This window comes from Camellia sinensis, chromosome 12 (assembly GCF_055761805.1).
Source record: "Camellia sinensis isolate YWXY chromosome 12, ASM5576180v1, whole genome shotgun sequence".
Classification (NCBI taxonomy): domain Eukaryota; kingdom Viridiplantae; phylum Streptophyta; class Magnoliopsida; order Ericales; family Theaceae; genus Camellia; species Camellia sinensis.
The window spans coordinates 34,131,142-34,203,230 of record NC_138972.1 but is presented as its reverse complement, the minus strand read 5'-3'; the positions used below and the strand labels follow the sequence as shown (position 1 = coordinate 34,203,230).

The 72,089-nt window shown below is 33.4% G+C and overlaps 1 long non-coding RNA gene and 1 pseudogene across 1 annotated transcript; both read right to left on the bottom strand.

The window, feature by feature from the left end:
- Positions 1 to 33,352: 33,352 nt before the first annotated feature.
- LOC145804112 (uncharacterized) lies at positions 33,353 to 36,129 on the bottom strand. Its single transcript, XR_014345723.1, has 3 exons — positions 36,001 to 36,129; positions 33,830 to 33,922; positions 33,353 to 33,580 (listed from the first exon to the last, which is right to left on the bottom strand). It is a non-coding gene; the product is annotated as an uncharacterized LOC145804112 (long non-coding RNA).
- A 2,873-nt stretch (positions 36,130 to 39,002) lies between these two features.
- Positions 39,003 to 56,948, bottom strand: LOC114266398 (cytochrome P450 78A5 pseudogene; annotated as a pseudogene).
- Between the last annotated feature and the right edge of the window lie 15,141 nt (positions 56,949 to 72,089).

Genomic DNA, 72,089 nt, shown 5'->3' with positions numbered 1-72,089 from the left:
TATATTTGATTTTTTTTTTTTCATTTTGATCCTTAAAGTTGATTTTATTTTATTTTTTAATTGGACCATTCATATTTTAATTATGCACTGTTTATTTGGGCAGAAAACATTTTCTTGAAAAATATTTTTTTATATTTTTTGATATTTGGTACAATGGAAAATGAAAGACGACGGAAAACATTTTTCATAGTTAATAGAAAATGTCTATATTAGCAAAAAATATTTTTCACATTTAAAAGATGAAAAATATTTTTCTGACTAATATTTTACCAATGTTACCACATTACCACTGTCATTCACACCTCCACCACCACACTACCATCACTACGGCCACTGCCACCATCACCGTTGCTATCACCGCCATCGTCGTCCTGCTACCATGCGACCACCTCTACCTCCACCTTTGTTTCACTACCACTACCATTAAACATAGAAAAATATTTCTGAAAAATGTTTTTAATAGAAAATGTTTACTATCAAAACAAACGAAATGTTACTTCAAAAGCTAACTTATATCCAAAATTAGATAGAAAATAACGCATTGACAGCCACATGACATGAAAATATTTTATTATATATAATCACACAACTAACACAAATCCAAATCATAATGTAATAATATATTTTTTATGTAATGTGACAGCTAACATGACATTTTTTGTCTAATTTTGAATGAAAATTAATTTTAAAAGTAAATTGGGAAAAACTTTAAATATAGGGGCTAACGTGGAGGAAAAAAATTTAAGAACCAAAGCGAAAAAGTAACCAAACAAAAAGGAGCAAAGTGTAATTTATCCTAAAGATCAATATCAATTTGCACCCTATGATTTGGTTAAAGTTGCACTTTACTCATTATAACACTAAAAGTGACATTTTGCATTCTATATATAATTTTGTAATTTTATTTTAACCCGCAAGTTTTGATATTGTACTTTGCCAATTTTAAAATAAAATTTTGCAATTTGCACCCTATAATTTTATATATATTGCAGTTTGTACTCTTATTTTCTTTTTTAAATTATTAAAAATATATTGAAGACTAAAGGTGCCAAATGTAACTTTTACAAAAATTGTAGGGTACAAACTACAACTTTTTATTTTACACGGAGTGAAGTACAACTTTTATAAAATTAGAAAGTGCAAATTAAAACTTTTTATATTTTTTTATTTTTACAGAGGGCAAAGTGTAACTTTCACACAATTATAGGGCCAAATTGCCACTAACACTTAAATAAATGGCAACTTCTTAGGGGTTTTAGATTTTGTTATTTCGGTAATCTTATTTGTTTCATGAACTATACTATCTAGGGTGAATTTCACTTTCTATTTTTAAATTATTGTTAAATTATGTATTTAGTTTCTAAACTATTTATTAAGTTTATTAATTTCTTAAAGTATATATAAATCAATCGCAATGTATTTGAATGAGATGGAACCAATTGCAGAAATGAAGTAGTCAAATCACTCAACTACAGAAATGAATCTAAAGGCTATTTCGTTCCTAAACTATCGATTGAATTTATTAAATTCATAAAATATTTTATTCAAACAAATTTAGTCTCTAAAAAGGATTACAAAAAATAAAATATAAGCACATAAGTATTGTAAATTAGTAAAAGACTCTATTTAGTTAAGATTTTATTTATTAAAAAAAAAAAAAAGAGAGAGAGAGCGAGAAGAAGAAGACCTTAAATTTCTATTATGTCTGTAAGTAGTGGGCATTAGTTTTTCTAGTGATTTTTTTTTTTTTTTACTTATTTTTACAATAACTAGTTGTTTATCCTTATCTAATATTACATACTGGACTTCATTTATAATTTTTAATTGGCTATAATTAAGATTTTCGTTAGATTCTTTAATAACCTAATGAATATATTATTTTCTTCTATGATTATTTATAGAAAAGTGTCTGTAGAGACCCCAATTTTAATAATTTCTTTTGAAACCCTAACCTTGAGATTATTTTAATTGAGATCCTGAATTTTCACCTTACCACAAATTTAACCTTAGAACTGAAAACACATCACGGACAAAATCGTGCAAACCCTAATCAACCTTGGTAGCTTAGTAATCATTTCTAACACCCTAAAATTAATTATTTAACTCTTTAATTATAGATAAATCACTCTAAACTTTAGTTTTCGATTTTGTCTTTTTTGTTCGATAATTTGCCTTTTAATTTAAAACGAAGTAAGAAAAACCGAATTATTTTTCTCATCACTACACTAATCAATTCTGTACTTGAAATATGTATTGTAATTTGTAAATTTAGTTCATGCCCTTACACTTAAATAAAATTGCACATTAGCCTCAAATCCATTATAATATATCTATCTATCTATATATATATATATATATAAAGATACACCCCATTATAATAATCTTTACATCAAAATATTTATAATATATATACATATATAAAAGTTTGTACTCAAAAAGATGATGAAAAATCCTAAAACCCTAAGGCACATGGCCAACTACCTTGATGTATATATATTGTACTTTTGAAACCAATTTCATGGATTTAAGGAAGAATTTTGACTAAAGACTCCTAAATTATTGAAGTTTATTATGTACTAATATACCAATTTAGTTCTAAACCAACCAAGCTAGGATTAGGCATAATTAAACCAGGGAAATTATTCACTATTCTTAGAGTACCATGTGTTTGTACTTTCTAACCATTTATCATTCAATATGCCCCCCCATATTCTCTAATCACCCAACACAATACCCCACCTACCCACTTTCTCCATCAATCATAATATTATAGAATACCACGTATCCATACTCCAGGATTACTAAATAATTACCCATTAAACCATACTAATCACCCTCCATTCCATTACATTCCAATCAAATACAACTCTATTCCATTCCATTCCAATCAAAGGGCACAATGGCACAATGGACCTTTCATCACAATTTTTCTATAAATACGCCACCTCCCTTAACATTTTTACACACTCAAACACATACACACATACGAAATTGGGCTAAGATAGAAAGATGGGAGCAAAGAGTAAGCTTGGAGGAAGAAAAAGAAAATGGGAGGAGATTTTGTCCAAACTTTAGCAATCTAGCAAACAAGTAAGCCATAACATAACCTATATTCTTTTCTTTTCTCTACCAAATGCATCACCATATATGCTTAGAATATTATTTTCACATGTTTATGTATAGGGTCCCGATGTTTGAATAAGATTGTTAATTACCTTGCTTGTATTTTTTCTTTTTTGAAGCAAAGTCACCAATTTCCATCCGTTTCATGTGTCCTTTAGAAAGGAACACCTTCAAACTAAAAATCTGAGTTATTAGTATATTATTTATCATGTTAATAGAAGTTGAAAATTGCCCATGGTTGCCCCCTACTCTTACAACGCTTTTTATTTCAAGTTTTGCGCACCAATTATCAGTATTTACAGCCAACTTCTAAAAATTCAAAAAAAATGTAGAAAAATACTCTTGAGCTCAATTTTGCATCAAAACCGTCCTCAAAGTGTCATCTTTCAAGAAAAATTTATTTTATTGAAAATGAATGAGTGGTTTGAGAAAAAACCAATTTTTGTAACAACCGACGAATTTGAACAGAGCTGAAGTATTTCATTAATAACTAAAAATTTAGAAAAGCTATCCCACTTTCATAAATTGATTTTGAAACTAGATAAAATTCTCTACAAACCTATAGAGGCTAAGTTCGAGAAAATTCTAAAACTTTCACTTTGATAGTTATCTTTAAAGTTTCAAATCTAGGGTTTAAAGAAAATCTAGGGGTTTCCTCTCTTTCATGAATTAGAGAGTAAAATTTCTTCACCAAGAACAATAATCATCAAAAATAAATGTAATTTCGTCCATAATCATGAACCATTACTCATATCCTTCCAGATCATTTGGTAGCAAACACAATCCATACATATACTTGTACACCTATATATATATATATATATATCTACAAAATGAATAGCTAATGAAATTACTACATATGAGTTACAAATTCAAGGTATAACAAGTTAAAGACACCCCTACCTCAAAAATAAAAGCTAAAGTGGAGAATTCAAGAAAAACCTCAACCAAATCGCGAAACAATTGGTGAATAGCTTGAACTTTACTTGCTCTTCAATTATCTTGAAGGATCTTTGGTGAACCTAGAGCAAAATGTTGAAAAATCAAGTGGCTTGGGGGCTACGATTTTGGAATGGGTGAGAGAGAGAGAGAGAGAGAGAGAGAGAGAGAGAGCAATTGGAAAAAGTGAGGAAAGAATGAGTTAGATCCACTTTTAAGTGAGTTGTCCCAAACATACTGCTTGAGCAAACACTCCATTGCTTAAGCAAACAACATAATTTCAAGGGGATTGCTCGAGTGACCTTTTTACTGCTCGAGTGAAAAAACAGGAGGTTCCAAAATTTTTGCAGAGCTACAGTGAAAATACTGAGAGCATGGATTCTACACTTGAGCGACCACTTCATCGCTCGAGCGATCTCGCCTGCAAAATGGCAAACTACTGAGAGCTAAGAATCTTCACTCAAGCAACCAAATAACTGCTCGAGCAGTCCTCAAAACTCAACTGTCACATGTTTAGACATTCCATCTGTGCCCTCAATACTTGATTAGTTGTTGCAAAGTATACAAAATTGCTAGCACAAGTTTCGATCAACATGGAGTAGCTTCAATGAAAATGGCAGAACCATTCAGATGCTCCAGTAGCTTTATCTAAAGAACTAAACTTTGATTCCATCGTTGATCTTGTGATACACATCTGCTTGGAAGATCTATAAGACGCGGTTACAACTCCAATTAGAGAAAACATATCCACTAATAGATTTATAGTCTTTATATCATATATCCAGTAGGCATCTTTGTACCCTTCTAGTACAACTAGATATCAAGTGTTATGCAACCCATAATCTAGGCTTCATCGTTAGTAGGTTAGTACCCGCACAAATGCCTTCTAAAGATAGGCATTGCGATTACTCGTGTAACTACTTAGCCTGCCAACTGAGTAGCCAATATCTGACCTTGTATAACTCATTAGATACTTTAAACTTCCAACGATCCAAGAATATTCTTGTTGAAATACACTTTCACCCTTATTCTTGGCCAAATGTAGACTCAAGTCTACTGGTGTCCTCGGCACACTTGTATCTGATTTACTAAATTTCTTAAGTATCTTATCAACATAATGAGATTGAGAAAGTAAAATACTACCAGAGGTTCTGGTAATCTTAATATCTAGAGTCACACTTAGAGTCAGTCAACCTATAATCTTAATATCTATAATCTTAATATCTGGTAATCTTCAAGGCCCATATCTTTCATGTCAAACTTAGAGTTTAACAATTTCTTCGTAGTTCTGAACATCTTATCACAATTACCAGTTGTACAAACACAAATTGACATATCTATTTGTCAGTGTCTTTGACATCCACACGTTTGTCAATGCTTGTTTATTTAAAACCCACTTGACAACATTGTGTTGTCGAATTTCACATCTCATTGTTACGGTGCTTGTTTAAAATCATATAAAGATTTTCCAAGCTTGCAAACTTTCCTCATCTTGGAACTGACAAACTCTTTGGTTGTTCCATGAAGACTTATTCAACTAAATCTTTATACAGGAAAATTATCTGAATATCTGTATTGATGTATCTCCAGACTTTGCACAATAGTGATCACACTCACCATAACTGGTGATCATGTATCAAAGTAATACAGGCCTTCTTTTTACCGGTATCCTTTGATAACAAGCTTCTCTCATCAACTTTCATTCACTTGCACCCCAAGGCTTACTACCTATGCAAGATAAAGTTAAATTAATAAATTCTTTCTACATAAATCACAGCTTCAAAGAAGCTTTTAGCCTCACTAGCCACCATATAGGTTTAAGAAGATTAGATATAAGAACTTTAAAGTCCTAGACTTTTAACATCTTCTAGGCTCATCTCTTTTCTCATGAAAATTGTTTCCTGAATTCCATGATGGTATTCTTGTGTAAATTTGAATATTAGATTTGTCCACAAGAAAACCGATATGCATTACTACATTGTTTATAACCGTTGAACACAAAGTCAACGGATTTTTAGGCCTATCCTACCTGCTTGGATTTAGGTATTGTCACTTTTTGCATGACACCTCCATGTTTGTAGAATTTATACGAAGGCTCCCAGCCTCTCCAAAAATTCATACAGGGTCTTTAAATAATATCTTTTGTCATAATGATTTTGAAACTCTCAAAATCATGTCATAGAAAACACATTCCCAGATCGTCATCAATCGAATTAGGTCTTTACCAAATTCAAGGCACCAAAACATATTTGGTCCAACCTGTCACTTTAAAGTCAATAGCCTTACTATTATGAATCACAAGCCTTGTGATGAATAGTCTGCTATTTGTAACTTCATAATATGGCCAGTAGTCTTATCACTAGGAATCACTAATTTCTTAGCATGTGATCAGTAGACCTTTCACTACTAGGAATCTCAATGTCCTCACATGTGATCAGTAGTTACTTCACTTCTAGGAATCACAATATCCTAACATAGGATCAGTAGACTCTTTTATTACTAGGAATCATCATATCTTGACATATGATCAAAAGCATCTCTACTACTAGGAACCGTCCCATCTTAACATGTAATTAGTAATCTGTTCACTACTAGGAACCACAATCTCTTAATGGTGTAGCCAGTGGTCTAACAACTCATAGGAGCTGTAACGCCCTAAAAGGCCCATTCCAAAAACTTGTTCTTCCAAGAATTAAGCATTTTCAACATATAAGATCCGAACAAAATAAAATAATACAGCCACTCACACATGGCTTTCTTTTCCTTCGAACTATTCCCAAAATGAAAGTTACATAGTTGTTCCATTACATTTCCCAAAACATTAAAACAGTTCAAAAGAAAAGAAGTAAGTAGTCAACAATTTAATCCACCAGGGCATCTTCCTTAACACAATGTTCTCCATAACACTAAGACACAAAAATCAGCTTCTAAAATATAATTATCATCGTCACGCCCCAAGAAACTTCACCAAAACATGCTAGCTCAATTGGCATCATCCCTTGAGAGGTATCTCATCCTTAATTCCTGAAAATTTGTTAGTTTGTGGGGTGAGCATAAGCTCAGTATGTGACGCATTTACAATAAAACATTTTATTCGATTAAACAATAATTACAAAAATGCAATCCGCGTTCGAGCATTACAATATCTATTTGCATACGGCGTCACCTTCGTCCTTGCCCTTCTCAACTTCGAAGGCAAAAAAGGAGAAGTGGTTGTGTTGGTACAGCGGCAGCGCCGAATCAACGTCCGCTGCTCGGAGAGCATCCGCAGCTTGAAATGCTTCGTTCTGACCGCACTTAAATTGACGATGTTCACACCGGCGAGACAATCACCCTCGAGGTGAAAAGGTTTGACACCATAGACAACGTCAAGGCCAAGATCCAGGACAAGAAAGGAATTCCCCACAAAAACAGTAAAACTCAACGGTCGCGGCACTACGTCGGCCTCATTTCTCAGCCGCGGTTGCGGAGAACTTCCCCGTTGTTGTTTCTCCCTTCAGGGTGATCTGCTTCGACGACTTGGAGGCTGACGTTTTTCCCGTTCTTTGAACGCCCTATCTCTCGCACGGGTGGGTTCTCTGCTGCGATTCATTGCAGTATCAAGGTCAGTCAAAGTTCGAGCTTCATTGCAGTATCAAGCTCACTCCATTTGACATTCACACTTATCTAACCCCACGCAACAAAATCGTTTTAAATCAAGTCTGAACACAGTAAGTGAAGTTACTGGCGCGAAGATTCCGAGGCGATTTATTTCTGATCCTTGCAGTGACCCTGAGGCGATTTCATTAACACTGAACTCCAAAAGACGGATGCCAATCGATATTGGCCACAGCCACTCCATGTGCTAATTTTTGGCTTTTTGGAGTCAAAAAGGCCTAATTATCTAAACAGAAATTATAGATGGGCTAAGAGTCTCCGAATTCAGAGCCCCTGGTGCATGACACCTTTGGGCCAATTAAGCCTCTAAATTTGAAGCCTCATAGGCGTATGACGCCTTTGGGCTGATAAAAGCCTCCGAATTCTGAGCCTCATTGACGCATGACACGTATGCCGAATATATATTTAATGAAGAATTCTCATGACAAGCCGGCATATAATCGTTCGGAATTAAATGCCTAGTGGACTCAGGCCAGTCAAACCCGTGTGTGCCGAATGCAAATTACAATGAAACATTTAAAATAGGACGTTTTATTCAATCAGGCAATAATTACATAATTACACAGTATTTTTATACGGCGTCGCCCTCATCCTCACTCTTCTTGACTTCAAAGGCAGAAAACAGAAAATGATTACGTTGGTAGCGTGGCAATGCCGAATCAATGCCCGACACTCGAAGAGCTTCCGTAGCTTGAGATGCCTTGATCCAACCGTGCTTAAAGCCACGATTTTCACATCGGTAAACTTCTTCGGCGAGTTTCTCTTTGGTCTTCTGAATTCCGACCAGTCGGCCGTCATGGTAGCCTTTTTCATAGACCGCGGCTCTCGCAGTCTCAATTGCGAACATGCTAGCCGTATTACGATCGGCAATCGCATCACTAATCAGCTGGTTGATTAGGGCCCGGTAGACTTGATTTTCCTGAGCTCACGCTAAGCCTTCTCGACCCGAGCTTCTAACTTCCGAATACGTTTATCTCTCTGTTCTATGTCACGGCGAGCGGCGCGGAGACGCATGCCGATCTCATAAGCCGTGTACAGTCCCCTCACCGCCCCGTGAACGCCTTCACAAAACACTTCGAAGTCCGGCCGACCTACCATCAACTGCTGAACTTCGGGTGGAAAAATCTGTCGAGCAAACTCGATTGCCACATTTGGATCTCAAATGATCGAATCCGCCTCTGTCATTGGTCTATTACCCACGAAGATCGCGAAACTCAATGGGCGAGGAGTCGCGTCGGATTCCCTTCCAGGACGGGGTTGAGAAGACTTACGTTGTTGCTGTTTGTCCCTCATGGGCGACCTACCTCGACGACAAGGAGATTGATGTCTCTCCTGATCCCTCGAAGTCCTACTGCTCGTGCGTGAAGGTTCACCGCTTCGACTCATGGCACCTCCCAGCTCAGCTAGCGTTTTCACTTCACCTCTGCTGTTGAAGAAAATCTTATTTGACACTCGCACTTCTTTAATCTTCCTTAAAGAGCTGGACTGAGTTGCTGACTGAGCACATAAATAGGAACCTCGTTCACGAATTACACGACCATTTATTCATATGTATGCAGCGCCCCCGAGGCGACGTCATTAATGCCAAACGCCAGAAGCTCGTGCACTGGCTGGGGCAGGGGTAGATTGATTAATCTGATCGGCCAAGTGTTTATGCTTAATGCCGATCGATACTTGGTATTAAAAACAAAGTGTAGCCATCTTGCAATCAACAGCAATATCATTTATCAATAACAAAAGCTAGCACAGATAACAGCAAGGGAAAAAAGGAAATTTTCGTTAGGAAATTGGGCACAAATTGTAGCCATTTTACACATGAAAATTACCAAACAAAAAGCTATAAAAATACATTTGAAAACTCCTAAAACAGCAAGCAAAAAAGGTGTCGCCCAAATTAATCCTCGAAGTCAGACTCCAGCAGCTCAATATCCACTTGCTCATATGGAATTGGCAAAGCCAATGTCACATCAGCAGCAACAAGGGCTTTGAGCGAGCCGTGTTTGAATCTCCGATTTTCAAATTTGGAGACTTCGTTTACATATTCAGCAAGGGCAGCACTTTTCCCGGCCTCTAATGCCTTAAAAGTCTCTGAGTCAGTCGCTTCCTTCGCCTTCTTTTCCTCCTCCAACTCATCCTCCAGTTTGGAGATCGCATCCTGGGCCAATTTCAGCGCCCCCTCGCTCACGTCCGCCCTCCTCTCGGCGGCTAATCTCAGTTACTCCGCATTTTGTGCCCTCTCGGTCTCGGCTTCGGCCCGCGCGCCTTCCATCTTCACCCTTAAAGCCTCAAACTCGGCCCTGCTCCTTTGGCCCTCAACTTCCGTTTGAAGACGGCCGAGCTATTCGATGGCGTCATGATGGCGACGGCCCATCTCCGTTATCCTTCCGACAGTATGCAAAACAGGAAGTTAAGACCAAAATAGTATTTGCATAAAGTGAAAAACAAAGTCAAGATTTATACCAAAGTGCTGATGCGCAGCCAATGCTATTGAAACCAGTTCCGGCTCCGCCCGGAAAGTCGCCTTGTCAACCGGCAGTGAAACAGATGTAGCCATGCTAAATGCGACCGTTGGATCTTTAATTACCGAAGCATTAGAAGGGATCAGCGTGTTTTTTATCTTCGATTGAATAACGAAAGGCACGATCACATCTAATTTCTCTAAACGAGATCGTTTGTCGGCGCGGTTATCTTCTGCGCCGGCCTCAACCTTGGCAGAGCATTTCCCGACCCTTAGTTCAGCCTCTCGATCGGCCTACACAACCAACTCGGCCTCGACACTTCGGTTTTCTGCCGTCCCCTCCTCAATAACAGGCAAAGAAGGCTGAGATTTGCTAATAAGTAGGGAGGGCTGAGTTTCGGTAGCAAGAGGGACTTAGTTCGAATAGCCTCTGCCCTTCGTCGTGCTGCCATCCTTTCCGCGTTCGCCTTTTTGGCAAGTTGTGTGAGGCTTAACCCAGCCATATCTTCGGGGTAAGCGCTGGGAAGGTCCTCCAGACCGTGAAAAATGTTGTCGGGTGGAAGGTCCTCTCGGCCCGAAGTGGACGGAGGGTCGGCTGAGTTGAGGCCGGTTTCCTCAAAAGCTAACTGCAAAGCCTCGTATTCGGTTTCAGACTGATCGGACTCGGCAACCTCAACTACTTCTGGTTGTTCCGAATCGGACCCCTCAAGACCGACTTGCCTCAAATTCTTGAAATCGGTCAGGATAAGGGCGGTAAGAAACTCCTCACCCTTTGGAACTGGGATGTTCTCTGCCGCCGAGAAGGTCGTATAGGTCGGCTCGTAGCAAAAAAGAACGTAGGCCGCCCTCTCCTATTTTTGAAGACTCGGCCAGCTGAAATATCTGAGCGTAACCTTGATTTCCGAAAGAACAGCGTCGTTGGTTGAAGTCAGGACTTTCTTCAAATCGTTCCCTGCACAAGCAAAGCCATGAGGTCTCAAAAATGAAGCTTTATGAATATAACAAGAAATAAATAAAAGAAGCTACACAGCCACCTGGTTCACCCCTCCGTCTTGGAATAGGACTGAGGCGATCCTCACCTTCGTCGAATTCCCAATTACCTTGGACAACGACCATAACATCATCAACTCGTTTCCTAGAGCTGGAAAGCATAGTCACTAGTTGATGGTCGGTGTCCTTGGCCCTAAGGAAGTAACGCCCATGCTGACCAAAAGACTTGGCCAAGGCATAATAATGTCGAATAGCAAGAATGCCGAGGTTAATCCTAAGGTGACGGTTTAGTGCGATAATCCCATTACGATTCTAAAAAAATTAGCATTGGGTTGGGAAGGGGTTAAACCCCAATGGCAGAGCACAGCCCTAACGAGTGGATGAAGTGGGAATCAAACTCCACCCTCTGCGATTGATAGGAGAGGGAAGACAATCGTGGATTCATCGACCCTCTTCATATCGAGGGTGCCGTCTGCCACGAATGACAGACGGACGTCATCAAGAATGGAAAAATGGCATCGTAAGCCAGAAATTTGATCCGAAGAGAGGAGATCTTTCAGGTGTTTTGCCATTTCCTACAGTTTACACGAATGCTCGAAACCAAAACAAACCAGGAAAAGAGAACTTATGAGAGACAAAGAGGATAGTGAAGGAAAGGAAGTTGCAGAGACAACGTAGAAGACGGTCCAATGGCAAATATCTGAAAGCGTATGTATTTGAAAAGACGTCAAAATTTTAAATCATAATAAGTAGGAGAGTATGAAGGGGCGGGAAGTTGAAATGATGACCGAGAAGCGTGTGTTCAGACATCTGCCTTGGAAATGGGGTCAGCCGCCGAATTTCGGCTCTGACTTTTCGAGTTAGAAACCAAACACTCCAACCAACTGTCATTAGTGGAATGTTTGGAGGGCAATTATGGGGACTGAATAATAGGGGTCATAAATAGGCCGAGTATATGAACTTGGGGAACTGGGATGTATGTATAGTATTCGGCTTCATCGCACATCCAAATCATACCCTAGTCAAATAGCCGAATAGGTCAAGGGCCGAGTAAAAAGCAATTTGCTACAAAGGAAGCCGAATGACGAAAAGAAAGTGGGCCTAATCCCGAGGCCCAAGAGAGAAAGGATATAAATAGAAGAATATCAGCCAGTAAGAGGTATGTAAGAACTATTGTGCTTAATTTAGAATACAAGTAAACTTGAGTGTAAAGACTGACTTGCCCGTCAGAGTGCTAATTCTGGCACCCTAGACCGGAGTATTTATTCCTTTTCAGGTGACTAGAAGAGGATCGCTAGCGTCTCCCGGGATTAGAAGAGTATTTCTGAAATCACTTCTCCACATTCATCATTTCCCTCTATTTCTTGTCCACCCATGGACATTGGCCAAATTGTTTGGGTTCTACTATTCGATTTTTACATCTTCTAGATTTTGCTCTTCGAAGAAATTGAGGTTATCCAAGTCCTCTTCCAAATCAACCAAGTCGTCCAGCCCTTTCTTAAGTACATCCCTCCTGATGACATTAATAGAGAATGCACCCGGTAAATCAACCTCTGATTTTGGATGACCTACCGGTACTATATATCTGTTGGGATCATATCTTGACAACTCTCCAGTTTCTATCACTAGCACCTTCATTGCTACTACAAGAATTTTGAGTTCTAACTGAGATTAAGGTGCATCCATGTCACGACCCAAACCCGCCCCTATAGGTTTAGCGCTGTAACCGGCCAGTAATCCTTAGATTACCAAAAGCCTTTGAACAGAATGACATATGACTAGAGGCTGCGGAAGCAGATATACATAAAACATACATAGTCCATCGAGCTGTGTAGACATACATGGAACAGATAAACTTAAACTTTATAAGCATACATATGACGTCATCAAGATAAAGTAGTTACACGTCATCCCATGTACAGATAAACAGAATTTTTTTCGTAAACCAAAAGAATAAAGTCTTAAACGATCACAAAACATGGCCATAAGACTTGACTTAATTCGAAACCTCCTCGGGAGGCACTAAAGGGTGGTTGTCAAACACAAAACTCTATAGGCATCATCTTAAGCCTAGTTGCGCGCCTGATCACCTACATACATAATAATAAATAGTGAGTGAAAGCCTAGTGAATAATAACAGAGTAAAGGGGTAAATGAATGATGTCCCAAAACCAATTCAGAAACCAGAGTTCATATTAAAGACAATCATATTCTTGTTCAGAGCATATACAGAAATCAAAGTTCATGTTTAATTATCCGTGATACATCCATTAGTGCAAACAGATCATAAACAGAGTATCAAAAATCATACTTGTCAGTTCCATAGAGGAACCTCTGGTCGGGTACAAATAACTTGTTAGTTCTATAAAGGAACCTCCGGATCGGGAATAGATAACTTGTCAGTTCCATAAAGGAACCTCCAATCAAGTGCAGATAACTTGTCAATTCCATAAAGGAACCTCCAGACCGAGAACAGATAACATACTTGTGTCACAAATACTTATAGAAAATTGGACAATCATTCAAAGTACAGAACATAACATTTCATAAAACAGAACGTGTTTCATATACAGAAAATAATTTAACTTGAACATAGCTTTACTAAGTTATTACTCACAGATGGCTCCACTTGCAGAACAGACAAATCAGATAACTTGTGACGCGTGACCTACATACACACATAATAGAAACACATAATAAAACACATACTCGATCGGTACTTAACTTCTTTCATCTCATTGTAGTGTGTTTCTAGGTCTTAGCCTCTTATTGTGTCTTAATCATGGCCTAGGAATGCCTAGGATGCAATGAAGATGCTAAAATGTACTTGGAAACACTTAACAAAAATTGCTAAAAACAGGAGTCCCGCTCGAGCACAACTTTCTTCACTCGAGCAAACATACAAAAATGTGAGTGGTCGCTCGAGCGCAACTTCTGTCGCTCTAGTGGTCTGTAAACTCTGCAAAAGTACTAGTTATGTGATTTTTCCGCTTGACGGCCACTCGATGGTCACTCAAGCGTGAGACTCAGTTCCTCGCTCGAGTGCAACTCTTGTCGCTTGAGCGGTCTGCAAAAACATGAAACTTCTGGGAGCTTGCATTTCACACTCGAGCCAAATTTTGGTCGCTCGAGCAGAAGCACAAGATCACAGAGTGGTCGTTCGAGCGCAGGTTCTGTCACTTGTGCAGAGTGCGAAGAATTTCCAGATTTGCCTTCAAGCTTTAAAACTCAAATTCAAAGCCACAAATCATGTTCTTTTGGGCCAAAAACTCCAGAAAACATGTCTAAACTTGAAAAACATTGAGAATTAAAGATCATTTCGTGAAATCAAGGCCCATAAGCTTGTCAATTAAGCAAACTCAAACTTGAATTGTGGAAACATAACATGAATATGACATGAATGGAGTGATTTGAGCTCCAAGTTTCCAAATCATGAGCAAATGAGATGTTTAGGTCAAAAACATGTTGGGTTCCTTGAACAAAACTCAAGTATGGACATGCATGTGAAAATTCTTGAAAATCAACTTACCAATCTATGAGAATTATGCATGCATGCATGATACACTCCCAAACTCAACTATTTAAGCTCAATTCTTGTCTTCCTATAGGATTTCTTTTGAATTCATGAGTTGGCTAACTTAATTACATTATCAAAAGCTTGGGTTCTCACCTAAACTTCTGAATTGAGCTTCAAGTAAACCAATTCTTGAGTGATCAAGCTAATCCTCCTTAGTTCTCTTCAATTCTCTAGCAAACCCTTTTTTTGGTTGAACTCAAGTCTCTCTCTCTCTCTCTTTCTCTCTCTCTCTCTCTCTCTCACATGTAGTCTTCAAAGATGAGGGATTAAGGGTGTAAAGTGTATTAAAGGTGTTGGAAGTGGCCTTATATAGGCTCAATTAGGAAGGTTAATTAATTTAAGTTAAGGATAACTAATTGAGATCATTTATTCTAATTATTCAATTCTGAATTGAATTTCGATTCAACCTACCATAAATTCCTAAAAATTCCAATTAACAGGTAAGTCAAGTCAGTTTCTTGATCAGATGCCGATAAGGCCGTCAACTTGCAGAACAAAACAATAACATGAACAAATCTTTCTACAATGAACAGATATGAATACAAATAATGCAACACACATGCAATTAATGAAAATTCCATTTTAATTACTTATTAAGCCTTCTTAATCATGGATTATACATTATTCATGGGTCGGGGTTGTTACAATCCATCATGCATAGATTAGTGCCCTCAAGAATGAGAACCTTGAGTTCTGGTAAGTGAAAACGGGTGATGTATATACTAGGGTCAAAGGCGAGAGATAGTGTATGGACAAGGTTAAGACAAGGAGGTGGCAGAACTCAATCATAGGTAGACAATAGGTTAGTAATGACATTTGGCCTTTGCGGTGAGGCTTATGATAGAGCTATGATTTTACGATTTATGAGGTCCTGGATCTCATGGCAGAGACGAATGCAACAGTTGATTTCATGGCCTTGTTGCTAGTAGAAGGGACAATATTTGAATGCTTCATGCTTAGGTAGAAACGGGTCACAAAGAGGTCGAGGATCAGGAAGTTCGAGATGGCCTTTTTCCACTAGTGTATTCAAGGCTTGGGTTGGAGTCATATAGAGTGGATGAAAATGACGGTTCTAGAACCGGTTTCGATTATGAGGCTGTGAGGTGGCATCAACAAAGGGATTGGTTGTTTTTACTGTAGTAGTGACAATACTAACTTCCGAAGGTTTCACAGCTGTGTTACTACTGCTGGTAACATTAGAACCACGAATAAAAAAAAATTTTACGGGTTCGTTTGCATCTACAATGATCCTATTTCGTAGCATCCTCAATTTGAACTCTTATCTCGTGCAAGTCTTTGAAGGTCAAAAGCTGGGAGAACTACCATCTTTTGTAACATCTTGCCATGATGGTTCCTTACCACTATCTAGAGTTGATGCTTTTTTAAGAGCCTGTTAGTCATCATGGTTGCCTTAGCCTTTCATCTTGTTATGAATTCAACAAAGCTTTCCTTTGGCTATTAGCATATGGCTCCTAAATCCAGAGTGGTTACCTCAATCTATGTATTATAGGAGTACTGAGCAATGAATGTCTCAGCCAATTTTTCCCAATTTTGTTTCATTTTGTCTCACTTTGTCCTCTAGTTTAGAATACGAAGTAATAGTAATTTCTGATAACGAGCCTACTATCTCTCCAATCTCTTTTGCAGATTTTACGTTAGTCAACCTTTATCGCGATATCTGGCAAATTCTGAGCGATTGAAAAGACCGGAGAATGGTTTGTTTAGGTACTGAACTGATGAGATTTAAAGGTTGACTAACGTAAAATCTGCAAAAGAGATTGGAGAGATAGTAGGCTCTGAATCAATTATGCTTGTCTGACCCTTCTTTTGGGTACTGATGGAAGTGACACTAACACTAGCTAACCTTGAACAAGATCTGTAGTTTTACAAAGTCTACCAGTACAAGTCCACAGGGTTTTAGGGGTGTCAGAATTTTCCGAAGCTATGATGAACCAACTACCTAGCAAAAGAAAAACAAAAAAAAACAAAACAAAACAAAACAAAACGTACATCAAATGGAAACCCAACAGTAATTCAGCTCACAACGCATATATCAAACATGGATCTAGCAGCATTTCGGCTCAATCTATACCACTGACCACTGTATATTCCACCAAACTGTTCTCAACCCAACCAATGACGTATCTGAACCACTAATATGAATAACGAGCCCTTGTATTAAGTCCCATGCACACCATTTAGCAAATAAGGTGAACCAAAACACCCTTATGGGGCCTTGGGATACCCTGTCCTAGTTTAGGAAATGAACTAGGGATTCACTATTCAAACAAGTGATATCACTACATCTTAGACATGAAAGAGCATCATGACCTATTTGTGGAAGTTGCTAGAGCTGAGTATATGAACTAGGTCAGTTTGGTCAAAAAGGTATCTTAGCAAGACACCTAATATACTTACCCTACCCAAACCCTTAGTGAAAGGAGGATCAAGCAGTATGTTGGTGATCCAGACCAGAGGCTTGTATTTCTATTGTAATAGGGCCCACGTCCAGCAAGCCGTCTGGGATATTAGATGGAAAATACAATGACTTAAGCACACCATGAGTGAAATGCAATGAACATACATACGAAAATAAAATCCACATTCTGAAGATTGAGTTAGGTTCTCTTAATCTCCATAGCAGAGTCACCAAAAATTGTGGGATGCCTTTTGAGGGTTACCAAGTGCGCCTGACAATTCAGACTCCCGATTTCTGATCTGATATCACTAGTGCAATGTGAAACATAAAATGATAGTCCAAATCCAGCAACTTTCATAGAAAAATCCATTTTATTACAAAATATTTCCAGATATGGACTACATCACAAGATTTCAGAGTTGTCACCTAATCTTTTAGGGAAATTTAGAAAACTGTGACTCATACCAAAGGCTACCGTCCGTCATAACCAAAGTGTCTTGGTTTGAGAACTTAGGTTTGAGATGGGAAGGTCATTAATTGAGCACCCCACTCATAATGTGGTTTTTTTAATCCATGTATATCACTATTCTGATTATTAATAATTCTGTCATTACTATCTAAGGCATACAAATATGGATTGTGTCATTAATTTTGGTTATGCTCTGACTTCATGCGCTTTGAAGAGGATTTTTCTTGGATAAAATCTATAGCATATGAATCATCTATACTCCAAAATAAACAACACAAGCCCCATCCACCGGCATTGAAACAGATATCTCATTTAAACACTTAGCCTCATGATGTAGCAACAAATAGGATAAGGAACACGTGCATGCACGATGCTAAAGATTAAAACTACTTACCTAGTACTCCAAGGCGAGTCCCAAGATATATGCAGATATGCAGATATACATGATCTTATATGCAAACTACTAATGCAGTACATACAAAACATGCATCTAGGAGTTCGGATACTAGGACAATACATGAGCATCATCTCAAAACATGGTTTTATGCATGTATTCATATTTAAAGATAGTAAATCCCACAAATGCAGATGAACCGTACTCAAATGCAAGAAAAATTGATGCAATATACAGGTATGATAAAGAAAACATTATGTAGTACCGAAAGTAGGTAAATAAAAGGGTTAGAAAGGTGTGGGGTTGGAAGATTATTATAACAATTTGAATAAGAAAATAGGGGAGTGGGAGATTATTACAATAATGAATCGATTAGCCAAATTACTACTAAATCTGTCAGGACCCGAACCTGCCCCTATGGATTAAGGTCATACCCGGCCAGTAATCAAGGGATTACCTACGGCCTCAAGCCTGATCAAACTTATTTTCAATAGAATAAGGGGCCAAAATGGAAGCAGACTGAAAAATTTTCTCCAACGAGTTGTGCTTATATAGTAAAACAAACATTCCATAATAATTCACACGTATAAACAAAGTTCACATTTCATGTGTCCAAGACCTTTCAAACATATAGTCAGCCTAACAAAAAGCTTATGTGCATGGTGATCCAACATATTGATCAAACTAACAAAAGGGGAATCAAAGGTAAAAGAAACAACGCAAAGTCTCATGCGTGAGACGGTCAGGTTGACTCTACAAAAACTTTACTCCTCTCATGTCTTTCACTGGGGCTGGGTTTAGACATTTCTTTGCTCACCTATACACACATGAATGAGAGTGAGTGATAGTCCAGTGAATAATATCAAAATAAAGGAGTACATGAATGAAATTTGTAAAAGCCATACCAAACGGCCTTAGGCCCATTCATGATTCTATCCAATACATCAAATGGCCTCAGGCCTAAACATATCAAATGGCCTCAAGCCCAATTTGTTCATGTCAAACGGCCTTTGGCCCATTCATTCATGTCAAACGACCTTTGGCCCAATCATGCATATCAAAAGGCCTTTGGCCCAATCATGCATATCAAAAGGCCTTTGGCCCACCCATTCATGTCAAACGGCCTTTGGCCCAACCATTCATGTCTAACGGCCTTTGGCCCAATCATTCATGTCAAACGGCCTTAGGCCAAATTCTTTTATATCAAACGGCCTTTGGCCCGATCCTTCATGTCAAACGACCTTTGCCCCAATTCATTTATGACAAACAGCCTTTGGCCTAATCCTTCATGTCAAATGGCCTTCGATCCAATTCAATTTCATATTCGTGTTTATGTGTGTCACATACCCGTGATCATGAACATATTCATATTCAATTAGTCTTATGCAAAAGACTGATTTATCCACAATTCAAAATACAAATCTATAAGGCTCGTATAGAAGTAACGTTTGGAAAATAACGTACTTGAACATATCTTTAATAAGATATTACTCACAGTGATCTGCCGGATGATTTGCCTTTGTGCTTGACCCTACACATTTCATAAACATAATGTGTCACAAGCGATTCAATCTGTTCTCATTCCTCTTAGGCTTCTTTCTTATCCTTTTAACTCATTTATAATGTTCAATGCATGCCTGAGAGTGCTTAGAAATGAAAGAGAACGGAAAACAAGTCACAAAATCACTTTTCAAAATTTCAAAAACAGGGCTCTTCGCTCGAGCGCAGACTTGGCCACTTGAGCGGACCCCCTTCAGTCTGTAAAAGTACTGGTTACCTCATTTTTACACTCGAGCGTAACTTCGGACACTCGAGCTGAGAGTCAAAACATGTGACTGAGCGCTCGAGCGTAACTCCTCCCGCTCGAGCGGACATCAATGTCTACAAAACTTCTCGGAGTTAACATTTCACGCTCAAGCGGCGCTTTCTCTGCACAAGCGGACATGCCAAATTCTGGGTTTTTCAGAACTCAGTTTGAAGCTCAAAACACACCTTCAAATGTTCAAAACTCGCATTCTTGGTACAAAAACATGGAAAGCATTATACAACATGGGAACATAGGCAAATTTAGTCTAATTTATCTAAAACCAAGATTATCTTCCCAGATCATTTCTCATTCTTCTTGGTATGTTCAAGGTTCATGCAACCAAACTTCATAATTACATGAATCACACATGCATGTGTAACATAGACTCCATTTTCAACTTAAATAGTACAAATGATGATCAATTTCACGAAGCTCAACATATTCATGCTTGCATGTGCCAAATAGCCTTCAATTCTTCATAAAATGCATGATTAACCTCAACTATGAAAACTCATGACAATTCTTCACACGCATGTACACACACATTTCAAATTCATCAAATTCACTCAATTCATGCTTTTGATTACCATTTAACTGTAAATTCACAAAATTACAAACTCAAACTCCTAAATTTATGCTCACTTACTCACCTAGGAGCTCCAATCCCCCAAATTCTAGCTACTTCCTTGAGTGTGGCTTCCAAATTCACAAACTTTGAGCCAAAGTGCACAATTGGTGCCTCTTCTCTCTCTAGAACCGTGCACTCTCTCTCTCTCTCTCTCTAGAGTGTATAACCAGATTTTGAGCTCAAAAATAGGGAGCTAAGTGTGTTTGGCCCCCTTTATATACACATCCTTAATCAAATTCCATTAACATTAGTTAATTGTGCTTAATTAAATCAATTTAATCTAATTAATTTGATCCGAATCAATTTTCAATTAAATTTCACCATAGGCTCTAAAAATCATTCTTGCCAATCACAATAATATAGTCAATTTCAATTTCTGAAACCTCTACGGTCTTCAATTTTCAAAATGTCACAGTAAGTTGGACAGATTTTCCTACAATGAACAGATATAGTTTCAAACACATGAATAATCACATAATTACGACTAAAAATCATATTGAACATATAATCACAATCATAATTAAGATTAATTAGCATAACACGGGATAGGGTTATCACAAAATCTAACAAATCAGACCAAATAAAATATAATAATAATAAATATAAAAAAAAAAAGAAACTATCCAGGAGTTCCAAAACTACCCATGGGAGCATTTCCCAAAAACTGTTTACTCAGTTCTTGGGGAAGGATGACCGACCAAACACAAATTAAGCTAGCTACACTAGGAAGTGGCTGGCCAAATTTCTCCTCTGGCTAAGAAATAGGCCAATGCAAAATTCCAGGACAAAAGCTAAAAGGGCACTTTCTAGGGGATGCTCACCCATTCTATCTCCTCTGTTGTCAATGATCATTTAGAGAAGACGCGGATAGGCCAAAGCCCTCAACAATGACAAAACTAGTATATACAACAGATATTTTGCAATAATTCAATGATTAAGTGAATCAAAATCAAGAACAAATTCAAGCCCAAGAAAGGAATAGGAACTTACATCTTCTCTTTGTGAATAAGGGCAAATTAATACCCAAATCCATGCTATTAAGTGGAGAGCGTAGATTAATGCAAATCATTTTTGGGCAGAAGCTTTGCTTATTAAAACAAGGGATTCGTCAAATTCATTGAAAACTCTTCATCTTGTCATAAAACAAGGATGATAAAACCAATTTCTATATTCACAGATGATTGAGAAGTGAGGTTTCAACTTTCTTTGACCCAAAATCTATTGTTTTACTTCTAAAATACTCAATGATAACGGGAAGACACCACTTATCAACATCAAATCCCATGGATCACCCAAGCAATCCCACGGAACAACCTCCAACACTCAAGGTCATTGAGTAAGGAGTTGAAACACATAGATTGAAATACTTAAGAGATAAGATTGGTGAAGATAGGGGGTGCAATAACAAGAAAAACTTCCATATTTATTGAACTTGTCAATAGATTGCTAAAACTACTCCCAATCACATCTACAAGGATCCAAAATACATAACCACTATGAATTTAAAGCTAAGGAAACCAATAAAGTAAAGAAATGGCTATCAACTCAATGGATAGATGGCTAAGTCTACTCCATCCACATCCATGAGAACTTACAACAATCACATAATTAAAAATGAATTTAGAACAAAAGAAAAATTAAGAAGAAGATGATCATAGAGGAAATAATTCACCACTTAAAGAGGATAAGTTCTTTTATTCACAAACTCCCTTTAAGGTCCCTCAAGAGCTTTTAGGTGTGTTTTTTCATGTCCAAAGTCCTTTGTCCAGAGCTTAGGATCAAGCTTTAATGGAGGATTTAGTGTGAAAATATGAAAGTGGTAGGCAAGAAGCAAGAGAAAAAGAAGGGAAAGCTCCCAAGCTTTCCTATGCCTTGGGCAAGTCTTTCTGAAATGAGTTGTCAGGCTCTATATATAGAGCTCAAGTCATAAATATCTTAGATATTTGTGTTAGGTAAGCAAAACAAGCTGAAATTTCCAAAAATGCTCTGTACTCGGAACATTTAGCCGGCCGAACTTCCTGATGATCGGGCGAGTGCTTTTGTAGCCGACCATCATATGGTGTCCAACTAGCTGGTGGGCACATTGTCAAATCACCAAGAGCATGTTAGCCTGAATTTAAGAGAGAAACAAGTATTTCAAAGGATTTCATCCCTCCAATTCACTTCCACTACATTCTTTGCTCAGTTTGTTTGAAAGAATACCATGTTTTGATTTTGAAAATATGAACCTTAGAACATTGCAGTAACGTCTGGAGTTGCACCACTAAAACTCATTTTGAAAGAGGTTTCCCTTTTGGTCGAAAATATTTGTCCAAAATAGGTCTTTGGATGGTTTAAAGTTTGATCCTTAGGCTTCTTTCTGCAGAGCTTATTAAGATTAACACATCTCCTCTTCATCATCGGGAGCTTAAAAGGGAGCGCCCAAGTCAAGGCTAGTCAAAAATGGGGTGTCTACAAGTGTATAGGGATATTTAGACAAGAACTAGAGAGACAGTGAAGAAATCAAATAAAGTTACCTTTTAGAGAGAGAAAGAGAGAAATCAAAACGTGAAAAAAAAAAAAGGTCTTTCTAGGGTACTGATATACTTATAGACCGCTCAAGCGGCCAAAACACCGCTCGAGCATTAGTCACAAAGAACCGCTCAAGCCACCAACCATGGCTTGAGCAAAGAACACCCCACTCCCAGAAGTTCAGACTGCAAACACAGATACTGGGAGGAACAAAAGACCGCTTAAGCTAAGAAAAGACAACTCAAGCGAACTCAACAACAAATAGATAGAAATCCTTTTAAAATTCTAATTCCTAACATGTTCAAAACACTCCAAACAATTCCAAACAACCAATCTCTCATCATAACCAGACAACAAGGAGTATAAACAACAACAATGAGTACCAGATCTCAGATCAAAGAATAGAAAAAGGTTGGGTCTTAACTCGAGCCGCTATATGACTAATCACAACATTCATTAAGGTCAATCTCCTTAAAGAAAAATTATTCAAGTGCCTTGTGATTACCACATGATCATATCACAAATGTTAACCCCCTCTCCCAAAAATATTGAAACTCTACTTATGAAGTATTAACGCTTATTACTATTCAATTTCATTATTAATAAAATTAACATGTGGAAGCAATAGTATTCATAAAAACGATTAGCTCACAATCATACTCGAACCTTGGATTTCATTTCGTAATTTGTATTAATACATTCACAATCTCTATGACTTGAATCTATAGCATGTACCCACCCAAAAATAAAAAATCTATGGCATGTGATTTTCAAGAGATAATATTGAAATGAATACAAATAAATGCCATAATGGCTACAATTCCATGGACCTTGCCCAGTTACATAAAATGTGGATTTTAGGTCCCGAAACACATAAGCCCAAGGGCTATACAAAAATGAAAGAAAATAAACGAGACCTAAGTCCCAAAATCCTCCCAAGTCTTCATCTTGGCAGAAGCACGCCATAAACACCTGAAATGGTTTCCACAAAGAGATGAGCATTGACGCCCAGTATAGAGTAACTTAATGAGATGCATACAATTTAACAATATCATAAGGTTAATTCGATGAGATGCCATGCCAAAATATGAGTTTTCTTTCCAAAAGCTCATGCCATGCACTTTACCAAAATTATAAGCAATTCAAAACTTTCAATTCAACAAAACTTGGGTGCTAAATATGACTCTAGCAATCCCTAGGTACGTGTCTGCTAGTAGTCTCATAGAGCACTATCGAATTCACTTTATCAGCTCTTAACCGGAAGGAAATTAGAACCAACTTAGCGCGTGTTTTAAGACTGTCACCATGGATCTCAAGCCAACTTAATTCATAACAAACTGCACTACACAATGTGATTCACTAAGGTATTTACTCCATTTTCTCAATATTTTTTCATTGTTCTGAACAATTTTCAAAAGTTCATAATATATAAAATCACAATGCATTTCTCAAAAATGCGATAATAATTAAATCGCGAATTTATTAAATATTAGATGATATGCATTATTTTGTAAATGTTTCAATTTACTTTGTTCACATGCAATTTCTACAACACATCAATATAACCCTCCATTTGTTGCCAAAACAAGTATCTCTATCTCAATATTTGAATACATGCAATATATAGACCATAATTAACATTCTTCAACAATTTCCAAAATAGAAGTGATTTGCCAAAAATCATAACTTCATCATTCTCAATATCCAATATTCACAAATTTCTACAAATTTCATGAATTCCATCAACGCAATCTCAATTTTAACATTTACATTTTCTAAGGTTTCATCAAAAATTAGGGATTTCTCTCTAAAAATACAATTTTCTCAAATTCATTATCACAACTCATTCACAAGGAAATCGAGAATTCACTAGGATTTGATTGTTTCTTTTAAATTTGTGCATTTATACATATATAATCAAAATCCTAAACTCTTGAATGTGTTTAATTATCAAATTAACACATAACAAAGTTAAAACGTATACACAATGTTAAGAAATCCCTACTTCGAAGATTAGAAGAGGAGAGAAGCAGGAGCCTCAAATTTTCAATGTCACCCGATCTTGATCCACTCCGGTCAAAACGTAACCCTCAAAACACTTGTTGATTTGGCCTTAGGAACTAGTATCAAAATGTGTGCTGATTTGTTTGGATTAGAAAAAATGTGAGGGTTGGTGAGAGTTGTAGAGAGAAAGAAGAGAGAAAAAAAAAAGTAAAGAGAAAGGGGGAGAGAGAGAGAGAGAGAGAGAGAGAGAGAGAGAGAGAGAGAGAGCGAGAGAGGAAAGAAAGAGAGTGTGGGTGAGCCTATTTATATTGTAACTACGAAAAGAGGGTTTTGGGCCCACAAATCTACCTAACAGGTGGCCTATTACTCGTAGAAATTGAACATATTGCTTGAACCTTCAAACCTGTACTCGAGCAGAGAATAAACGGACTGCTCAAACAAACAATCCTATGCTCGAGCAAAGAATAAAGGTTCGCAGTATCTCAGACCTCTACAGAACAGACCACTCAAGCGACCAATCTTACGCTTAAGCAAAGAATAAAGACTCTTAGTATCTCAGACCTCAAAATTCAGAACTAGGAAGGTCAAAACACTGCTCAAGCAGTAAAACTTACACTCAAGTGAACTGGGTGAGTCAGCCTAATGCTAAATCTTTAAATAAGTAGAACTCTCTCGTTCGAACTCCTTTTTGGACAATTAAGAGTCTAAAATGAAGCCCCAAGAACAAGCTACACAATGGTTCTATTCATACACCAAGATTCGAAAGCAAGAGAGAAAGAATCAAAAGAATAAAGACCCCACAAGAAACAAATATCCAAATCAAAGTTTAGATCAAATCTCACTTAACCAATAGGAGGATATACCAACCAAAAGATTTCAATGACAATAATAGTAAAATTAAATACATTCCAAACAACTTATAGAGCACAAATGTTACAACAAACAAATAATAAAATATTAATATCACAAATAAATAATAAAATATTGTGCCTATATTGTTATCTCAATTACTAATATAAAGTGACAGTCTCATTATATTCGCCAATTTTACCAATCACAGTTTTTAAATCACACCAGCTAGTCATCCCATTGGGCATAGAATAATTGATTTTATTTCGACATTTTAAGGACTAGTGTTTGATCACGTGCGTTGCATGTAAAATTATTTTTAATATTTTTTTTTCTTAGTTGTTTTTAGTGTGAGTTGACTTTTATACTCAACACAATAAATGACAAAAAAAAAAAAAAAAATTAACTACAAAGGAACAAGTTCTTGTGGACAGTATAACGGGGACAACATGCTTAGTTTCAATTTTTTAAAAATTAAAATTTTTATTTTTTATATTTTTTATTTTTAATAAATATTTTTAAAATTTTAAACAATACGATTCATGTCATCACATCACGAGAGCATTGTTGTTAGCAGTGATTATCCCTTCCTATGTTCCTTTAATACAACATTTTTTTTTTTAGAAAGGCAATACAACATTAAATGATCATAAAATTGTTAATATTCATGTAATTCAATATCACTCAATTATTACCCCTTCCTATCTTTCTTTAATGCAACATTAAAGGATCAAAAAATTGTTAATACTCATGTAATTCAATATCTCATGATGATACATATAGTTCTCTTAATTTTTTGTTATACATGAAATTAAATTTTATTAGTTTTACTCATTAGACTCGCCATTTTTTTTCAAAGATAAGATCTGCTCCATTCCAGTTGTTTTGTCCTTTCCCTTCTTTGTCGCTACCCTTTACCTTCCTTGCCATTGCCTCCCCATTCTGTCGCTATAACCCGTCATTGGCGCAACATCTTTCTTCTATCCCTCATCATTGCCATCGCTACAACCATTTCTAATATTTGTATAGAATTTAACTAATATCACAAATAATCAATCATTGACTTGTTTTTATCACAATAAAATGTTAACTTGTTAGGAAAGTAATTTATTATTAAAGAATATCGGCCTATTTTAGAAAATATCTTAAAAATTAATTTTTCGAAATTTTTTAAAAAATTTAAAATCTTTTTGAAAAAAAAAAATATTAAAAAAATAAAGAAGTGATTTAATCAACAACAAAAAATCAAAAAAATTGACTTTTAACTGTGTCAACAAAGATTCGTTTGGGATATGGATTGGCTTTTTAATTTTTTAATTTTTTGACTATTTTAACCTAGGGTTAAAAAGTCTCGTTTATGATAGATTTTTTGATATTTTTAAATTTTGGGAGAAAAAATAAAATGATTATAGTTTGAATGTGATATTTTGTCTTATTAGACTAAAAAACTTATTTTATCTTTTTGTGACTATTTTAATAAAAAAAATTCCGTTTAACTTATACCAAAGGAGGACAAAATAGGACATTGGATATTTTTTTATAACCTTGAGTTTTGGGCCTCTTTCTTGAAAAAAAAATAAAAAAATAAAAAAAACGACCATTCAATAATTGATCTTAAACAAAGGATTTATCAAATCTAATGGATTTTGATTTCTTGGTAAATTATCTCCTATCAATATTTTTTTAGGGTAAATTGCACTCATTTTTTTTTAGATTTAAGAAAAATATAATTAATTCTACCTTTTTTTATATAATTATATTGATCTTCCTTTTAGTAAGGCTAAAACGATTGAAACTAATACAAATGGTGAGAAAATACTGAAATAGACAACTATAAATATATATTTTAGTCGAAAAAATATGACAATATTATTTTTTTATTCTTACGACTAATTAATTACTGATGAAAAATGATTATGTGAATAAAAATCTTAGGGGTGACTAGTGTAATTATATCAAAAGTGCGATGGTAATTATATTTCAGACAAAATCTATTTTACCTCACTATGGTATGGCTTGATAACACTTTTCCCTGTCTTTTAAAAATAGCCATATGCAACCGTTAACTATAGATGTAAAATAATTATAATATCCTAAAACACTATTTTTTGTTATTTTCTTTTTCTCAGATCTCTCATACACATAATTTGTAATGTCTAATATTAATTCAATTAAATCACAACCAATTATAAATTCTTAATTATTTATTGTAATTTTTAAATTTTTATTCTATTTTAATTTTAGATTACAATTAACCCTAAATATTTAACTATTTATTGTTATTTTTAACTTTTTAATATAATTTTAATTTAATTATATTTTAGATCATAATTAATCCTAAATTCTTAATTATTCATGATAATTTCTAATAGTTGATCTAATTTTAATTTAATTACATTTTAGATCATTTCTTAATTATTTTTTAGTTTTTATTTTATTTAATTATATTTTAAATCAATTGTTAATTATATTTTATATTTTGGATCAATTCTTTATTTTATTTTATTTTACTTTAATTAACATATTAATTTAGTTTTAGTTTTAGAGAAAATGGGGTAAAATTGTCATTTTTGTTATATTAATTTCATTTAAAATTTTCAGAAAATAAAACCCACTCTAAAAAATAGTGTATGTAACATACCTTCTGTTAATTTGGATGAAAGAAGTACCGGTGGTGTTTTTGTTCAAAATCACATAAAAACTTTCTCACTATATTTCAACGATAGAGGATAAAGTGCTCCGACTCTAAAGAGCTAAAATAAATATAATTCTTATATTTTTTTAAATTTCAAAAAAGGTGAATATAATTTATTTATTTATTTTTAATAATGAAGAAAATCACGAAAAAGATTGATCTAGAACAAAGGAAGATAAATCCATATATCTACCGATCATCGTCAAACAATCCGACCAAACCCAAGTTTTATCCTGTCGTCTGCACACACAATAGTGTGTACCAAAAACCCAAGTTTTATCCTGTCGTCTGCACACACAATAGTGTGTATGGTTGTATCATTGTACAGATGGTGTACCGGAACCCACCACAGATGAGGTACCCCAAACCCACGAAAGCAACTTGAGACCATCCTTCCCGCCTCTTGAAATGCGTGTACATATGTATTTTATACAGTCATGCTGTAGAGTTCCAATTAGAGCTACTACAATGCAGCTCTAATGAGCTGTCCATCCATTAAAAAAAAAAAAGTGAAGTTTAAGACAAAAAATTGAGAAGAAAAGGATAAATTAGTGCTCTATTAGAGGTCTATTTTTAGAGGTCTAAATCATTTTTGTATTTTATAATTATAAAAAATAATATAATTTTATATTCTTAATGGGAAAATTATTTATAAGTCCTATTAAGGAGACTTATGCTACATATGGTCCTACTAAAAAATTTATGTTCTCATAAGTCCTATAGAAAGTTTGTTGACACATTTACCCTCAATATTAGTTATTAATATAATAAATAATAGTAAAACCATATATTGGAAATTGAATGTTACCATATATTATATCTATATAAATGTAACGTAACGTGATACTTACATAAATGTAACGTGACACCTGTACATAACGTGACACCTACATAAACGTAACGTGACACCTATGATCTATGGCAGCATTCAATTTTCTATAGGAAATTAAATGCTGCCATAGATCATATGTATATAAACGTAACGTAACGTGACACCTATATAAACGTAATGTGACACCTATGACCATGGCAACATTCAATTTCCTATATAGGAAATTGAATGTTGCCATAGATCATATTTATATGAAACGTAATGTGACACTAACATAAACCAACAACATTTTCACATTCAATTTAAAAAAATAAAAACTCATTAAGTTTGCGAAACATAACGTGACACGTTACGTTTATGTAGGTGTCACGTTACGTATAGGTGTTACGTTACGTTTATATAGGTGTACACTGGATACTAGTATCTTGACCTAGAAGGGTCAATGGTTTAAAGGCAACCTGTACAAATCCGATATGGACATACTTATATTTCTGTAAGAAGGGATATAGATCCTGGATATGTAATAAATACATAAGTTCATCATTATTCTGGACTGAAGCTGCATGCTCAAAAGTCTTGATAATTTTGCGACTGGAAAAATCTAACATACCTATCTTATAGATGGTATCGGGTTTGACTTTCGGTATTGTCCACTTATCAAGTGCCTCCTTGACATCTTGATAAGCTACAAGTTCTCTGGCTTTTGATGTAGAAGCTATTGTATTGGCCACTGTGTTGGCTACTGTATTAACTTCTTCTGTAGGAACAGTACTCATCTGGATGTATGGTGACCATATATGTATAATTAAAATAGAATAAAACTAACTATAATTAATACTAAACATGGCTCTGATACCAGTAATGGTGCTTGACACAGGTAAAAGTTAGCACGTCTGTCAACGACTTACGAGAATAACCCAATCGCAATCACTGCTAAATGGTCTGACTCTACGCGACTTGGGTGACGTCCCACTAAACATAACACTGTTCTACCCATCATAAAGCACAAACCCAGGGATAATACTTAATTATAGTTTTATTTTATTTTATTTTAATTATGCCATATATGGTCCATGATTTACTGTTCTGGAGGGAGAGAAGGCCTAACGGCCGCAGCCAAGAGGCAAATTTGTTCTTGTATTTGAGTCTGGAGTTGATTAATCGATTGATTAACTATTTCTAATTGCTGGAGACCCCAAGGGTCATTAGGCCAAATTGACAGAAAATTATTAATACTATTTTTTTCTTAAAATATGAGATTCTAATATTTCATTCAATATTGCAAGATAATTAGAAATAAAATATACAGACATACATTGGATAAATACAAAAGAAAGATACTTACAATCAGTACTGCAAACTTTTTTATTATACTTCAAGAGGGAGAAGAGATACACCCGGAGAGAGAGAGAGAGAGTACACACTTAAAATTTAAAAATTTAAAACAACTCGTGCCTTCAACAAGGGTGAGGCATCCCTTAAATAAAAAATAAAAAGAAATGGATAAGGATGAGGCGGACAGGTGGCGTGTCCTGAATGGTTTGGAGTCGATTGTCCTTATCTCCTCGTGAGGCTTCCTATCCTTTGGGTGTCGGCAAAGGACAGTTGGATGGCCAGCTGTTATGATGGCAGACAGAGGAATCTACTTTTAGCCGAAAGTAGTCTTGTCGTCTTGTGGTACTGGAAAGTTACTGGAGCAGAGTGAGCGACAAAGCATTATGGTGCTTTTCTTTTTCTTTTATCCTATTTGTCCTGACTCATCTTTTCTGCAATCAGGCCCGTGAAAGAATCCCAAAAATCTCCAAAGTTGGGATCAGTGTCAGTATGGTTTTGTGATTCACCTGTCAATACTGTAAATTCATTTTCATCCAATAATGGATCAAAATGTTCGTCTTCTTCATGACCGCCATGGCTGCTGGAACTAGATTTCATGCTGGAATTGTCTCTGGAAAATGACTGCAAGAATTGCTCTTTCAAAAATTGAATGTTACCATAGATCATATCTACATAAACGTAACGTAACGTAGCGTGACACCTATGATCTATGGCAACATTCAATTGCCTATATAGGAAATTGAATGTTGCCATAGATCATATTTATATGAAACGTAACGTGACACCAACATAAACCAGCAACATTTTCACATTCGATTTAAAAAAATAAAAACTCATTAAGTTTGCGAAACGTAATGTGATACGTTACGTTACGTTACGTTTATGTAGGTGTCATGTTACGTTACGTTTATATAGGTGTCACGTTACATTACGGTTATATAAGTATCACATCACGTTACGTTTATGTAGGATCTTGTGGAATACATTCCTATCTAAAATAGGACTTGAGACTCTATAAAAAATTACACAGGACTTAGTCTACCGTAAGTGTCTGAAAAATGACTTCTAAATAAGTCTCCCAATTTTAAATTATAATTAAAAAAATAATAATAAAAAGGGAAAATTATTTATAGTCCTATTAGAGAGACTTATGCTACATATGGTCCTACTAAAAAACTTATGTTCCCATAAGTCCTGTGGAAAGTTTGTTGACACATTTACCCTCAATATTAGTTGTAATATAATAAACAATAGTAAAACCATATATAGGAAATTGAATGTTACCATATATTATATCTATATAAACGTAACGTAACGTGACACTTACATAAACGTAACGTGACACCTATGATCTATGGCAACATTCAATTTCCTATATAGGAAATTGAATGTTAACATAGATCATATCTACATAAACGTAACGTAACGTGACACCTACATAAACGTAACGTGACACCTACAATCACTACAACAAATTTGGGATTTAAAGACGAAACAATTTTGTCCCAAAATATATATATTTCGTCACCCAAACTAATTACGACGAAAATTTTTCGTCACCCGTTTTGTCGCAAAAGCCTCGTCGCTAAAGGGTCGTAGAGATGAAAAAACAATTTCATCATTGAAAATGATAAATTTGTGACGAATTTTTTTGTCTCCAATACGCTCTGTTGGGAACATACTTGTAAGTAATTAGCGACAAAATATTTTGTCATTAAAGGAAGAAATTAGAGACAAAAGTATTTCGTCATAAATATAAGAAATAGAGACGAAATAATTTTGTCACGCTTAATATAAACGAAGACGAAATTTTTTTGTCAAAGAAGCTACCAATAGAGATAAAAACAAATTCATCATTAAAAATGATAAATTTGTGACCAATTTTTTTGTCTCTAATACACTCTGTTGGAAACATACTTGTAAGTAATTAGCGACAAAATATTTTGTCATTAAAGGAAGAAATTAGAGACAAAAATATTTTGTCATAAATATAAGAAATAGAGACGAAATAATTTTGTCACGTTTAATATAAACGAAGACAAAAAAAATTTGTCAAAGAAGCTACCAATAGAGACTAAAACAAATTCATCATTAAAAATGATAAATTTGTGACGAATTTTTTTGTCTCAAATACACTCTGTTGGGAACATACTTGTAAATAATTAGCGACAAAATATTTTGTCATTAAAGGAGAAATTAGAGACACAATTATTTTGTCATAAATATAAGAAATGGAGACAAAATAATTTTGTCACGTTTAATATAAACGAAGACGAAATTTTTGTCAAAGAAGCTACCAATAGAGACAAAAACAAATTCATCATTAAAAATGATAAAATAATGTCAAAACAAATTCGTCACACATTGAGAATAATAGTGACAAAATGTGACAATATTTTTTGTCACGACAAATGCATTTAGTGACGAAATAAAAAATTCATGACAAAATTAATCATCCACCTAAGCGAAATAAGAGACAAAAGAACCTTCTTTAGGGATGGAAAATTTTGTTAATAATTTCATAATATTTTTTTCCATATTATATACCTATTTTATCAAAATCTAAATTTTAGTTCAACAAATATAACCCTATTCATGTTGAAACCTGTTGAATATAACAATTTCATCACAACTTAACCTAACCTGTTATCAACACATTTACGAATTAACAAAATGAAAATATCCATTCATCATCACAAATAATTTCATCCTAATACAATAAAATAGTGAAATATCCACAAAATATCCAAAAGTTATAACTTGTTCAATTTTACCAAAAATTCAACAATAACTAGTGCAACTCCACAAAGTATGTGTATCCTTATCAAACAAAAATGAACATTCAAGCAAATTAGATCATTGTTGCACGTCAAAAATGCCACCCCAATCCAATCTGCAAAAAAAATAAATTAAAAGCTTTAGTAATTAATTAATTATAGAAAAGATTAAAAACATTAGTAACTCATCAATTTACAATTAGATCAATTATACAATTTACCCCTCTAACAGACTTTTTTTTGAGATTATGAGAACAAAAAATTAATTTTAAGGCTAATTCACAAATGGTGCATCCCATTAATGTGCCGTAAGTTCATATAACTTATATTGGTCCATTTAATTCTTAAAGTGCAAGGATACGTACCAGTTTTTCTACTCTAACAGGGATTGACCTAGAACCACACCTGTGTTTTGTATACATCCTTTCTCTGTTCGCGATGTTACCCTTTGATTGCTCCTATAAGAAAGAATGACCAATATAATAATGAAATGTATCATTAGTCAGACAAATATGTTAGGTTTTGATTGTTCTTATAAGGAAGAATGAACCAATATAACAATGAAATGTATCACTAGTAAAACAAATTTAATGCTTGATAATAAAGAATTGCATTGTTCATATCTATCATTTTCCTATATATCATTTCAACTTAAAAGATGTTTCAAATTATTCACTAGTTTCATTCAATTCTTTGAAATATAGATTAGAGGACTTGTTGAGATTTCATTATAAGATGATTTTTCTGGGTGAAAAAAGAAAAACGAGTAATTTACACCGTTCACAATTAGGGGGCATATAAGCATGGGCAAGATAGATTGTGAAAAAATCCATTTACATTTCACAACATATGGAACAATTACTGATACCAAACTCATATCCCTTTCTTTCTTCCACAACTATATCAAATCTAAAGTTCTGTCTTAATACCCTGTATTAGTTACTCAGCTAGTTGCTTACCATTATCATGAAACTTCAGACTAAACTCAAGAACAAATAGAAAATACAATCATAGAAACTGAAATCTTAGTTCTTTATTCTATGATGTGAAAGATGCATTTTAAGGAATCATAAATTAATCTCCTATTATGTGAGCCTTCCAATCCATGTTTAATAGTTTCCCTTTCTCATTTTGCCACTTATTTGGTTTTTATTATGTTTCACTTACATGCTTAGAGGATAAGGAAAAAAGAACACATGGAATTTCACAGCAAATTGATTGTGTTCTTTCTAGTTTTTTTGAAATCTCTCCCTATTCTAATAAAATTTTATCTAAGTTACAAGCAAAAGAATATGAAGTTGATACAATTCATCCAAATTAATAGCTCTCTGTTGATCTTCTACCTCAATGCTTTCTGAGAGGCCTCATCACAAAATATACACAAAAGTAAAATGACACTACTACAAAAACATATAAAAATCACACTTTTTTTGTGTGATGTATGTTATTTAATCACACCTTTTAGTTTTGTTAAAGTGTGATCTTTGGGAGTGTGATTAAAAGGGGTCATTTTTAATCACATATTTTAAGTGATTAATAACATTTAGATCACACCTTTTAAGTATGATTAAAAATATTTAGATCACATATTTTAAGTGTGATTAAAAATATTTAGATCATAGCTTTTAAGTGTGATTAAAAATATTTAGATCACACATTTTAAGTGTGATTAATAACATTTAGATCACACCTTTTAAGTGTGATTAAAAATATTTAGATCGCATCTTTTAAGTGTGATTAATAATATTTAGATCACACATTTTAAGTGAGATTAATAACATTTAGATCACATATTTTAAGTGTGATTAAAAATATTTAGATCACATCTTTTACATATTTTAAGTGTGATTAATATCTAATAAAGCATGTGATTAATAATCAGATAAGATCACACGTTATATGTATTTGAAGAATGTAATGCGCACTATATACTATATTTTGAATCACAACCATATATTGAATGGAATAACATCATATATTTCATAAATGAAAGTTAAATGTTTAAAAGTATATACAAAGGAATTAATAAAAAGTTTTTAACTGTGCTTACATATATTAAAAAATAAAAAAACTTGAAAAAATGAAATTGTTGAATTCTTTGACCATATTTTGCATTTCTCCAAGAAATTTCTGACTTGAAAAATAAAAAACACAAATTAATTCAGAAACCACTAGAAACATATGAATAAACTTAATATTTTTTGTAGAGATTGTTCTTGTCTTACAAAAGACAAAATCGAACATTTTCTCATCACACTGACTCGTCATCTACTGCATCAATAGAAAATGAATAACAACTTTGATTATTATTAGTATAAAATGTTTGGATTACCATATATAAATATGACATATATATAGAATCAATAAATCCAAAATGAAAATCTTCAATGTATGAGCAGATATTTTAAAGTCATAAAACCAAATATACATAGAATCAACAAATCTAAAATGAAATCTTGAAGTGATTATATATTCCTTACCAACTAAGGAAATTGTTGATTAGCAATTTAAATAACGGAAGTTATATCATACTTACATTGGATTTCAACTCATATTCTTTAGTACGAAATTAATCCATTCAACTCGCACTTCATCAAGTTCGGTTTCCGTGTAAGTCTTTTTTCCATTGAATTGCAAGAGGTTATTTACAAACAATTAGATAATATGAAGAAAATGTACAAGTATCATGAATATAATAGTAATAAAAGTATAGAATTTATCTCACATTTTGTTTTTCAACTGTTTTATTGTCACTCTGATCAGAGTAGGGGACATACTGCTGAGTTTGGTGATCATAAGAATACCAAACCCCATTGTTACCATCATAATATAATCCTGCACATTTATAAAAAAAATAAAAATAATAATAATAATAATATAATCCTGCAAAACACAAGAATAAATAAATAAATAAAACATTGATCTTCATCAGAAACTAGACCAAATTCTATTTGGTCTACTCCACTAGCACTAGTACCCGTCCGGTTCATTAGCAGCAAAATAAAGCATGCTTGCATAAAAATAGAATACATATTATCATAGATATGCTTCACCTGATCATGGCATTAAAAATAAAAAAAAAATATTAATACTTTATGTTACATATTTGTTTACCACTAACCCAATTTTAACTAACAAACCATGCCTTCATTGATTAGTATTGTTTTGAATTTTCAGAGTATAAAACAGAATATGAAGATATACGAATATTTCACAAGTTTTCTCACAATTATAAAACAACAAGAAGATGTTGAAATCAAAACAATAATGACATTTTCTATCTGAGAAGTTGCGAATGTCAATATAAAATATCATCATTTCACTCTGTTTATGACAATATCATGGAGTTGGGGGGTTTAAGGCTTCTTGTGGCCATGACTCCATATGTTCATGAGAAATGACATCTATGAATGAACCGACAATAAATACACAAGAAGAAATTGGTAGGAGTAAATATTTTTTATAAAAAAAAAATATTAATTATTTTCAAGAAATATTCCTCATGAAAACTTTTGTATATCTCCACAAATTAACCCTCTGTAAACCTCAAAATTTGGAAGAAAGATCCCCCATCAGTATATTGGATAGGTTTGTTAGCAGCACCCAACAAATACTGCTCTCAAAGTTGTACAATTCTATTGAGTGATGTCTCTCCTCTCATCTCTCTGAATAGTGTAGAAATATCGGGGCTCTGCTCAAAATTTCAAATATAAAAAACCTTGTAACAATTACTAAAACTATATTTTCTTAAAATAATCCATACTGAAAACCATCAACAAATGCAGAGCAATCCAAGCCAACCATAAACTCCAAAATAGAAATGCTGTCACAATGTAATGGTCAGTTGACAGCAGAAATCCAAAACAGAGGCCCTTTAAAAATTGAACGCCACCACAAGACCAATGATTAATGAAACTAATTATTTGATGCACACTGAATAAGATTGTTAAAGATTTAGGATGCCACACTAGTGCACCAGTCCAATTGCATGAGAAACACATATCAGAACTTTCACTTATTGAACACAACATTGATATCACGGAGGCTATGGCTCACATGATACAGCACTTGAAACATTTGCCTATATTATGCATAAACATAAAATCAAGACAGCTTTTATAGTAACAATGAGGAAAACAACAACTAAAATGTAGCTTCCAAATAAATAAATACCTGTATTTCCATCATAATAGAATCCAGAAGAAGCATCATAATAATAGCCAGATGCTTCATCCCAAACAAAGCCAGATTGTAATGAATAAGCATCCTTTCACTACTACAAATACAGATAAAGATCAAACTTTTTTTGTGTGATGTTTGTTTTTTAATCACACCTTTTAAGTTTTATTAAAGTGTGGTCTTTGGGAGTGTGATTAAAAATGGTCATTTTTAATCACACTTTTTAAGTGTCATTAAAAAATGTTTTCATCACACCTTTTAAGTGTGATTAAAAATATTTAGATCGCACCTTTTAAGTGTGATTAAAAATATTTAGATCATCTTTTAACTGTGATTAAAAATATTTAAATCACACCTTTTAAGTGTGATTAAAAACATTTAGATCATCTTTTAACTGTGATTAAAAATATTTAGATCACACCTTTTAAGTGTGATTAAAAACATTTAGATAGTGTGATTACTAACATTTAGATCACATCTTTTAAGTGTGATTAATAACTAATAAAACCTGTGATTAAAAAAAGAATTTGACATATTTGAAGAATAATCAATATTATTTTTGCACGCGCATTTGAAGAATATAATACACACTATATACTATATTTTGAATCACAACCATATATTGAATGGAATAACGTCATATATTTCATAAATAAAAGTTAAATGTTCAAAAGTATGTACAAAGAAATTAATAAAAAGTTTTTAACTGTGATTACATATATTAAAAAAAAAAAACTTAAAAAAACTAAGTTCTTAAATTCTTTGACCATATTTTGCATCTCTCCAAAAAAATTTTGACCTGAAAAATAAAAAAAAAACAAATTAATTTAGAAACCGCTAGAAGCACATGAAAAAATGTACTATTTTTGTAGAGACTGTTCTTGTCTTACAAAAGACAAAATCGAAGATTTTTTCATCACACTAACTCTTCATCCCAGAATCAATAGAAAGAAATAACGAATTTGATTATTACTAGTATTAAATGTTTGTATTACCATATATAAATATGACATATACATATGGAGCATGATTGAACAGTATATATAAACACATATTAGTAAATCATAGCCTTGAAAAGATTTTGTTAAAAAATTATTATAGCAACACATCAACAGAGAGAGTAAACTAAACTAAATCCCAACAAAAATTAAAGCTCAAATCAAGGTAGAGAAAGAAAAGCAATTACTATACCAAGTCAAGATGGGTCAACTCCAAAAGACTAAACAAATGAACAATCCCCTACAATTTCAGCATTTGAGTGTTGAGCAATTCCACTAAGATTTTAACAATTATGTGCTAGTGTATCTATTTTTAGATAAGAAAAAATATGAGTAGAGAGTGGATAGAAAGAGAAGAAAGATATGAAAGGATGAAAGCGCAAAGAAGAAGCACAAAAGAGAATAAGTTTAAATAAGGAAAAGTCTGGAATAGTTATATAACTATCATGACCCAAATTTGTTTAAAATTATTTCTGCCTCCCAAAAAATTGATTAATAGTTTTTATTTTTTTCACCAAATTATGTTTTAAATTTTCAAGAAAAAATAATTTTGAAAAGATTACTGAAAACCAAACCAGACAGAGCCATGAAACTTGTTTCAGAAAACAGATTTCTAAAATCTTTTGTTTTTTTGAAGCACAAACCACTAATAGATACTTCTAGCCTTTTCAACTAAAATGGAGAAAACAGAACAAAACAAAACAAAACAAGATAACAAAAACACAAATTCTATATCAACAGGTGAAAGAAAGGAAAATTTTTATTCTGATTCTCCATATCTTCAAAGGTCCCAAAAAGAGCATAAAACAGATCCATTACTTCAACCATGCACACAAACAGTATACAATAATAAGAACTACTCTAAAAAACAATAATAAGATCAAAATAACAAATATTCAAAAAACAAATACAAAGATTGTTTATTAGTAGAGAGTGTTTGAGAAAAATACCCCAATCATATCAGAGTCACTGAGCTTGTTATCATTCTCCAAATCAAGCAAAACATCAATAAAGTCATCATCGTCACCACCACCCACAACACCTCCATTTTTAGCCCTCTTGAATCTGTGTTCTTCAATGATCTTCCCAACAAACACATTCACTCTAGAAACAAGCTCTCTACATCCCTTCCTCACACCTTGCAAATCCAACAAACCCAGAAGAGGAAAATGATCACTCCAGTTGAATATCCCAAGCAACTCATACCCTTCACTCACCAAACCCTCAAGTTCGGACCCATCACATCCATTGAAATCATAGGACCTCCCAAACACACTCATCATCACATTGTTCAGAGACCCAAAATGTAAAACTCTCTTGATTTCAACCACTCCGTTTTTCTCCATCAAACCCTTGACTTGGTTCACCATTTCGATCCCCCTTTTTCGCCGAAAATCGCCGAAACAAGTGATTCTTTGGGCTGAACAAATAGGTCGACGAGATTCTCCTCAGGCTCCTCCAGTACTCACCGTATGGAGCGAAACCCATTGCTCGGTGGAAGAGAAGCTCGTAAGCCGACTCTTTCACAGGCCGATCTGCGAAAGCCGAGCTACTTAGAATGTCCTTGGCTGTGTCTGGGTGGCTTGAGATGATGAAACGAGTGAACCCAATCGAAAAAGCCATCAACGGTACGGCTTCGAAGGTCTTAGCGAGATTTGCGAGGACTCTGTGAGTCAAAGAGCCACCGAAAGCGAAGACGAGTCCGATAATGGGTAGACCAGAGGGTCCATGAATGGCGGACCTTGATTGAACCCCGGCTCGCGCCTTTGAGAGAGCCCAGGCGAGGCCGCCTGGTGCGAAACAGAAGCCAAACACAGCAGCAATGAGGAAGATGCAGAGAATGAGCTCCAGGCTGGGAAGAGAAGTGGGGAACCCACTTCCAGGAATGCAGAGAGAGTAGTATTCGGAGGACGTTTTTGGTGGTTTTTTAGAGAGAGAGAGATTGGGAGGTTTTGAGAGATAGGAGGTTCTGGTTAGGAGCTGGTTTGAGCTGGATGGAATACGGAGAGTCGGAGAGAGAAAGGGGTAGTGGTAGTGGTAGTGAAGAGGCAAAGAGAATAGAGGGAGTTGAGAAGGTGGGGGTGTCGACACGTTTACGCATGTTTTGGATGGATTGATTTGAGAAAATAAAATAAAAATAAAAATAAAAAATGATGGAGAATTTCATTTACTTATTTGGATAATTTAAGTAGAGAGAAATGGGAAGAAATAAAGAGAAATGAAGAAAAATTTATTTCTCTTATAACCCTCATTTTTAATCTTTTCAAAAGTAAAGAGATTGGCGAGTGGGTGGTGGTGGCAGGCAGTGGATGGCAGTGGCGAGTGATGGTGGCGGGCAGTGGTAGCAGGCGGTAGATGGTAGTAGCGAGTAGTGGGTGGTGGCAGGTGGATGGCAAATGGGTGGTGGTGGTGGGTGGCGAGTTGGGTGGTGGTGGGTGGTGGCGGGTGGTGGTGGCTGGTGGGTGGTGAGTGGTGGTGGCAGGTGGTGGTAGGGGGTGGGTGGTGGTGGCAGAAAACGGTGATGCAAAATGGTGGCAGGTGGTGGCTAGTGTTGGGTAGTAAAAAAAAAAAAAAACTCAAAACTCAAAACGGAAACACATTTTTTGAGTTTACATTTTTTGGCTAAATTTAAAAACTGAGACCACTGATTTATAAATCAAAAATTTACCAAACAAGTTTTTATTTGAGTTTTTAAAATTTTTGTAAATATAAACAGAAAACTGAACATGTAAGTGTTACCAAACGGCACCTTAGCAAACAGGTTTTAGATGGTAAAAATGTAGTAAAATTAACAAATAATTAAATAAGTTACCATCGTAAGAAATGACTTATCAAAAGATTCTTAAGCCATATATGGTTTGATTTTTAGAAATTTTTTTTAAAAGAATTAAAAATTAATTTGGTTAAGAAATAAAAAATAAAAAATAATTATCATTTAAGGGTAAAAAATAATTATCATTTTAATTTTTGGGCAGGTTATATACATACGTATGGCTGTTTCAATTTAATTTATAAAAAATTATTTCTAACCACTCGAAAGATAAAAATTATATAAAAAAGATAAAAATTATATAAACATGATAAGTAGTTTTATTTTTTATTTCTTAACCAAATTAATTTTTTATTTTTAATTTTTTTTCTTCTAAAAATCAAACCATACATAGCCTAAGAATCTTTTGATAAGTCATTTCTTATATTGGTAACTTATTTGATTATTTGCTAATTTTACAACATTTTTACCATTTAAAGACGGTTTGTTAACCATTTCGTTTTCAGTTTTCAATTTATATTTACAAAAATTTTAAAAACTGTCATAAAGACTTGTTTGGTAATTTTTTTGATTTATAAATGATTGTCTCAGTTTGTAAATTTGAGGAAAAACGTAAATTCAAAAAATGAGTTTATGTTGGTTTTTAAACAGTAATTTAAAAATTTTATTAAGAAATTTTTTTTTCAATTACTTTTTTTTCTAATTAATTTTTTTTCAATGATTTTTTTTCCAACTAATACTAACCGAGGGGGCAATTGGTAATGCTACTTTAAACCTTAGGAAGGGGATTGTAATTTCTAAAATGTGAGGGGTGTCAATATAATTTACTCAGTGAGGGCAAAATTGTTATTTAAAAAAATTAAATTGCTGAGAGGGGAATCTGTAATGAAACTTCAAACCTCAAGGAGGGAGATGTAATTTCCAAAACGTGAGGGTAAAGAGTGAGCAAGGTGAACACAATGGGGGAGAGAGACAAATAGACAGACAGACACATAGAGAGAAAGAGAGAGAGAGAGAGAGAGAGAGAAGAGCGAAAGACAGACACAGAGAGAAAAGAGATAGAGAAGAGTGATAAGTGAGAGAGAGACAAAGAGAGAAAGAGATATAAAGAGAGAGAGAGAGAGAGAGAGAGAGACAGAGAGAGAAAGAGATAGAGAGAGAGACATATAGAAAAATAGAGAGAAACAAGATATGAGCGAGAGATAGATAGAGAGAGAGAAATAAAGCGAAAAGAGATGATCGAGAGAAAGACATAGAAAAAGAGAGACGAAGAGAGAAGAAAGATGGGCGAGAGAGACAGAGAGAGAGAAATAGAGAGAAGATAAATGAGCGAGACAGAAGAGAGATAGAGAGATGAGAGAGATAGATAGAAGAGAGATGAGCGAGAGACAAAGAGAGAAAAAGAAAGAGACAGAGACAAAGACTGACAGACAGAGAAGAGTGATAAGTGAGAGAGAGAAGAGAGGTAATATTTTGTGGTAGAGGAGAGGAAGCGGCAGTAGTGGTGAAGGTGGTGGATAAGAGACGATGATAGTGGTGGTGATGACGAAGGAGATTAGTGGTGAAGTTATGGTAGTGGTAGAGTAGATGGAGTGGCGGTGGTGAAAGACAGGTAATTGTAGTAGTAGTAGTGGCAATAGTGGTAGTGGTGGTAGTGGAGTGGTGGCGATGGTAGTAGTAATGGTAGTCGTAGAGGTGAAATGGCGACCGTGGTAGTAGTGGTGGTAGTGAAATGGCGTTTGCAGTAGTGGTGAAGGTGGTAGAGGAGATGAGTGGTAAGAGAAAGAGATGAGTAAGAGACACAGAGAGAGAGAGAGAGAGAGAGAAAAGAGATACAGAGAAGAGAGATGGATGAGAGACACAGAGAAAAAGAGAGAGACAGACAGACAGACAAGAGTGATGAGTGAGAGAGAGAAAGAGAAGAGTAACAGAGACACAGAGAGAAAGAGAGAGACGGACAGACAGAGAAGAGTGATGAGTGAACCGCAACCTCTGATTTTTTTTAATATATAAATTATGTTTTTTAAGATTTTTTTATAAAAATAATTTAACAATCTTATCACTAACCATAGCGCATGAGAGAAGTTGAAAAGGGCATTGCAGTAACTATACACAGATTGTATCTATAATTATTTGTATGAGGGGATTTTAAATACTGATAGGGGATTTTGACCAAATCAATAAATGCAAGCATGTGGAAAGACATGTGGGTTGAAAAAAGTTAATAAATGCTGATCAAGGGATTTTGACCAAATTAATAAATGTTGATTTTTTTTTAAATAAAAAATTTAGAAAATTCAGATTTGGATATTGAAGCTCCCACAGGCCTTGGGGTTAAAAACCCCCTTTTGCTTAATATATAGTATAGATATATATATATATATATATATATATTTAATAAGAATTTGTATTTGTTTTAGATATTTTTTAATATACTAATTATTTTTAAAAAAAATTTTATAAAAATAATTTAACAATCCCATCACTAGCCATAATATATGCGAGAAGTTGAAAGGGGTGTAGGAGTAGGTATGAGAAAAGTCAAAAAGTGGGTCGGGAGAAGTCAATAAATGTTGAGTTCTTTTTTTTTTTTTTAAATCAAAAATTTTTAAAATTAAGATTGGGATATTAGAGCTCCCATAAGGTTTGTAAATTTAAAACCCCATTTTCCTTATATAATAACTAGCTTATCACCCGTGCTATGCACGGGATAATTCTAGATATTTATATTTATTTTAAATTTTTTTAATATATAAATTATGTTTTTTAAGATTTTTTATAAAAATAATTTAACAATCTTATCACTAACCATAGTGTATGAGAGAAGTTGAAAAGGATACTGCAGTAATTATACACAGATTGTATCTATAATTATTTGTATGAGGGGATTTTAAATGCTGATTAGGGGATTTTGACCAAATCAATAACTGCGAGTATGTGGAAAGACATGTGGATTGAAAAAAGTTAATAAATTCTGATCAGGGGATTTTGACCAAATAAATAAATGCTGAGTTTTTTTTTTAATAAAAAATTTAAAAATTCATATTGGGATATTGAAGCTCCCACAGGCCTTGGGGTTAAAAATTCCCTTTTGCTTAATATATAGTACTAGCATGCACGGGTTGTGTTTCACCACGTTGTCTTTTTTTTATACTATATTAAAATTTAATATTTTGATACTAATTACATGTGTTAGACTTTTCAAGAAATTCATATATGATGGACTTTTCAAGGAATTTTTTTCATACTTGTTCTTAATGCATTAAAATGTTATTATGAAGGATAATAATCATGTGTTGGATTTTTCAAGGAATTCATATGTACTTCACAATTATTTCTATATATGTGAATTGTGATTTTTAAATGTCTTCTTTTTTTATATTATATTAAAGTATAATATTTTGATAATAATCATATGTGTTGGACTTTCAAGAAATTCATATGTGTTGGACTTTTCAAGGAAATTTTTTTTATAATTGTTCTTAATGTATTAAAGTGTTATTATGAGGGACAATAATCGTATGTGTTGGGACTTTTCAAGGAATTCATATGTGTTGGACTTTTCAATGAATTTGTTTTATACTTGGGGGTTGGGAGAAGTTAATAAATGCTAAGGTTTTTTTTTTAAAATAAAAAATCAAAAAATTTAGATTGGGATATTGGAGCTTTCACAAGACTTGTGGGGTTAGAAACCCCATTTTTCTTAATATATATATAGATAGATAGATAGATATATCTTTTTATTTTTATTTTTATTTTTGTGTGGTTTCTGTTCGGGTATTTTTTTTTCAATTTATTTAAGATGGAGTTGTGGGTATCTTTTTTTTTTAATTTAATTTATCTGTGGTTTCCATTTGTTTTTAATTATTATTATTTAGGTAAGTTATGATGTGAGTTAGATATGTGATAGACATGTGAGTTTTATTGATTTAAAGTTTATTTAGATAACTTTAAAGATTTTTTTTGGTTATGTTATAATATAATTTATAAAATATAGGTAGATATCTACAACTTTAATAAAAAATATTATCTAATTTTTTGGGGAAGAGAAAATGAATGCAAGTTTTAATATTTTTTTTTGAAAATTTGTGAGAGAGATTAGGAGGGAGAGATTATGAAATATTTTTGTTATTAAATAAATAAATCAGTCAATAGTTTTTTTAAATCTATTTTGTAAATTAAAAATCAATAATTTTGGAAAATTGATTAATTTGTCTCATTAAGTGATTTAAAATTTTGATAGATATACATAAAAAAAAATACATAATTATATTATTAAATCATAATTCAAATTTAGATGTTATATCTTTTTGAGATCTATAGCTAAATTTTTTTTATTTTTTATTTTTTATTTTTAACCATAGTGTATGGGAGAAATTGAAAAGGGTGTTGCAATAATTATGAAAGAAGTCAAAAGAGATTGTGGGTTGGGAGAAGTCAATAAATACTGAGGTTGGGTTGGGAGAAGTCAATAAATGCTGATGTTTTCTTTTTTTTAAAATCAAAAACTTAGAAAATTAGGATTAGGAGATTGGAGCTCCCACATGCCATTTAGATGTTATATCTTTTTGAGATCTATAGCTAAATTCTTATATTTTTTATTTTTTTTATTTTTGTATGTAACCATAGTGTATGGGAGAAATTGAAAAGGGTGTTGCAATAATTATGAGAGAAGTCAAAAGAGATTGTGGGTTGGGAGAAGTCAATAAATGCTGAGATTGGGTTGGGAGAAGTCAATAAATGCTGAGATATTTTTTTTTTTTTAAATCAAAAACTTAGAAAATTAGGATTAGGAGATTGGAGCTCCCATATGCCTTGGGGTTAAAAACCCCCTTTTGGTTAATATATAGTATAGATAATTATAAATATTTATATTTGTATTAGATTTTTTTTAATATATAAATTATGTTTTTTAAGATTTTTTATAAAAATAATTTAACAATCTTATCACTAAACATAGTGTATGAGAGAAGTTAAAAAGGGTACTGCAGTAACTATACATGGATTGTATCTATAATTATTTGTATGAGGGGATTTCAAATGTGGATCAGGGGATTGTATCAATAAATGCAGGCATGTGGAAAAACATGTGGATTGAAAAAAGTTAATAAATGTTGATCAGGGAATTTTGACCAAATCAATAAATGTTGAGTTTTTCTTTTTTAATAAAAAATATAAAAAATTTAGATTCGGATATTGAAACTCCCACGGGCCTTGGGGGGTTAAAAATCCCTTTTTGCTTAATATATAGTATAGATATAGATAGATAGATAGATATAGATATAGATAATATAATATAGATAGATAGATGTGTTGAAATTTTCAAGGAATTTTTTTTATGCTAGTTTTTAATGCATTAAAGTTTAATTATGAGGGGGTTGTGACCAAATCTCCCAAAAGGTATGGGGATTGGGAGAAATTAATAAATGCTGAGGTTTTTTTTTTTTAAATCAAAAAATTAGAAAATTAGGATTGGGATATTGGAGCTCCCACAAGCCTTGGGGGTTAAAACCCCCTTTTGCTTAATATATAGTATAGATAACGTATCACCCGTGCTATGCACAGGCTGTGTTTCACCACTTTGTCTTCTTTTTTTCTTTTTCTTTTTATACTATATTAAAATTTCATATTTTGATACTAATCATATGTGTTGGATTTTCAAGAAATTTTTTCATGCTTGTTCTTAATGCATTAAAATGTTATTATGAGGGATAATAATCATGTGTTGGATTTTTCAAGGAATTCATATGTACTTCACAATTATTTTTATATATGTGAATTGTGATTTTTAAATGTCTTTTTTTTATATTATATTAAAGTGTAATATTTTGATAATAATCATATATGTTGGACTTTCGAGAAATTCATATGTGTTGGACTTTTCAAGGATTTTTTTTATTTATGATTGTTCTTAATGTATTAAAGTGTTATTATGAGGGATAATAATCGTGTGGTTGAGACTTTTCAAGGAATTTATATAAGTTGGACTTTTTAAATTTTTTTTTTTTATACTTGGCGGTTGGGAGAAGTTAATAAATGCTAAGGTTTTTTTTTTGAAATAAAAAATCAGAAAATTTAGATTGGGATATTGGAGCTCCCACAAGACTTGGAGGGTTAGAAACCCCATTTTTCTTAATATAGATAGATAGATAGATAGATAGATAGATAGATAGATAGATAGATAGATAGATAGATAGATATATCTTTTTATTTTTGTGTGATTTCTGTTCGGGTATTTTTTTTCCAATTTATTTAAGATAGAATTGTGGGTATCTTTTTTTTAAAAAAAATTTAATTTATCTGTGGTTTTCATTTATTTTTAATTATTATTATTTAGGTAAGTTATGATGTGAGTTAGATATGTAATAGACATGTGAGTTTTATTGATTTAAAGTTTATTTAGATAAACTTTAAAAAAAGATATTTTTTTTATTTTTTTTGTTATGTTATAATAGAATATATAAAATATAGGTAGATATCTACAACTTTAATAAAAAATATTATCTGATTTTTTGGGGAAGAGAAAAAGAATGCAAGTTTTAATATTTTTTTTTGAAAATTTGTGAGAGAGATTAGGAGGGAGAGATTATAAAATATTTTTGTTATTAAATAAATAAATCAGTCAATAGTTTTTTTTAATCTATTTTGTAAATTAAAAATCAATAATTTTGAAAATTTGATTAATTTGTCCCATTAAGTGATTTAAAATTTTGATAGATATACATAAAAAAATACATAATTATATTATTGAATCGTAATTCAAATTTAGATGTTATATCTTTTGAGATTTATAGCTGAATTCTTATCTTTTTATTTTTTATTTTTGTGTGTAACCATAGTGTATGGGAGAAATTGAAAAGGGTGTTGCAATAATTATGAGAGAAGTCAAAAGGGATTGTGGGTTTGGAGATGTCAATAAATGCTGAGGTTGGGTTGTGAGAAATCAATAAATGCTGAGATTTTTTTTTTAAATCAAAAAATTATAAAATTAGGATTAGGATTAGGAGATTGGAGCTCCCACAGGCCTTGGGGTTAAAACCCCCCTTTTGCTTAATATATAGTATAGATGAGCAATACTAGGTATCATGAATTTTTTTTTTTATGAAAATGATCATGAAAGATTTATGACTCTTGGATTACACTTAAAATAAAGTACCACACACTAATCAAGGTAATCCAAGGGTCATAATTCTTTTATGATCATTTTCATGAAAGTTTTTTCATAATCCTTAGCTTTTCTCTATAATAGATAGATAGATAGATAGATATAAATATGGAACATAACGTTTATATGACACAAGGACCAAAGTATCGGGACAACTGCTGCAATTTGCCCTCATCTAAATTAAAGGGATTTAAAAAGTAAAAAAAAAAAAGAAAAAAAAATTATAATATTAAAAAATGTTCACTAAAAAAATATAGATTAAAAATCAAAAAATAATTATTGAAAACTGCATACTAAACAAGGTAATGTTTTTTTATTAATTTTGAAAATTAAAAAATTATTATTAATTTTTCCTCTGTTTTTTTTTCTCACAAAAAAAAAAGTTACATTAATTATCTTCTTTTTTTTTTTTTGTGGAAAGGGGTTTTGACCTGCGATTTTTCTAAAATGTGTGTTCTAGATGGAAATGGTAGAATTGGTTTAGACAATGAGAAAAAGTGCTTATGCAAGGGGCACCTTCACTATGAGAAAGAATAGTCGGTTTTGCATAGGGTGCCTTCTTGGATAATAGCTTTCAATACTGACATGCATGAAGGGCTTAAGTGTGAGACATATGAGAGGGGCTTTAGTACGAAAATAAAAGAAATGGTTTACAAAGTGTCTTCTTGCTTCACGACTTCAATACTTGTGAGAGAGGAGTAGGCTCAAGTGCGAGAGAGAAATGAGGGTTTGTAGGAAGTGTCTTCTTGGGTCATGACTTGAGTGTCCGTGCACATGAAAATGAGTGATAAGGGTCAGAGTGTGTCTCTTGGGGTGACGGTTTCAGTGCTCCGAAACACAAAACCATAGCATTTTAATAAAGAGAAATAATTAGTGATAAAATATTTTTGTCTCCTTAAATACAAGAACAGAGAATTTATTATTGGTGACGAAATATTTTTGTCTTCCACAACATAACCTTATGAGACGAAAAATATATTCATCGCGTAATCAATTAGAATTTATTAGTGACGAAATATTTTCATCTCCCACAACTTATTCTTCAAAGATAAAAATATATTTGTCGCCCATTTAATAGAAAGATGAAACGACATCGTTTGCATGATGGAGTGTTTATTGGTGATGAAATATTTTTGTCTTCCATAACTTATCATTCCCAGACAAAAATATATTTGTCACCTAATAAATGGAAATATGCAATGACATTGTTTAATAGGTAGGGAATTTATTGGTGACAAATTACGTTCGTCGCAAAAAATATATATGTTTTGTGACAAAAATGTTCATCTCCAATGAGCTAAAATAATTTGAGCCAATGCAAATGAAATTGACACCTGAATTTTGCAGACGAAATTCTTTTTCGTCTCCTATACGTTTGAGAAAAATTAAAACAAACGACAAAATCAATATTTTGTCATCTTTGGGTTAAATTTTAAGACAAAAAAAATTTCGTCACCAAATTTTGTCACAATAATAGCCAAGATTTCTTGTATTTTGTTTCCTTGTTTAATTATTATTATTATTATTATTATTATTATTATTATTATTATTTTCTTTTTGTGGAGAGGGGTTTATTGTGAGAAAGAATAGTAGCTTTGCACAAAATGTCTTCTTGGATAATAATGTTTGCATGCACAAATGGCTTAAATGTGAGAGAGAATAGAGGAACTTCAGTGCAAAATAGAAGAGATGGTTTATAAAGATTGTTTTCTCGAGTCACAGCTTCAATACTTGTAAGAGAGGAGACTCAAGTGTGCGAGAGAAATGAGGATTTGTAGAGGGTGTCTTTTCGGGTCACGACTTTAGTATTTGTGTGTGTGTGAAAGTAAGTGATTAAGGAAGAGTGTCTCTTAGTTTCTGACAGCATTTTAATAAAGAGAAATAATTAGTGACAAAATATTTTCGTTTCAAACTCATATGTTCATTGCCTAATCAACAAAAATACAAAAACAACGTTGTGTGGGGATGGATAATTTATTGGTGATGAAATATTTTCGTCTCCTTCAACTTAACGTTATGAGACGAAAATATATTCGTCGCACAATCAATCAAAATGCAACACGACACATGGAGAATTTATTAGTGACGAAATATTTTCATCTCCCAAAACATATCCTTCCGAGACAAAAATATATTTGTCGCCTAATTAACAGAAAGATAAAACGAGCATGAAGGGTTTATTGGTGACAAAATATTTTCGTCTCCCATAACTTATCCTTCCCAGACAAAAAATATATTTGTCACCAAATAAATAAGAAAATGAAACGACATCGTCTAATAAGTTTGGAATTTATTGGTGACGAATTCCTTTTGTCGCAAAATACTTTAAATTTTGTGACAAAAATGTTCGTCTCTAATAAGCTAAAATAATTGGCGCCAACAAGAAAAAAAATTGGCGCCTCTTTTTTTTCTGACGAATTTATTTTTTCGTCTCCTATAGTTTTGAGAACAATTAAAAGAAACGACAAAAGTAATATTTGGTCAAGTTTGGGTTATGTTCTAAAACGAAAATAAATTTTATCACCAAATTTTAAAAATTAATTATTGAAAACTCCATACTAAACAAGGTAATGTTTTCTATTAATTTTGAAAATTACAAATTTTTTATTATTTGTTTCTCTGTATTTTTTCTCACAAAAAAAATAGCTACATTAATTATCTTTTTCTTTTTCTTTTTTTGTGGAGAGAGGTTTTGACCTTCGATTTTTCTGAAATGAGTGTTCTAGACGAAAAGGATAGAGTTGGTTCTGACAATGAGAAAAAGTGCTTGCGTGCAAGAGGGGCATTCACTGTGAGAAAGAATAGTGGGTTTGCATAGGGTATCTTCTTGGATAATAGCTTCAATACTAGCATGCACGAAGGGCTTAAGTGCGAGACAGAAGAGAGGGGCTTTAGCGCGAAATAGAAAAAATGGTTTACAGAGTGTCTTATTGAGTCACGACTTCAATACTTGTGAGAGAGGAGTAGACTCAAGTGCGAGAGAGAAATGAGGGTTTGTAGAAAGTGTTTTCTTGGGTCATGACTTCAAGGTCCGTGAACATGAAAATGAGTGATAAGCGTCAGAGTGTATCTCTTGGGGACACAGTTTCACGGCATTTTAAAAAACAGAAATGATTAGTGATAAAATATTTTTGTATCCTTCAATACCAGAACAAAGAATTTATTATTGGTGATGAAATATTTTTGTCTTCCACGACTTAACCTTATGAGATGAAAAATATATTCGTCACGCAATCAATTAGAATTTATTAGTGACGAAATATTTTCGTCTCCCACAACTTATTCTTCTGAAACAAAAATATATTTGTTGCCTATTTAATAGAAAGATGAAATGACATTGTTTGCATGATGGAGTGTTTATTGGTGACGAAATATTTTCGTCTTCCATAACTTATCATTCCCAGACAAAAATATATTTGTCGCCTAATAAATGGAAATATGTAACGACATCGTTTAATAGGTATGGAATTTATTGGTGATGAATTACGTTCGTCACAAAAAAAAATTATATTTTGTGACAAAAATGTTCGTCTCCAATGAGCTAAAATAATTCGCGCCAATGCAAATGAAATTGGTGCCTCATTTTTGCATACGAATTTTTGTTTTTGTCTCCTATACTTCTGAGAAAAATTAAAACAAACGACAAAATTAATATTTTGTCATCTTTCGGTTAAATTTTAAGACAAAAAAAATTTTGTCACTAAATTTTGTCACAATAGCCTAGATTTCTTGTATTTTTTTATTGATTTTAAGTATTTGGTGACGAAATTTGGTTTTCCTCTCTAAAAATAATACATTTGGAGACGAAATTATTTCCTCTCTAAAATTTTTTACAATGGTGACGACAAATTTTGTCTCCAAAATGGCGCCAAATCTTCCACCAAATTTTCCAAGGGCGGGAAATTGTTTTGTGACGAAAAATAAAATTTAGAGACGAATAAAATTTTTGCCACCTATTGTTTTATTTGATTTTAAGCATTTGGTGACGAAATTTGGTTTTCGTCTCTAAAAATAATACAATTGGAGGCGAAACCTTATTTTCATCACTAAAACATGCATATTTGGAGACGAAATATTTTTTCGTCACGCATTTTCGTCACTATAGACCTTTTTTGTTGTAGTGAATCATGGCAACATTCAATTTCTTATATTGAAAATTGAATGTTACCATAGATCATATTTATATGAAACGTAACGTGACACTAAAATAAACCAACAATATTTTCACATTCAATTTAAAAAAATAAAAACATTAAGTTTGCGAAACGTAACGTGACACGTTACGTTACGTTTATGTAGGTGTCACGTTACGTATAGGTGTCACGTTACGTTACGTTTATGTAGGTGTCACGTTACGTTACGTTTATGTAGGATCTTGTGGAATATATTCCTATCTAAATAGGACTTGAAACTCTATAAGAAATTATAGAGGACTTAGCCTAACATAAGTGTCTGAAAAATGACTTATAAATAAGAGGTGGTTTGGCATCCCCTAAATAATCCATTTTTTTATCTTTTTATTTTTTTTCATCACATCATCTCCTTATTTTTCTGCACATCTTTTCGTAAAAAGACAAAAAGTACACTTATTTAGATCATCCCAAAACAAGTCTCCCTAATAAAAATTATAACTAAATACCTCAAAATAATATTATAATTAAAAAAATTAATCATAATTAAAAAAATATCGTAATTAAAAATGCTAGAATGTATATAATAGAATTCTTCCATATTTGAATCATATGCTGGGCAAATACATTATGAAAAATGCTTGGGAGCACTAATTAGTGCTCCCACTAATTAGGTGGTAGTGGGTCCCGTCATTAATGATGTGATGTTTTGGTCTTGGAGTTATATTTTTTTTTTTTTTTACTTTTTTAATGCATTAGTGCTATTAGTGGTGGTGTTTTTAGTGGGATGAATCATTGTTGATACGTTATATATAGTGGGACCCTTAAAAGATTGCATACCAATGCATAGAAATTTGTATTTTCTCATATAATTGGGTATAGTGTCATCAATACTGTCAAAATGGATCGATGGTCCATATATAAGATGACGATTCTATGTTTTGATTCTTACTTTTATTTTATCATATTTTTTTTATAATTGAATATTTGAATAAATTAATTTACGCGTACTTTAACTACGTATAAATGTTCGGAGTAGTGAACATTAACATATAACTAGTTGTGATTAGGTTTTTAAAGAAGGTTTTGATTTAAATTTATGAGGAAAAAAAAATTAAATATAACCCATTACTTATTAAACTATCAACATCTTATTTAATAATAAATAAATAAGCGTTGGCCGTAAATTCAATTTTTAAATTTTCAAGTGCTAAAACTCTTAGCATCATAAGGGATAATTTAGGAAGCTAGTAAAATGTTAATTTTAACTTTTAACTCATTTTAAGTCGTATCATCTCTTACATTTTTTTATAGACGAAAGGATAAAAAAGTCAAAAAAAAAAAAACTAAAAAGCCAATTTGTAACCAACTTCCCAATAAGTATATGTATTTTTTTACCTCTGCATTTACTTTGTATCAAAAATTTTAAAATTTTCATAACTTGAGTTTTACAAATTCGTTTCTAACAAAATTGATATTCATGAGTTTTTATTTTTATTTTTTTGAGAATCTTTCAAACAATATGAATATTGACTATGAAATTAAAAAAAATTAAAAAAGTGAATATAATGATTTTTCAATTAATCAAAACAACAATGTTTTTTTATTTTTTCTTTTTGTGTGTGTGCGCCCGCGCAAAAGTAAGTGTTTAAACAACCTTAAATCAATTTCAGATAGATAGATATTGAAACAATACATGAAATTTAAAATAAAATAAATTGTCCAAAACGGAATACAAAGTGTAAAGTTACAACATATTAAAATTTTAACATTATAAATGATTTTTTTTTTTTTTTATACAGTTTCAGGTAACAATCTGTCCAAATTATAATAACAAATAAGTTAAAATAATTTGTATAGATAAATAAAAATAGGAGACAGAGATTAAAAACATGGGGGCAAATAAGTTCAAATATAGGGAAAAATAAGTTAAAATAATTTGAACAGGTTAAATTTTTTGGACAGATAAGTTAAAAATATAATATAGGGAAGAATAAGCTAAAATAATTTGAACAGGTTAAATTTTTTTGGACAGATAAGTTAAAAATATTGAAACAGATATGTTAAGCTAATTTGGACAGATTGATAAAAATATTAGAATACAATTTTCAGGGATAGGTAAAATATTTTGAATAGGTAGGTTGAAATAATTTGGACATATATATAAAAATTTTGTGACACAATTTGAACAATATATTCAAATATGGGATAGATAGATAAAATTATGGACAAATAGATATATTGTACACAAAAAAATCGTTTATCGTGTTAAAATTTCAATCAGCCGTGCTAGGGATCCCCATTGGGGGTGACCCCCAGTACCCCCACTCCACATGAGAGGCTGTGGACCAAAGAAAAAAAAAAAAAAAATTCAACCAATCACACCTCGAGCCTGGGGTCACCCCAATGGGATCGGAAGCTTTTCTCAATTTCAATATGTGATAACTTTTTACTTGATAATTTATTTCGAGTAATTTTTTTTTATTTATATATATATATTTTTTGAAATCCTATCTATAGTTTCGAACGCATACGTTTGTAAAAAAAATGTTGTTTTCGTTGTTTAATTGATCGAAAAAATAATTTAATCTATATCTTTTTTTTTATAAATTTCATATCCAATATTTATCTTGGTTGAGGATATGAAAAATACAAATTGGATATATTATAATTGAAATCCATATATGTATGGTATGAAGACACGTGGTCGGTCACCTGTGGGTCCAATAATATCAATTTCCCAAAAGTTCTGGGTTTTTGTGGTCTAAGTGGATCTATTATGCAGTAATCTTCGGAATATAAAAATTATATACAAAATTTTAAATAAGTATAAAATTTATATAAAAAAATTTGATAAAAATGATATGGCTTTATTTTAAAGTGAAAGGTTTATAATGTGCTATATCATTATAAATGAAAATTATGTATGAGTTTTTCATTCTTATATCATTACTCATACCAAATATAACATGGGACATATATGTCTCACATAAGGTGAATCTTACATGATGTAGGACCTCTATGTGAAATATGTGTCTCAGTCTATGTTTGGTGTTTGTATTCCTTATATTACTCATTGTCAATGGGTCATTTCATGATTTAACATAGTTCCATAGCTATAATTATTGTTAAAATCTGTTATTAATTATTAGATTAGCACTTATAGGAATTAGCCTTTCCATTCTTATAAATGCTAGAAAAAATAGATGATTTCTCACAAGTATAAACCAATTGAAGAAAATAAAAATAATACAGAAAAATTAAATCAATGACACAAAAATTTTACGTAATTTTCTCAATGTGAGATTTGTCCATAGGACTGTAGTCTGATTCTACTATCAATTAAGAATTTTCAAATATTTATAAACGAGATACGAATAATCTCATAAATTATCCTTAAGTAAGATCTAATAATTACAAATAAATAAATAAATAAATACCTCATCAAAATAAATGAACAAGTATCCTTCAAACAAGTAATAAAAGACCCAAAATAATGAACTAAAATAATCATCACAACTGACCTCCGAAGAAAACCCGAAGAAAACCCAAAATAATGGGCTAAAATTTTTTTTTTTTTTTTTCATTCTCTCTTTACCCCACTTGTATGTGGGGGTTGTGGGGTCATTCCGTACAGGGTCCGAAGCAGTGCTCCAGAAACAAAAACACAAAACCAGAGCACTGATTTCCTGCCACTCTGGCTGAATACACACAGCAGCACTTAGCTTGTGTAACAAAACAAACCCACTAATTGATTGAGTATAGGAAGCTTATTGCCAAGAACAAAATACACCGAATAATTGATATATATATATATATATATAATATCAATATTAGCAACACAAATAATAAACTTTTTGGATTTTTACAATATCTTAATTGTTATCAAACATATTTTAAATAACCATTAGGTCTCTAAGAAGATCAGATATAATATATAAAAATATATATTATAATCAATACCAAATCAAATTAAATATTGTTTAAATAAATTATTAGATCTCATACTCTATTAAGAAGGGCATACCCAACAATTCTTCCCCTACCATTCCCAAAACATAAATACACCTTCAAAGCCCTTCGAAGATACCTTAGAAGCCATTTCACCACTACCCAATATTCTTTAGCCGGATTAGAAAAAAACTGACTCACCACACGAACGGCGTCAACAATATCTAGTCTTGTACAAATCGTAACGTACATCAAAGAACCAACCGTTGAAGCATAAGGAATTTTTAGCATCTTTGTCTTTTTCATTTGTAGGACATTTATTCTAACTAAGTTTGAAATGACCTGCAAGTAGACAACCAACCGGCTTTGCTTTTTTCATGTTGAACCTCTCAAGAACCTTCTTAATGTAACTTTCTTGAGACAACCAAATCAATCCTTCTTTTGATCACGAACAATTTTCATATCAAGAATTTGTTTTTTTAGTCCCAAATCTTTCATAGCAAATAACTTGCTTAACTCCAATTTCAACTTGTTAATCATGAAAGAATCTTGATTCACAATTAGCATGTCAACAACATAAAGCAAAATAATAATAAATATACCATTCTAAATTTTTTTCACAAATACACAATTGTTCGAAGTGGTTTTAGAGAAACCACTATTCATCATGAAAGAATCAAATTTTTTGTACCATTGGCGTAACGCTTCGCAACGCTTACTTGAGGGCATACAAACTTTTCTTCAATTTACAATCCAAATGCACTTTCTCTTTTTCCACAAAACCCTCTGGTTGTCCTATATAAATTTATTCTTCAAGGTCATCATGAAGAAATGCGGTCTTCGCATCAAATTTCTCAACTTCAAGATTCATACTTGTGGCCATTCCAAGTATAACCCGAATAAAAGACATCTTTACAACCGGCGAGAAAATTTCATCAAAGTTAACACATTTCTTTTACCCAAAACCTTTAACAACAAGGCGTGCATTACACCTTTTATTTTTGTTGTTATTCTTTAATTTGAAAGCCCACTTACTTTTTAGAATTTTCCTCCCTTTAGGTAATTTCACCAAATCATAAGTGTGATTTTCAAGTAAGGAATTCATTTCCTCTTCTATGACCTTTTTCCAATCACCTTTCTTTACATGCTCAATTGTTTCTTGGTACGCTTGAACTCCCTTTGATCGGATATCAACACAAACTCATTGGAATGATATTTTTTCGAAGGTTGTCAATTTTTTATAGATTTCCTCAACTCATGTTGTGGTGGTTGCTCTTAAGTTGGATACTCTTCTTCAATTTCGAGCTCAACTTCGTTTGCAGTAGCATTATCATCCATATCTTAAGAGAGGGTTGCACATCTCCCTCATTTTCATCGTCCACCAAAAATGAAGGAGATGGATTCATATCAATGAGATCACTAGTTTTTAGCTCCAGTTGATCACCTTTGCCAAAGTCTTCAATTGTTTGGTCTTCAAGAAACACAACATCACGACTTCAAATAACTTTCTTGTTGACCGGATCCCACAATCTATAACCAAACTCACCATGACCATAGTCAAGAAAAATGTATTGTCTTGACTTACTATCAAACTTGGACCTCTTATCTTTTGGAATGTACACAAAAGCTCAGCAACCAAACACTCTCAAGTGATCGTAAGACACATCCTTATCGGTCTAAACTTTTTTGAGATCATCACCATTCAAATGATAAGAAAGATAAATTCATCAAATCAACTGATGTCCTCATTGCCTCACTCTAAAAGGATTTTCGCAATTTAGCATGTGAAAGGAAACACATTGTTCTTTCCACAATAGTGCAGTTCATCATTTCGACAACACCATTTTGTTGAGGAGTCTTCTTAACTGTTTTTTGATGCTGAATGCCTTGGCTGCAACAATACACATCAAATGGCCTAATATATTCACCACCGCTGTTTGTCCGAATACACTTTAATTTCAGCCTTGTTTTCTCTTTCAGCTATGGCCTGAAAATGCTTAAACGCATCTAGAACTTGATCTTTAGTTTTTAGTGCAAAAGTCCAAACTTTCATTGAATAGTCATCAATGAAAGTAACAAAATAAAGTGTACCACCATGTGTTCTAACTTTCACAGGACCACAAACATCTGAATGTACCAACTCCAAAACATTTTCTTTTCTATAACTAACATTTTTATGAAAAGAAAGTCTATATTGTTTACTTGCTAGGCAATGAGCACAAGTCTTAAGATGTGTACCTTTCAAATGGGTAGAAACTCTTTCTTGAACAAAACTTGTAGCCCTTTTTCACTCATGTGCCCAAGCTGCTTGTGCCACAATTTAGTAGAAGCATCGTCCTCAAGTGCATTGACAACACTTTTGCAAATTTCTTCACGCATCGAATGAAGTGTGCAAGTCTTCTTGCACTTAGCCACCACCAAAGAATCCTTTGTGAGCTTCTATTTTCTATCACCAAATTTGTTATTGTAGCCTTTATCGTCTCGCTTCCCGATAGAGATCAAATTGAGGCAAATGTCAGGAACATGCCTCACATCTTTAAGTAACAACTTGCTGCCCAAATTTGTTTCCAAGTAAATATCACCCATGCTAAAAATATAGGACAAACCTTCATTTCCCACTCGAACACAACCATAATCTCCTTTGGTGTATTGGAAGTGAAGAAATTAACTCGAGAAGTCACATGAAAAGAAATACTAGAATTAATCACCCAATTGCTCTCTTGGCCAACAAAATTGACATAATCATCTTCACAAACAGCCAAGAGATCACCTTCGGTAGTAACCACCGTTGTGTCTTATTGCTTCTTTTCCACACTTTATCACGCTTTTTTTCCTTATTCTTGAGTTTTCGACATTTTCACTTCATGCACCCAATGTCTTTATTTGAAAAATAGCCATCTCTTGATTTGTCACAGCTTTGGCCAAGACAATGAGGATTCTTATTCCCCCTTGTGTTCACCTTGGCCTCTGACAATAAATGCCTCCAAATGAGAAGAACCTGATTTTTTTCTACTTCCTTCATTCAACAAACTACTACTGAGTTGGCTCACTGTGACAACTCCATCGGGTGCCGAATTACTAACCGTCACAACCAAAGTATTCTAACTTTCGGGTAAGGCGCTAAGTGGCATCAAAACTTGCAACTCATCATCAAAAACAATTTTCATAGAAGTAAGTTGGTTAACAATACTCTTTATTTCATTCAAATGTTCTGGAATGGAAATTAACCAACTTTCGAGACAGAAAAACTTTATTTGTAGCTGATTTTTTATCTTAAAGACCTAATTTTTTCATAAATTATGTGCCAAAGTTTTAGTAGCAACATGATGAAACACACTATCATCAATCCATTGACGGATAACACCAATAACCTTTCGATTAAGTTTTTTCCATTCATCATTTTTCCTACCCTCAGTTTTTCCACTAGCACTCTTAATGGGTCAATGAAAATTTTTACAAAATAATAAGTCCTCCATTTGAGTTTTTAAAGTTATCCAATTACTTCTATTGAAGCTAGTCATATGACCCGCATTCCCCTTCTTTGATTTACACAGATAAACAAATCCAAATAAATTGTAAGCTCTAATACCAATTCTTAGGGAAAATAGATGAGCCTCGGCACTCCAATCAAAACAAAAGTGTATATTTCATCTCACTAAGGTGGTGGCACATCACCAATTCCTGAAAATGTTAGATAGGGATGAGCTATATGCCTAGTAAAGATACATTTAACAAAGTATCTAATTATTTGAACATCTACATGGCATCACCATAACCCAATCATAATTTAAAGTTTATGTTCAAAAATAAAATAGGTAGGAAATAAATACATTTCTATTCCATTGAAAACCTTTCTCAACACAAGGGGTAAATATGCCATGAATCCCTCGTAGGAGCCCCATACTACATATACATATAGGTTTATAACCAAACTATTCCCCACATTTTCCAGCTATTAATACGACATGTGGTGGGCACCAAAAATCATCGATATTTCCATTTTTGCTGACTATTTTACGGTAGAACTAGTGGACACCCAAAAACATTTTCCCACATTCATCCGACGATATGCTCAAGATAGAGTAATTGGGCATCTCAACTCCCCGCGCAGGTACCAACACAACACATTATTCCCAAAAACTGACTCTCTACCCAGACTCATACTCTATTTACCTTCCCCTTTTCACCACATTCCAAGTAATCAAGTGTTCAATAAAATATGAGACAAATAGTGAAAATAGAATACATGCCCTTTTACCCCCCTTCTATATATATGGTAGTTCCCAACACCAATACTCATAATCCATAAGAATTTATTTGAAGATTTATTAAATGTTGGGTAACATGCCCTTTTATATGAAACATAAAACTTAACTTTAGCTCAATCCTCAAAATAAAGTATCATGGTCACAACAATACCACATAATCATCCTCAAACTAAAGAGGCACTAAGTTAAAAGTAACCCTAGAGCAAGAAAACTAGACTTTTAAGAAGAATCCTTCGTAGAATCAAAATCCAATTTGTAGAAAGCATGATCCTTATATAGACTTCGCTTCTTGCAAGTGATTTAAGTTTGAAACTTAGTAAATTGAGAAGTATGTAGAGAGATAAATCTAGGGTTTTTGGAATTTGTGCAAAAGGAAAGAAGAGAGAAAAGAAAAAGTGAAATAAATAATCTAAAAAGGGTTTTTTTGATCTGCTGAATTCGCACAAACCGCTCGAGCGGTCTTTTCACCCCTTGAGCGATGAACGAGACCTCTCAGTATCTCTGTCTGCAAAACGAGATATTAGGAACCCATTATCTTTGCTCGAGCGACCATTTGTTTGCTCGAGCAGTCCCTTAACCTGCAAAATAAATTACTAGGAGCACCTCATCTCTACTCGAGCGGTCTCTTGAAGCAAATTTTCACAATATTACACATATTCCACAATGTCCATGCCATAGAAAAAAAAAGTTGGCTCCTCACAACATTCTCTTCATCCCTTTGTAGCATAACACAAACTACTATTGCAAGAGATCAACAACAGAATAGGGGCAAACCCACTCCACACACCACCATTTTGAACATGCACATCATTACTGCCACAACTTCTCAAACAATAAAAAATGATTAGGGGATTCATCAAATAAAATACAAAAGAACACATGATAAAAGCGTCCTCAGAAAGAATCATAAACATAACCAAACAATCTCCTGATACAATCTTGCTTAAACATTCAACCATTAAAAAAACTCTTGAAGTGACAGCATTGCGCTAAACTAATCTAAGTAGACTTTGAGAGAAACCACTTGACATTTCAAACTCCTTGCATAGAGAATTAACAGAGAATATAAACCATTTCTCAAACATCCAAAATATTTTATCTTTACTCTACTTGCGAAAGAAATGGCTCGAAGCTTGTTCAACAACATATCCTTCTTTTGTTCCTCCCATACCAATTGATCTTTTTATCCACAATAGTAACCTTTGGTTATACCATTAGATTTAAAATTTTAAACAACACTCTCTTTCAGTATTAATATAAGCTAAATAGACTTGGAACGTCCTCTTTCAAAGGAATAACATCAATCTATGGATCCTGCCAGCATTACCCATTACCAATTTTAAATCTCAAGAATGTCCTAAATGGGAATAAATTTGAAAGAGTGAAATGAGGTTGGGAATTGAGTTGATAATACCTTACAGAAAACATTGACATTTGAGAGTATAGTTTTAGGTATGGTAATATGGAAGAACCAAACATGTTTAAAAGACTTGGAGATGAATTTTTATAGAATAATACTGGAACCATTGCTTATCAGTTTTGTTAAAGACAAAAATAAACTTGTTATCATATGTCAAGAATTCTACATGCGCATTCCTAGGTCTTAGCATATTAAAAACATTCATATTCTACGATAGAAGGAAATGAGCAATAATTGTATTAGCCTACATAGAAATATATGCATGAACGCATACTGAAAATAGACAACACACCATAAAGATCAGAGTTTAATTCTAATTTCCCTAACAAATAAAACAAGATGAATGGACTTTAAAAGACAATAAAAAAAATGGAAAACTATTAGATAGTTCCAGATTGTCATGTGGCATTGCCTACGTGTTACTCCCGGCAAATGAAAAAGTACAACCCACATGAACACTATGTTTGGTAACTTGGGAGAGAATAAAACAAGATGAATGGACTTTAAAAGACAATAAAAAAAATGGAAAATTATTAGATGGTTCCAGACTGTCATGTGGCATTGCCTACGTGTTACTCCCAGCAAATGAAAAACCACAACCCACACAAACACTATGTTTGGTAACTTAGGAGAGAAGAAAATAAATGATTTAATAAGTTATAAGCAAAAATAAATGAGAAGAAAAGTTGTGCTTTTTTTTCCATTTTATTTGGATAGATAAGAGATAAAAGAATGAAATGATATTGATTTCTCTCGTATCTTGTTTGGTGTAAAGCTATATAAAAGAAAAGAAAAAAAAAAATGATGTGATGTTAAATTACCAAATTTACCTTTTGGTGGGTGCTAGTCTTTTTATTTGTTCTATAACTAAAAGGGTAGTTTTGATATTATAACAAAATAATATTTGGTTCATTTCATTTCTCTCCACTTTTAGAGAGATTGAAGGGGTTATGAAAGAAATGTGTTTCTCTTTATTTCTTCCTATTTCTTTCTATTTCCTATAAATTGGTAATCCAAACAAGGGATTAAAATCCATTTCTCTCAATTTCTTTTCTTTTATCTCTAAATCGCTCAAACCAAATGAAGTCCAAGTGGGCCATCCCTTGTTTTCCAATCACCTAACAAAGATGAGTCACTATGTCCACCAAAGATGAGTCACCATGTTCACTAGTGATTTCCCACTATGCCATTGCCTTTGACAAGTGTGTAAGCAATGTCACATGGTGTTCCAAGGGTATCCAATAATTACCCAAACAAAATAAATGAACAATAATGGCACCATTGTCTAGTTTTGTTGAAAGGAAAAACCAATTATTATCGGATATCAATATATGTGTTAATATATAAAATTAAAGGGAAAACAACAAGCTTACTTTTAGTATCATTTTTATAATATAATTAGTTTGTAAAATTTTCCAAACCTACAAATCAAGTCATAGTAAGTTAACAATACAGAAATAAACAAAGATTTACACGTTGATATGGAGGAAAACAATCAATAGTTATTTTCATCTGCACACAATTATATGCCTTGCTTTTTTGAGATAGATCATAGTGCACGTTGAGAGCTTCATTCTAGTCGGAGCAAACCATCTTTTCGTCATCTTCGAGTTTGGACTTTTTCTTCTCCTCTTCTCAAACTTAAGGTTGGCATTTTCTTATCTTTGTATATTTGTTTTACCATGTTGTGCGATAATTTGCTATATAGAAGAATGTGGAAATTTGGGAATTTGGATATGTGTGTGTGTGTGTGTGTGTGTGTGTGTAACACGAAAACTAGGGCTTGTCCATCTCTTCTCTAAATCTCAAGGTTTTTTTTTTCTTCTTCTTCTTCTTCTTCTTTAAAGGATAATGGTTGCTTGAATTTCAACATTTGGTTATTAATTTGGCAAAGCCCTAACTTTTACACAAACCCTAGAATATAGAAATTGAGGGGGGTTTTTTTATTGTGTATTGAAATTTGATATGAGAAATAAGGAATTGTGTTGGAAACTTTAATATTGTTGAAACTATTGAGATTATTGGAAATATATGAAATGTTAGGAATTATTAGAAGAATCGGTGAAATCAATTTGGTTATGCTCTTGTCATGCCTAACTTTTATTACCCAAATAATATTATCAAATACCTGATTAAAGTTCATTTTCCTTGTACATACATGTGGAAACAACAAAAATAACAATCAACGGCCAAGCCAACAACCAAATGTTTACAAAAGTATTGTATGCCTTCGTTTTTTGCTCGAGCGATGGATTCTTCGCTCAATCGAACTGGACGAATTCTGGGTTTTTTAGATTTCTGTTTGAAGTTGAAAAACAATCCTTCCAAGTTCAAAGCTTGCATGGTTGGTCGCAAAAGCTTGGAAACACTTTATAAAACATGGATTATTGAAAAATATAAAGCCACGATCTCAAATCCTCTTTCAATTCTTCAAATCAAAACTCAAAACCCCATGTGCTTGACATGCATGTAGGAAATCCAACTCTTTTCTTTGCAAAACATGTTCATATGAGATGTTGAGTGCAAAATCATGATGAACCTTAAGAAATAACTCATGTAAGTCCCATGCATGTATAAATTTGTAGAAAACCAAGTTCAAAAGTGAAGAATTATGCATGCATCTACACAATTCACTCAAACTCACTAAATTCTTGATGATTCATGCCCATTCCTTTCAAATACATGCAAATGATCCTACAACATGATGAATTCATCTTTCTACATGGATTATATTCATGAATTATGGGTAAAGAGCATACATAAAGCTTGAATTTGGCCTTAGTTAGGCTTAATCTCTGTAATCACCCCTTAATTCTCTTGAATTCTTCTTCTCTCTCTGCAATGTTGAACCCTCTCTCTCTCTCTCTCTCTCTCTCTCTCTAACTCTAATTTCAGTTCAAAGTTTGTCGAAGAATGAAGTCTTAAGCTCAATTAGAACATATATATAGGTTTATTAAGATTCACTAATGACATATGATTAAGACTAATCAATTGAGCTTAAGTCTAATCAATTATGATTACTTTATTCTAATTATGTTGATCCGAATCAAATTTTAATTAAACTTACCATATGGTTCTAAAAATTCCAACTAGCATATTGAATTAATCAATTTTGGTTTCTAAATTCGTTTGGGCCTCCAATTTCGAATTCTAAGTCGACAATTAAACATATAATTCGCAAACAAACAGATAAGTATCAAATAAACACATAATTATGCAAATCATGCCCAATAAAATAATATGTAAAAAAGATACGGAGGTTGGGGTGAATAAAATAAAATAAATTCGCCCAAGATAGACGATCCTAGTGAATACATCAAACCTACTAGAGAGCCAAAACCGGCAGCTTTCCTTTCTAAATCCATGGATATCAACTTTTTTATGATAGGCACCATCAAAGAGCGCCTTCCAGCTCTCGATGACCCCAACACTCTAGGTCATCCCAATGATTTTGTTAGCTTTCAATATGTGAAGAACCAAGGGTAGTCAGGTCAACTCGAAAGCGAAGGGGATAAAGAGGAACAAGTCAAATGAAATTAAGACAAGAAACAAAACAAAGAAGCGGTTAGCGTTGAAATAGAGGAGTACCTAGAGCTAGAGGAATATGAGGAAAAATGAATCAATGCAAAGATCAGACATGCATGGATTAGAAGGTTACATAAACTAGACATAAGGGATGAAATCGTTATGCAACGATGGTAAAAAGCTAAGGAGGCAAAAGTTCACTACACTCTAAAGTTTACGGCAATGTGGCATTATGAAAATGAGAAAATAAAGAGAAACCAAGAAGAAACAGATTAGGACTGGTTCATAGGGTCCTTGTTTGGAGGGGAAGAGAAAACAAAAGAATGGGTAAGACAACTTGACAGGGGCTGACTTTGAGATTGGCTTGAGTACTGAGACTAAACACATTGGCTTAGGAAACTTCAATTCTATGATGATCCTATAGATGGACGCATTAGAAGAGGATGTTGCCAAGTACATATTGGATGCAACGAATAACCAATCTCAAAATTGGTCTGTGGAAAAATGTCTTGTCTATGAGTCTGATAATGAATTTAAGACTAGTAATGAGTCAAGTGAATTCGAATCTGGCCTATTTGATTCTGACGCATCATCTAATTCGAGTGACCTGGAGCTTAGAAATCCAAGAATAGGAATCGAGTCTAAGTATTCTATTTATTTTGAGTTTGAGTCAGATGTAAGCACCCTAACTTGAATTAATGTAATAATGAGTGATTTTGAGTACTTCACGGTGCAAATAATTAACTCTATTAATTCCACTGATTTTGAAAGAGAAAATGAGAATGATTTTGAGGAAGAAATTTCTCAAACCATAAAAGACCTAATTGAATAGGAATAAGAAAGATGAGTTAAACTTGTAATGGATGAGATAATTTCAATAAACTAGGTAATGAGGAAAATTCTTGCATGGTCTAGATCGGATCCACACTGTTTTTAGAGGAATGCGAGTGCTTAGTCACTTTTTTTAAAGAATTCAAAGACATTTTTGCGTGGTTCTATGAAGACATGCCTGGAATCGATCTTGAAATTGTATAACATAAAATCCCCTTAGACCCATAGCGAAACTCGTCAAGAAAAAATTGAGAAGAGTTCACCTCGATTGGGCACTTAAAATCAGAGAAGAAGTAACTAAACAAATCAATGTCTGGTTCTTAATGGTGTCAGAATATCTGATGCGGTTAGCAAACATAGTCCCAATCCCTAAGAAAGATGGAAAAATCAAAAGCTATGTCAACTTCCAAGATTTGAACAAGGCTAGTCTAAAGAATGATTTTCCACTACCACACATTAACAAGTTAGTAGACTACACAGCGGGGGATGCACTTCTGTCGTTCATGGATGGATTTTTAGGGTACAACCAGATTAAGATGGCACTAGAAGATAACGGAAAGACAGATTTCACTATGCCATGGGCAACATATTGCTATAGGGTCATGCCGTTTGGGTTGAAGAAAGCCAGGGCAACTTATCAAAGAGCAGTTATAACGCTGTTGCATGATATGATTCATAAAAAGGTAAAGGTGTATGTGGATGATATGATTGTCAAGTCCAAAGAAAGAGAGGGACACTATGCCATATTGAGGGAATTCTTCGAGAGGATCCGCGAGTACGGACTAAGGTTGAATCCACGAAAATGCACGTTCAGGGTAATAGCTGATAAAATATTGGGGTTCCTGGTCACACAAAGGGGAATAGAAGTAGATCCTTCCAAAATTAAAGCTATCCTAAAAATGCCCCTACCAAGGACTGAAAAGGATGTGAGAAGCTTTCTAGGCAAAGTACAATTCATAAGTCGATTCATTGCAAAATTGATATCAACTTGTGAACCACTATTTAAGCTTTTAAGAATGGGACCAAGTTTCAATGCAATAAGAGGTGTCAATTTTCCTTCGAGCAAATCAAGCACTACTTACAAACTCCACCGGTATTGTCACCACTAGAACTCGGGAAACCTTTGATGTTGTACCTATTAGTGATGGATTCGACCATGGGATGCACGTTAGCACCAGAGTCAAAAGCAAAGGCAGAAAGATGTATCTACTACCTCAGCAAAATAGATGTTAAACTATAAACCCCAGTACACACCACTAGAGAAGACTTGTCTCGCATTGGAGTGTGCTACCAGGAAGTTACGACATTACTTGTTCACCCACTCAGTAGTGTTGGTTTCAATATTAGATCACATCGAATATCTCTTCGAAAAACTAGCATTAACTGGTAGGCTAACACGTTGGTGGTTACTTATAGCTGAGTTTGATTTGAAGCACATAACTAGAAAATTAGTGAAATGAAGAGCAGTGGCAGAATTTCTAGTAGATTATCCAATTAGTGGAGAAGGCAACTCAGAGTTCCTATTCCCAGATAAGGAAATCATGCAAGAGATAGAGGAAACCTGGAAGCTATACTTCGACGGAGCTTCAAACCAAATCGGTTATGGGATATGGGTCCTTTTCATTGCCCCCAATGAATCCCATTGCCTTTGGCTTTCCAGCTTCATTTTGAAGTTTCAAATAACTATGCAGAATATGAAGCATACATTGCTAGACTAGAGGCAGCCCTTGAACTAGGGGTAAGATGGCTAGATGTTGTCGGTGACACGAACTAAGTAATCTCACAACTCAAATAAGATTGAAAAGTTAAAGAATAAATGATGAAAGTATATCACCAAACTCTAGATTGTTTACTACCCATGTTTGAGAAAGTCATATTCGTCTATATGTTAAAAGAAAACGACCGATTTGTTGATGCCTTGGTACTCTAGCTTCTATGGTCGACATTCCTGAAAGCATCAAAATGAGTCCGATTCTAATAGAGTAGAGGTATGCACCATTCTACAAGTTGATTGCAGTAGTGGAGGAAGCCCGAGATGGACATCCTTAGTACTACCACATCTGGAATTTCATAGAAAGGAAATCTATCCACAAAGGGCAATAGAGAAAGATAAGAGAGCCATTTGGTGCCTACCCACCTCATACATCCTATGCGAAAGGATACTGTATAAAAGGGAACATCTAGTAATGCACAAGCTATGTGTTGAAGCAAAAGAAGGGAAAATGATCATGGAATCTGTACAAGAACTGTAACAATCTATTTTAGGAGATCACTCGAGTAGTTAATCAGTCGCTCAAGCGGTGACGCAAAGATCCCAGTATCTTGCCTGTTTGCAGGCGAGACCACTCTAGTGGTGAAGTGGTCTCTCGCACCTACAAATAAGGCTTCCAATATTTTCACTGTAGCTGTGCAAAACTTCTGAGACCTTATGTTCACTGCTCGATCGGTGGAAAGTTCACTCAATCGGTCTCTTTGATTTTTGTGCAAGTCACTCCAACAGTGGAAAGTTTGCTCAAGTGGTTTGTTCGGGACAACACATTTTAAAGTCGATTTAAACCCATTTCTCTCTTACTTTTTCATGTCCTTTTCTCTCTCTAACACCATTTTTTTGAAACCCTAACCCTAAAACACTCGATTTCTCTTAGTTTTACCCAAGATCCATTTTAGATCTTTCAAAGGGGTAGAAGAGCAAGCCTGATTTTAAAGTTCTACTAATTATTTCCCATTTTCTTGAAGTTTAAAGTAGAGTTTTCATCTCTTGTCTTCAATCTTGAGGTAGGGGTACTTTTAACTTTTTATATCCTTGATTTGAAACACATATGTGCTATTTTCATTAAATATCTAGATGTATTGTATGATATATAAGGGATTGATCAAAAAGGGACCATAACGTATGATTTTTTGAAGAGTTTAAGTATATTCTTGATGATTATTGTTATTGATTATAAAAATCGGCCTTAAGTTGTGTAAGAACAATTTTCCTAAAACCCTAGTTTTCAAATTGGTTCAATAAAATGGGTTTTGTTCAATTGACTCTTAAATTATGAAATTTGGTGTAGTGAATTGACTTTGACGTTGGAATATGAGATTTTGGAACTTCTTAACAAATAACCATGTGATGGTGATGAATGTGAATGTTTATATTATCAGATTGTTGTAAATTGAAAACCACCTTAGGGAAAATCAAATTTGGAAATTCAAGCATCACATGCATGTATAAATATACTTTGTGACTTTAAATGTTAATTTTTGGGAAGCGTTGGAAGGGCGTAAGTAGCGTATGCGTCTTAGTTGTGAGTCAGATTTTGGTTTAAGTGGTGTATTGTATATCGGTACCCGCGCAGCGAGTCAAGGTGCCCAATTGCCCTATCTTGTGCATATCACCTAATGAATATGGGAAAATTTTTAGGGTGTTCACGAGCCTGCCATTTTTAGATTCGACAAACGTGAAAAATAAGATTTTGGGTCTCCATGATTCCGCCTTTCTGAAGTCGGCAAATGTAAAAGGGAAAGGTCTTGGGTGCCCATCGCCTTGCCTTTTTTAGAGTCAACAATTGTGGGACTACTTACTCTAAATCCAACTATGTATATGTATGTATGGTGTTGTGGCTCTAACTTGGGATGTCATAGCTTATTTACACCCAATGTTTTCGTTGAGATTTGTTATTGACATTTCACAATTTAGCATCATGGTTTTCAAAAGAAAAATACTTGTATTGTCTCATCTCTTGCATGGCATGATCATATGTACTTTGATTAATTGTATAACTTGTTAATGGTATTTCTTACTAGGCAATTACTTACCCCAAAACTAATAACCTTTCAGGAAATGAAGTTGGGATGATACCAAAGTGATTGACATTGAGATATATTTTTAGATAGGAGCACGGAGGCTCCATTATGTGCTATATGTTGAAGCCTCGGGCTATTTTTGCATTGGGAACAAAATTTCACCTTTTGTGTACTCAAGGGAACTCTTTGAAAAGATGTTTGCCTCAAGACATTTACATTTTGTAATATCTCTTACTTTTTGAACTATTAATACTATTTGATGAACATAATTAAACAATGATGTAACCACTTAAATAATTCAATGAGGAAGAGATTATTTCTGACGCTGGGGATATATATATATTTATACATGTTCTATAATGTATTGGTATATTTTAAAGAAATCGGATTGTTAATGAATTAGCACCGTAATTAATGGTTATATTTCGGTGTGTTACAAAAACACCTAGCCCAACTTTTTTTCTTATAGATATCACATGAATGGGATTATGCTAGCAACGAAGATTCTACAACAAGGATATTACTGGTCAACCATGGAAAATAACTGTGTACAATTTGTTAGAAGATGTCATAAACGCTAACTTCATGCTAACCTCATGAATGTGCCGCCCTTACGGTTGCACAACTTACCTTCACCTTGGCCCTTCTTAGTTTGGGGCATCGATGTAATCGTGGCAGTCACGCCAAAAGGATTAGAAGGACATGAGTACATACTAGTAGCTATTGATTATTTCACTAAGTGGGTCGAAGCGGCATCATTCTCCATGCTCAAAACCTCACTGTGCCAAAGTTCATTAGAAACAACATCATCTGCAGATATGGAGTGTCAAATGAGATAGTGTCGAATCATGGTTCCCACTTCAAATGAGAGGTAGTTGATTTGCTTAAAAAATACAGAGTGACTTTCCATAAGTCGTCACTATACCAACCACAAACCAATGGGGCTATTCAAGCTACGAACAACAACGTCAAAACCATTCTGTGAAAGACAATAGACAGATACAAGGATTGGCCAGACAGGCTTCCGTTTGCATTATGGAAATATCAGATATTGATCAGAATTTCAACTAGGGCAACTCTTTATTCCTTAGTCTATGGTATGGAAGTTGTTCTACCTATTGAGATTGAGATCCCTTCACTGTGAGTGTTGGCTGAATGTTAAATTGAAAAGACTGAGTGGTAGAAGAGTAGATTTGAGGAGCTAATGCTCTTTGATGAGAGAAGACTGTAGGCATTGTACCATGTCTAAGGATATAAACGAAGAATTACCTGGGCGTTTAACAAGAAAGTGAAAGCCATAAATCTGAAAGATATAAATCTAATGCTCAAAGAGAACTGAGCTCCAATGCATAACCTAAGGGAAAAATTCAAGCCAAATTGGGTAGGGCCATATATTATCAAGAAGATCATAATAGGGGGAGCAGTTGTGTTGATGGATCTGGATGAGTTAGAATTTACACAACCCATTAACTTGGAAAAATTAAAAAAATATTACCTTTGAGAGAGCTCGTTAGGCTGAAAACTTGAAAAAGGCAACCTAGGTAAAAGTTAGAGTATTCAAAAAAAAAATAAATAAATAAATAAATAAAAATAACA